Source organism: Neovison vison, chromosome 3 (assembly GCF_020171115.1).
Source record: "Neovison vison isolate M4711 chromosome 3, ASM_NN_V1, whole genome shotgun sequence".
In the NCBI taxonomy this organism is placed as follows: Eukaryota; Metazoa; Chordata; class Mammalia; order Carnivora; family Mustelidae; genus Neogale; species Neogale vison.
The window spans coordinates 164,415,359-164,487,447 of NC_058093.1; the positions used below are offsets into that span (position 1 = coordinate 164,415,359).

A 72,089-nucleotide genomic window follows, 5' to 3' on the forward strand; every position below is an offset into this window, starting at 1 on the left:
AAACTGAAAAATGGCACCTTAGTACAATTGCCATGTCATTACTAGATCAACAATTCACATATAAGAAGAAATTCTGAGAAGGTTCATATAAGGTCACCAAATTGACAGAAAAGAAAGCTCTAAATGTAATCATTCATATTTTAGGTACTTAAAATGGCCAGATATCAGAATTTCTTCCACTTGGTTTTAATTTCTGGTATACCAAATACCAGCTTATTCATGCTACTAGGGATAATTCTCCCTCCGTCCTTTATCTTACCACGTTAGTCAAATTTGGAAAGAATATATACATGTTGTATTAACCAAGAGACTCAGCCCAGCATTTGATCAGAAGCTAGAGGGAGGCTCCCCTGATCCAATCACAAAGGTGTTCCTGAAGGTGTTCCTGGCACCCCAGAGCGCCCTTGTTGGGACAGGGATACCTGCCGGCGGACTTGGTTCCTGCCGCGGGAATGCGCAAGCAGAGCGGGATAGGGGTCCGCCCCGGGACAATCCGGGAGGCCTGAGCTGGGCGGACCTGGGCGGGGCGGGAGCGCCGCGGGGCAGACGAGGGGCGTGGGAAAGCGGGCCGAGGGTGGGGCCGGGACCGCTTTCTCGCCAGCCAGCACTCGGCGCTGGCCCCCGGGGAGCGGAGGGGCAGGCTAGGGCAGCTCCCCAGCTCCCCGCGTGATAAAACTTGAGAAATAACCAGGAGGGGCGGCCCGGCGTCTCCTGGGTCCAATCCCGTCTCTGGAGCGAACGCGCTCCCGGGCAGGCGAGCCTGACGGAGGCCTAGGAGACTTAAAGAGGAGTGGCAGCGAGGCACGCCCGCACCGCGCGCCGCCGGACCTCCGTGCGCTCTCACCTCCGGCCTCCTGCCCGGCGCCTGGGTTCCCCCTTCCCGCCCTGCGCCGCGATGGCCACCGCGCAGCCTCGGATCCCCCCGCGCGGAGCCCTCGGCAGGCTGCTGCTGAGCCTCGCGGTGAGTGGGAGCCTGGGCTGGAGCCGGGCCACGGCAGGGCTGGACCCGCTCTGGTCCCGCGGGGAAAGCGGAACTGGGGCGAAGCGGACAGAGAGCAGACGGCCGCGGCTCGGCTCAGTCCTGCCTGGCAGGACGAGCCAAATTTGGGCCCGGACGGGGGAGAGCAGAAAACGAGCCTTGGAGGGACGACTCGGGCTGAGTTTTGTGTTTGGGACTTCACGTCCGACGGTTTGAATTACGAGTGGCGCTCCGGCGTGGCTGCGCTTTCCTGGTCCTTCGCGGGCGCCTAGGGCTCGCCCTCTTCCCCTGGCTCCCCGGGCTAGGGATGACGATCGGGGAACGTCTGGGTGGAGAGGGACGAACCGTACTGGGTCAGGTATTTCAGGATCAATGAGTGAGTAAAAGACGTTGAGATGAGGTTCAAGAGGCTGCTCCACCCCAGGGTCGCCTGGGATGGGGACGTTAGTGAGCGGAGGGGCTGGAATGGTGCCCTCGGTCCCCGCGTGGAATTAACTCTGAACACCGGCTTCCAGATTGTTACAAGTCTACCTTTCTAACCTAACTCCCAGCTTCTGCTTAAGGCTATTCAGAGCTCACCCACGAGTCTCCCGGCCCTGGGCGAAGCGTGCCTGAGGCACGAGGGCGTGAGAAGGCTGGATCCGGACTAGGATTGGGCGAGGGAGAGGGGCTGTTGGGGTGCAGCAGAGAGGCTAGAGTCGGGGTGGGTGGAGGGGTGGGCTAGGCGTGGGTTTCAGTGGTACTTTGTCTATCCGGGAAGGACTGCGCAAGCCCGGAGCCCAGCCTCGGGTTTTCTGTGTCCTGGAAACCCGCAACTCAGAACGAGATTCACCTGGAGAGGAAATTAGGGATAATTCTCCGAGAATATGAGAGACATACAACGAAAAATCCGGAACTCCGAAGGCGCGATTACGCTTCAGACTGGACCAGGGTTGCGCTCGGGAAGGGCGGTGGAGAGGAGCCGCAGACCCACTTCCCAGCATTCAGGGATGGTCGTGGGGTCCCGCACAGGGAGGACCTGCCTAATTCGGGAGTAGGTCAGCTCTGGCTACCAGAATTCCTCTGCCCCCAAGCAGGGCGAGTGGATGGATCAAAAAGCCTTGTCTTCTCTTTGAATCAGCGAGTTATAAATTTGGGTTGGTACTTATGATCTAAGAAATGTTTATGGACAATGACTTGTACAAATGAGGGCGTTGATTTGCAAGGCAGCTGTTCCAACAAAAGGAGCTGATGAAATGACTCTTTACAAATGGGAACTGGCCTTAAAGTGTGCTCTTTTGTGATGAATTTGGAAGAATTTCCAATTTTTATGTTTAAAAGCATGAATTGAGTGTTTTGTGTTTTCTCTGGGAAAGGGATTGGAGAACGAGGAGAAGAAACTGCAGAGGTACTGTGCTAGAAAGATCTCTCCTGAATTCCCTGGAGGGGAGGGTGTGGAATTCAAGCAACTGTCACCGTGACAGGAATGGCGGTGCAGGTGTTGGGGCGTGGCAAGGCAAGAAAGCGCGTGTCTGTCTGTCCAAATGGAGATAGCGTCAGCTCTAGTATTAGACATACTCGTTTAGGATTATTTTTAAAAACAATTTCCTTAAGTTTAGACTGAATGGGATTATCTGGAGACTCGAATACTGGAGAGTGTACATAATATAATCTCTTTAATCCAAACCCCCCAGTGCACAAGTACCTTCCGTTTCTGCCCTAATGGGTAAAGGAAGACCTCTGTTGACCATCCACTGTATTTACCTTTGACTCCCAGGACTCAGTATAGTGTTAATGGTGTAACACTTTAGAGACAGTTTTCATTTTATAGATACTTGAATGGATCTCTCAAAAACAATTCCTTGTTTGACGTGAGAGCTCTTCAAAGCAAGTCTTTAACACAAAACTGGTAGTTGTAACAGGTTAGCCTTCCCACTCAGCTGTCCCATAAGCAAAAGCATCTTCCATTTACACCCTTCTCCTGCATCTGCTTCCCTTTCAGAGCTCTCTATTCTTAGTACATTCTAAACTACTGTCACAAAATTAATTCCCAATAGCCCCCCACCCCCCAAGAAAACAGCAGAGAAGCCAGGCGGGAACTAGAAAGTAAACACATCAGACCATCCCACTGTTGTTGAAAGTACTGAATATCTCTTAAAACACTTCTCTGAATGCAACTAAAATTGAGAACGAATTTGCATTAGGTCATTGGCTCAGCTGTCCTACCACATTGCAAAGAATAGTACCTTTCAAAGATACCCAATCCACTTTGGGAATTGTCATCCAGTATATTTTAAAGAGTATGTTCTTGAGCACAGTGAATCTTCAATTTTGCTAAAAGGACTCTTCAGAAGGAATTTAGATAGTGTTTTCCTTTCTAGCTTAACATACTGTTTTCCTTTGGAGTATCAGAATCCTGTCTGCCCCTGTGCTGACAAATGGGCATTCTATCTTTCCAGATTTTATTGCATTAATTAACAAGAATAATGTGACTCCTTTAGCAGACTTTTTGTTATTGTTGTTCTTGATGACATTTGACATATGAATCTTTTAAAAATAAGAGTACAATGATTTCTATTAATTTTTGCATTAGTGACAAAAAGGCTAAGGCAAACAAAAGAAGTAACTATTTTATTTATTTATTTGTTTGACAGACAGATCACAAGTAGGCAGAGACGCAGGCAGGGATGGTGGGTGGGGAGGTGGGGGGGTGGGGAAGAGAATCAGGCTCCCTGCTGAGCAGAAGCTCGATGTGGGGCTAAGATCCCAGGACCCTGGGATCATGTCCTGAGCAGAAGGCAGAGGCTTTAACCCACTGAGCCACACAGGCGCCCCAACTAGTTTATTTTAAAACCACATCCTGAGAAAGTCAAAATTTTGATATCTATTTGATGGGTGCATTATCAGCTAGCTTTTTAAAAGGAGATTGTTGATGTTCATTTTGAGATACAGCTAGATCCTGAAACACCTTCTGAATCACTAAATATATGTGAGCCTATGCACATTTTTGTGTCCTGTTGTAATCCTCTTGGTAGTTAGCATTCCATACATGGAATCTGTGGTCACCTGCGGTTAATCATGCTTTCCATTTAACTAGAATTCCCATCTTACAAAGAGTTTGGTTAGAAAGAAATTTATTTGCATGATCCAAGGAGTGAGAGTACAGAGAGCTCAATATTTTGATTTACCTATGAGCTGGTAAGAGTCTGAAAGGTAATATTTCCATTTTGCGGGAGGCAAGTGTCTATAGGAAAAATGACAGTTTTAAAATTTCAAAACTATTATGCTCAGCGAAGTTGGTCCTGTTTATTTTTCAGACTTCGCATGAATTTCCATTGTTTAGCTTCTTTTCCCTCTTGTTGAGAAAGGGTGTCATTTTAGAAAGCTTACTGGTATATTCACAGTAAAACTGTACACAGGAGGAAAGTAAAACAATTTCAGATAACCCTTCTCATTTTCACTCTCCTTTTGGCATTGGATTTTCCTTAATAGGATTTAATTATTTGTATGATAAGCTTTCTATCACACAATAAAATTTGAATAATACTTAAAATGAAACAGGGTAATTAATTTTTCTCAGACCACATGGACAATACTTTATGTTATCATTTTTTAAAACTCAGTTTGTTACATGTTCATGGAAAGTTCTGTAGCTTCAGGCTTTATAAGTCAGATATTTAAAGCTGACCTGGAATATTTTCCATTAAAATACAGTCTTTAAAAAAAAAAAAAAAAGACCGTCTTTTATACTTCAATATTTTCCGTAATATAGCCAATCTCCACAAATAGTTATAGTGTCAAGAAGCATGACATAACTGAAAATCTATATGTGACTATGATCCTTTTCAAAAATTATATTAATGAATTAATTGTACATTCTTTCTAATGTACTATATAGCACAGAATATGAATGAGCTACTACTATAAGCTCAGCATGGATAAATTTCACAAACATCATTTCAGTGAAGAAATCAAGTAGCAGACAATTAGCATATGACTGTATATATGTAAAAGCCAAAAATTGGCAAAATAAACCTGTATCTTCTTTAAGGACCCATATACATGAGATAAAATTAAGCAGAGATGGGAAAATAAATGGTTAACACAAAAGTTATCCATTATTTTTAGGGGTTGTGGGAACAAAGAAAATACACCTGAGAAGCGGTATATAGAAACTTTGAAAATAGTAACATTCTATTTCTTAACTTTGAAGGTTAGCACCCTACTGTTCATTTTACTATTTTTTAAAACATATGTACCATATATATATATATATATATATATATATAGTGTGTGTGTGTATATATATATAGTATGTATGTTTTAAAACGTGTGTGTTTATGTATGACCTTTTGTATTTATGTCTTACAAAGGATGTTAAAAGAAAAAAGCAATAGAGATGATCAACAAAACCAAAGCTATTCTTTGAAAGTATACATAAACCCTGCTATGGCTGAGCAAGGAAGAAATAGAGAAGCCACAGATAAAGCAATATTAGGACTAAAAGGAGACATAGTCATAGAGAAGACAGATCTTTTAGATAAATAAATAATAATATTAATGTATTACTTCAATTAATTTGAAAACAGAATGAGCAATTTCCTACAAAATACAAATTACCAACTGGCTTAAGGAGGTATACAAAACCTAAATAAACTTAAAACCATTAAAATATGGAGTTAAAAGTTAAGTGTCTTGACCCACAGACGCCTTCATATCCATCAAGCCCAGGACTGTGATAGGTAAATTCTTTCATGATTATATGGAACATATAATCTCTCCTGTATGTAAATTGTTTCAAAGAACCAAAAAAGTGGAATAGTCTTTAACTCATTTTATAAGGACTGTATGATACTCAAGAGTTGTAACCTGATTTCACTTATGGACATATATTTGAAGTACCAAAATAAATAGCAGCAAACCAAACCAATAATATATTTAGAAGTTATCATGTCCATGTAATATTTATCTCAGGAATGGAAAGATGGTTTTCTATTATCAAATCTATTATTGTTTTGTTTGTTGGTTTGTTTTTAGAGAGAGAGAGCACGTGTGCGAGCGTGGGTACGTGTGCATGCATGAGCCGGGGTTGTGGGAGAGAAGGCAAAGGGGGGCAGAGAGAATCCTAAGCAGTCTTCACACCCAGCACAGAGCCCAATGCAGCTTGATGGCACGACCCGAGATCATGACATGAGCAGAAATGAAGAGTTGGTCACTTAACTGACTGGGCTACCAGGTGCCCTAGAAAACCAGTATTGTATTTTAACGTAGTAATGTATTTAGAGAGAAAAGCTATATGTTTCAAAATAAGTGGGAAATTACATTTATTGTTATAAAATATTCTTAGTTGATTAGGAATGTAAGGGAATGAATTTTTTTTTTAACTGAACCATACCAAAAAATCAACAAATGAAGAAAGACAGGAAGAAAGAATGGAAAAGAAGAGAAGACAAGGAAGGAAGGGAGAGAGGGACAGAAAGAAGGAGGGAGGAAAAAACTAACTCTTAATGAATGGTGAAGTGGTAAAAGCATTATCTTTAAAGTTAGAAACAAATCCATAGTGGTCACTATGACTACTTTGTCCTATTTAGCATTCTACTGGAGGTCTTAACAAGCACGTATCAGATAAAATATGTAATAGCAATAATGAAAGAGGTTAAGGATTTGAAGAAAGAAATCTGACTGCCATGTTGCTAGCTATAGGATTAGCTACATGTGAGATCCTAAACTATCTTCACAAACTACTGGAACTAGTAAAAGTAAACAAGTTTCCCAGATAAAAAATGTAGAAAGATTTTTTATGGAATTGGTTAGCTGGTCATAAGAATTTTTTGAGGGTAGGAAACTTACAAAGCAAACCTAATTTAAAGGAAGATAATAGGGATTGGGGTCACCATAACAAATACTTCAATCTGTAATAAAGCTATAGTAATTAAAACTATATAGTTTTGATGCAGAGATAACACATATGCTGATGAAATAATGCAGAGGACCCAGAAATAATACATTCTGTAACTGGGGTCCATGTAGAGGTTGTATGCAGCTTTATCATCTTTAGTTAAGGGAAGAGTTGCTCAGTGATGGTTCCCTACAGTTGTCTAGCCATATAGGAAAGGGTAAGATTAGATATCTACAGTGACTCACACACAAAATACATTCCTGATGAGTAAAAGGTTAAAGCGTTGAAAGTAACTTTAAAATTTTTATAAGAAAATACGGGATAATATGTTTATGACAGGGCAGAGGGGGAGATATTAATAAACAAAAGTGTAAGCTAGAAGAAATGTTTAATGAAATTGACTACTTAAAAAAACTAAAGGAGGGGCGCCTGGGTGGCTCAGTTGGTTGAGTGTCCAACTCTTGGTTTTGGCTCAGATCATGATCTCGTGGGCTGTGAGATGAAGCCCTGAATTGGGCTCCACACTCAGTGGGGGTGGTTCAAGATTCTCTCCTTCTGCCTCCTTTGTGCTCTCTCAAATAAATAAATACATAAAATACATGGGGGGTTAAGGGGGTAGGAGAAGAATAAATGAAACAAGATGGGACTGGGAGGAAGACAAACCATAAGTGACTTAATCTCACAAAACAAACTGAGGGTTGCTGGGGGGAGGGGGCTTGGGAGAGGGGAGTGGGGTTATGGACATTGGGGAGGGGATGTGCTATGGTGAATGCTGTGAAGTGTGTAAACCTGGCGATTCACAGACCTGTACCCCTGGGGATAAAAATATATTAGATGTTTATAAAAAATTTTTAAAAAAAGGAAACTAAAGGAGATGCTTAATACATTTGACTACTTTAAAACCGAAGCACTGTTTATTAGAAGGATACTACTAAAAGAGTAAAAAAACAACCTACATAAGCTTACAAGCAAAATATATTTTAAAAAAAGACAATACATGAAATGATTAAATGAAATGAATGGATGATTTACGGAAGGTAAATGGAAAATTAACACAAGAAACGGTACTCAGTCTTGCTAGAAATTAAGGAAATGCACATTAAAGTGACAGTTATAGAATTGGCAAAAATTAGAAAAGCCAAATATAATTAATCGTAGTAGAGGATTTGAGAAACAGAGGGATCTAATATTCTGGGGACATTAATATAAATTGATGTTAGTACTTTGGACAGCAACTTGGGAATTGAAGTAATATATTTCTGTCCTAATACTCTGCAACTGAAAAGCTGTTTATCACAGTGTCATTTGTAATAGAGAAAATGGAAAACAAGAATAAGTTCTGGGGGCGCCTGGGTGGCTCAGTGGGTTAAGCCGCTGCCTTCGGCTCAGGTCATGATCTCAGGATCCTGGGATCGAGTCCCGCATCGGGCTCTCTGCTCAGCAGGGGGCCTGCTTCCTCCTCTCTCTCTCTGCCTGCCTCTCTGCCTACTTGTGATCTCTCTCTGTCAAATAAATAAATAAATAAAAATCTTAAAAAAAAAAAAAAGAATAAGTTCTGTCTATCATAGGGGAAATGAGCAAAAATAAACTGTGGCGAAGTTATAGAAAAATCTTAAATATATTCTTGAGTGAAAAATGCAAGTTGCAAAAGGATACATAAAGACACTTAATTGCACACAGTATCAGCTCCTATTTTATAGGTGCATACATATATAATAAGAGCACAAAAACCTACAGAGGAATTTTGAATGCCAACAGAGAGAAAACTCTTCCTTTAAGAAGAGAAATGGAAATGGAGTAGAACATAGCCGTATGTGAAATTTTAATTTAAAAAAATGAAGCAATGGGGCAACTGGCTGGCTCAGTTGGACGAACATGAAACTTTTGATCTTGGGGTCATGAGTTTGAAACAGCCCCATGTTGGAGGTATTGTTAACTATAAGCACTATTCAGTAGATCTCTAGGATTTATTTTTATCTGAAACTTTTTCTTTATACTGTATTAATGTGACTTTTTTTACTTCTAGGTCTTCAGTTTTGCTTGTGAAGGCTGCGAAAAGGTGACACTTAATATACCTTCCAAACTAGAGGCAGACAAAATAGTGGGCAGAGGTGAGAAATTTCAAAACAAGTGTTTTTAAAACAGAAATTCAGTTTATTTATGCTGAAAAGAGCATATTATCCAAACATTGCCTTTTAGAATTAGCCTTAATCTACTTGTACATAGATATAATTCAAGATAGTTTTAAATATATATTCTATTCTTTATAACTCCATTGAATTCTGTGGTTAATTCCCATGCAGATGTTCCAACCCCCCATTTTTGTAGTCATTCATGCTTTAACAGTTTAAAGATTACATAAAGGGTTACACGTAGGGGGCACTTGGGTGGCTCAGTCAGCTCAGTGTCTGACTCTTGATATCTGCTCAGGTCATGATCTGAGTCCTGAGATCCAGCCCCACATTGGTCTCTGGGCTGGGCATGCAGTTGGCTTGGGATTCCCTCTTTCCCTCTCCTTCTACCCCTCCCTCCACTCTCCAGTGCATGCTTTCTCTCTCTCACTAAATAAAATATTAAAAAAAAAAAAAAGTTACAAGTGGAATGTAACACTTTCATTACCCTAGTATTCTAAGCATTAGAGAAGTATAGATAAGTGCTGAGAAAATCAGAACAGGTTTTTTTTGTTTGTTTGTTTGTTTTATCAGTGCTAGAGCTGGATTGAGGAACATCACAAGGTGAGCCATTCCATCCAAACTGAAATTAATGAGCCATTTTTACATGGAGAAACTGGGGAACTTTATAAATTTTCCCAGCAGCTGGGAAGTTCTGCCCAGGCGGTCTTTTCATGTGGTCTAGGGAGTATAAGAGGAAAGCATCATGTTTTGTTTTGTTTAAAGAGATATAACTTGTCCCAGACATGCCAAATTTACTTTTTCAGTGAAGTGTCTCATATCTGGTTAAGTGCCTCATTTAATTTGTATTAAACAAACGTCACTTTAATTCCTACGGAAAGGAAGAAAGAAGAGGATGTAAAAGAGAGGGAATGTTCCTTTGAGAATAGACGAGAAGTTATCTTTATGCTAAAAATGTCAAGATGAGAGAAATATGTTCATTAAAGATGTTCATTTCTTTTTAAATCAGTGTTTCCATCTGTGACGGATGGGATTAAAGTGACAAGACTTTACATGGGTAGCAGTAATCCTTTGAGAGGTTATTCCTTAAGGGCACATTCATATATCAGTTTAGTTGTTAAAACTGACAGTTGAAGAATGAGATGAATTGGATACTTTTGATATAAGTTTCAAAACAGTATCGTTGATATTTATATCTCATTACTTCTTACTCCCAGGAGGAAAACTCCCAGGGAGAGAAGACCCACATGCAGAGTTTCAGTGAGGAACCCTGGAAAGCTGAGACTAGGAACACAGAGAGAACCATGGGCATAGGGGGAGCTGGTGGTAGGTGGGAGGCGGGTAACGGGAGTACCAGTGGGAAGATTTCAAAGAGAGACATTCCTTACTTGACTATTTGCCAAATTCATACCCCCTGTTGCTCTTTGGGCTCAGGTGTGTAACTTCTGGCTGAATCTTAAAAGACTCACACTATAGTGTTCAGGGGAAAACCTTCCTGTTTGTTTATTCAGCTGTGTGTGGGGGCGTGGATATTGGCTTTGTCATGATTGCAGCACACACGCCTCATTAATAGGAAGATCATTTGCATAACCCTCTAGAAATATATAAAGGTCTAAAAACACCTTACTTGATACATGTATACAATCAAGAATTATTTTTTTAACTGAAAGACAGTTATCATTTTTTAATACATGTAAAGAATCTAAAATATTTGGTAAATGCAAAATGATTGGTTTATTTGATTCTACTTCTTGATTTTGAAGAAGGTGTATACATTGTTTTAACACTTCTCTTTTCTTTTTGCATGTGTTTCTACTCTGCAACTTGGAAACTTTTGCTTGCAGTTAATCTGAAAGAGTGCCTCAGGTCTGCGGACCTTATCCAGTCCAGTGACCCTGATTTCAGAGTTCTAGATGACGGGTCAGTATACACAGCCAGCACTGTGGTGATGTCTGATGAGAAAAGATCATTCACCATATGGCTTTCTGACACCAAGACACAGACACAGAAAGAGATTAAGGTGCTCCTGGAACATCAAAAGAAGGTATTCAAAATACATAGATATGTTCAGGCATGCTTTTCTTTTCACTTAAATATTTCATTAAAAATTGCAAAGAGTGGGGCGCCTACGTGGCTCAGTCAGTCAAGTGTCTGACTTTGGCGGCTCAGATCATGATCCCAGGGTCCTGGGATCAAGCCCCTCATAAGGCTCTCTGCTCAGCGGGGAGCCTGCTTCTTCTTCTTCTTCCTCTTCCCCAGCTTGTGTTCTCTCTCTGTCAAATAAATACATAAAATCTTAAAAAAAAAATTTAAAAATTGCAAAGACGACAAAAGATAAATTAGTTTTTTATCTTTTCCTTTTCCTTCCCCTTCAGTTTGCTCCCCCTCCCTCCCTCCCTCTATCTCTTACGCTTCTCCCCCACCAGCAGTGGCTAACCATTGGCTTTGGATTTTGCTTTGTTAAACCTAAGTGATACCTCCTCCAGGGAGGCTTCTTCCACCTCTAAAGTCCAGCTAACTGCTTTTGTGTGTCTGTGTCAGTTTGGCTATCCCTCTTTTATAAACACTTGGAATTTCTTTTATTTGTGCAAACAACTTATCTGTAGTTGCTTGAGAGCACGAATTGATCCCTTTTGTGCTTATAGCCTTGATAATAACCTAACCCAGAGTTGATAGGTGTATGTTAAATTAATGTTAAAACAGGATTTCCAGTGAATAAGAGGCTGATTCCAAGGGTCGCAGTGATTCCGATGTTAAAATAGGATGGGAATCCTGCAGTGTGTGTAAGTATGAATAAAAGGATACATGGCATTGTACTGGCTGTCATTCGCTGCAGTTCTAGATTCTACATCGTGAGAAATGCCATTGTGAAGGTCGTCACAAAAATGATTAAAGGTTTAGCCTGGGTTACAATGAATCAGTGTTAAGTGAATTAATGAGAAAGTTAATTTAAATGACTATTTAGCACATTAATACATGCTCAGTAAAATTATTTCTTAATAGATTGTCAGGAAATAAAATAGCTTTTTTGCACCACTATGCAATGAGATGGAAATCACTCAAAAGTTCAGTGGAATTTTTGTGATGCTGGAAATGTTCTTAATCTGCACGGTCTGATATGGCAGCCAAATATTAATGGCTAATGAGCGCTTGGCATGTGGCTAGTGTGACTGAAGGATGGCATTTTTTATTTTATTTAATTACAATCAATTTAAATTTAAATAGTCACATATAGTTAGAGCTACCATATAGGAGAGGGCAGATGAGGGAGTTAAGGCAATGAAGAACGTACGTTTTCTTGCTCTGGTTCTTCTGAGCGAGTGAGGTTTTAGCAGAAAAGAACACTCTGTCTTCAGTATTATAAAGAGGACACATTGGCTTTCTCTGTGTGGGGGAAAAAAGAAGAAAAACTAAGAGTACAGTGATGATTTTCCTAACCTGAAAGTATGGTCAGTGTTAGAAGGGTATAGAAAATGAAATTCTTCAGCTTAGGAAAACTTTAAACTGTGGATGTGTTCTTTCTTCCCCATCTAATCCAAAATACCTTCTTATCTGGCATTTAGCTTCAGCTTGGAGAGTTGTGAACTGAGCCTCTTGGGCGAAGTGAGGCTGATGGACTGTCCACTCTTTTGCAACAAAGTCGGCTGTGATACTTTTATTTATTTAATTTTCTTTCTCTAAATTCAGGTACTGAGGAAAAGAGATGCTAAAGAAGCCATTCTCAGGCGTTCCAAGAGGAGATGGGCCCCTATTCCCTGCTCAATGCAAGAGAATTCACTGGGCCCGTTCCCTTTGTTTCTTCAACAAGTAGGTTTTACATTCTTTCTGATTGGGAGTGTTTTAATTCCCAGAGTCTGCTTTGTTCAGGTTTTGTAAACTCTTGAGAGATTTAAAAGGAAACATATTTGATTGAAGATATTCATGAAGTGTAATCAAAGTAAGTAAAATGAGAAAATCACTAAAAAACGAATAATATGAAAAAGACTACAGCCATTAAAGGATGCTTATGAGCTTATTCGTTCAAAAGCCACTGGCTGTTGAGCACCTGCTATATCCCATGAGGGCACTGCTCTAAGTACAACCCTAGAAATAAATTTAGCCAAACCCTGGCTCTTATGTAGGTTATGAGCCTAGTAAGAAAGGCAGAGAAAGAATAGGCACACAATTATGATACCGGGTGATGAGTGTTGTGGCAGAGATGGTTTGGGTGATCTGAGAATTCATGGGATCCATACCAAGTCCTGGTTTGAAATGTGAAAATCAAGAAGAAGCTTAGGGACTCGTCCTTTAGGACCTAGGACCTAAAGAATGGTAAAGCGTTGTACAGGTAAGTAGTTACGGAAGAAGAGGGAGGAACAGAGGGTGAAGGTGAGCTCCTTAGTGGCTCCCAGGTAGCTCAGTCCTCCTGGTTATGATGGGGCTGGAGCAGGGAGATAAGGTTGAGAAGAGGCAGGTAGAGGTCAAACCATGTGTGTACTATTAGGGAATTTAACTTTTTCATCAAAAGAAGAAGTTTTTAACCAGGTCAGGTTTACTTTTCATAAAGATCTAGATGGGACATATACAGTGAAAGCAGTTGCCGCAGTTGGGCTATGGCCCAGTGATTGCCTCTTCCAATTACTGTGCTTGATGTTTCGTTCTGTCTGACCTGTCTCCTCCCTTCTAGGGTCTTCCATGCTCCGGTGCTAGACCTTGTTTCTTATTCTCAAATTTTGTACTTGAAACATTCAGGAGGCATATTAAGAAATGGTTTCTGATTACCAGTTATACTGATCACAGCTAATACTAACCTCTGTATCGCTAAGCCAGTCGCTACCTCTTGGTCCTCTTTTCCTTGACCTGTGTCCCTTTGACATAGCTTACCCTTTCCTCCTCCTCCAAATACTCTCTTCACTGGGCTTCTAGGACACCACTCACCTAGTTTCCCACTTACCTCACTGGCCATTCTTTTCTTAGTGGGTTCTGCTGGTTTTTCCTCATTCCTATGCCCACCCTTTCAAAACTTTGGAGAGCTCTAGGCTCAGCCTGTGAACCTTGTCTCTTGTTTATTTGTATTCATTCTCTTGCTAATCTCATCCAGTCTTACAGCTTTAAGCGCTACTCTCTATTGGAGACTTAAGGCCTTCTATTTCTGGGACAGACTGCCTAATTGATATTTCCACTTGGAAGCTTAATGGACATTTCACACTTAACATAGGCAGGGAAAAAAAAATTAGGTGTTCTCCTAAAAACACCCCCCATCTCAGTTAATGGCACCTCCATTCTTTCAGTTGTTGGGGTATTAGATTCTTGGGTTTTAGTTGTAGAGAACATACTTCTCTCTCAGCAGTTAACAGATAGGGATTTATTACAGCATATAAGCAGTTGACAGAGTTGTTGGGGGTACTGAAGAAATGAAATTTAGATTGAACTTTCAGGAATGAATCCCCAAGCTACATTGCTGAATCCACAACCAGGGCACATGCTGTTTTCTCCAGGATGGGACAGTCACTAATTCAGGAACTTATGCCCCTAAGTGGCATAAGCATGACAGAGATTTATTTATTTTTTGTGAAAGTGTGATCTGGTAAAGAGATTCTAATCTGAAAAATCACCAACGATCTAGACTTCTTTCTTTTTTAGCTTGACCTTGAACTCTGCAGGTTCACGATGGCTGCTTATTGCTTCCAAATGGGGGAACACATCCCTTCACTTTCTAGAGTACAGTTTAGGGCTTGCATATGTTATTTCTGCTCATATCCCATTGACCTGATCTTTTCATGTGGCCATACCTAATAGTAAGTGAGCCTGAGAAATGGATCTCTTTTGGGGAGTCTTGCACTCAGCTATAAATTCCAACACAAAGGAACATGGGAAGAATAGATATTAGGGGTTATCCGCACCCTCTGACACAGTGTCATCTTCACACCACACATCCAACCCGTATGCAAATCCTACCAGCCATACCTGCAAATTAGACCCAGGATCTATGCATTTCTCACCAGCTCCACTGCTGTCATGAATTCTTGCAGTAACTAAATGGTCTTCCTGCTTTGTTGCTTACGCACCATGTTTAGTCTTAACAAAACACCAAGTGTTACCTTTTTAAAGTATAAATTACATATATTACCCTTGTCTTAATTTTCCAGTAGCTTCCCACCTGACTTCAAGGAAAAGTCAACACCGTTGGAATCACTTACGTGATGTGGTCTCATGTCCTACTTCTTGCCCACTACTTTTCTCTGCTCCAAGCACAGTGGCCTCTTTACTGCTCCTTGAACACTTTGGGCACAGCCCTATCCTGGTCCCTTTGTACTTTGTGTTTCCTCTGCCAGGAAGAGTTGTCCCTGTTTATTCTCCTATGCCATTCTTTTAATTTTTGCCAGTTCTCCTCCCTAAGAAACATTCAAATTAACGTTCCTTTCACCAGTATATGAGTCTCTGATGGTCTGGATCCTGCTAAAAATGGGCATGATTGTTCTTTTCCATTTGCCAAATCTCTCGATGGGAAATTATTCTTTATTGTTTTTAATTACATTTTCTTTGGTTACTTTTTATGTTGGACATGATTTTCATTAAATCTGAGGTTTAAAAAAGTCTTTTGCCAAATGCTCCTTAATGTTTTGTGTGCTGATGAAGTGATAAATGTGATTACTATTTTATTAAAGTCTCTTTAAAATAAAATTGATAGAAATGCATAAGCTACATTTAAAAAATAACATTTTAACAGATTTTTAATTTAAAATTTTTACAAATTTTTTTTTCCTCTTAGGTTCAATCCGACGCAGCACAGAACTATACCATCTTCTACTCAATAAGTGGGCGTGGAGTTGACCAGGAACCTTTAAATTTGTTTTTCATAGAAAAAGACACCGGAAATTTGTATTGTACCCGGCCTGTGGATCGTGAAGAATATGATATTTTTGATGTAGGAGTTTTGTTGATATATGTGGTTTTAAATGATTAAACTACGTTTCTTCTGATACTCCATGTACTCTTTCCTGTCTTCTTGCATTCTTTCCTTAGAGTCAAAGAAAATAGGTTGTGGAATATTTTGGAATATTTGCTCTGCTCTTTATTTTAACTCTGGTAGGTAAAAGTGAAGCAAAGAGGTTAGTTGTATTTGGATATAAATTCCAGTATATTTTCAAGAGTTGGTTTTGTTCATGAAATACTTTCTTTAGTCATACATTTTCCTCTCTCCAGGACATGGCCACCATTGATTGGAAGGGTCTTCATCCTTCTTCTGTTCTGTTTTATTTATTTATTTAAAACTTTTTTTTTTCCATTCTTCCTTCTACGTATGTGATTCTCTGATCATGTCTGAGAACTAGATAAGAAAGCAAAAGTGGGAGACCAAACCCAATCAAGGTCAATAAGCCAGGCTTCTGTTATGAGTGAGCTTACAGTCAATGGGGAATAACTCAGACGATTTTCAGTGTAATATGGTCAGTTCTGTGGGGTCATGTGATCCTTGCTGTGGTGAAGGAGGGGATGTTTCTCTATGAGAAAGAGGGATTCTTTTCCTAGAGAAGGAAGGGATGCTGGTAAGCAGACATAACTGATGTTTACCACATGGCATTGCTTTTGGTTAGAAAATTTTCGGCTTGGTGTTGTAATCACGCTCTGAGTAGCAATACTCTATGTTGGCTGATTGAATTTAAATTAAAAAAAAGAAATACATTCTATTTGACATTATATTGTCCTTTGATTAATTGGCAGTGCAGAAACTGGTAAATGTGTTCTGTTAAAAAAAATCTCTTACAAATATCTGATCTATTAGGCAAAACAATAAAAGGTCTTGTTAGTTGCAAGATTGGGAATCATGGCTTTCTTTAGGTAATATAATAGGGATCGTTCCCACTGCGTGAGTTTCATTGTTCTCCCCGATATAATGTTCTGATTATGGAGAGAATAAGAACTATACTCTGAGTCTAATGGACAGAGTTGTCTCTGACTTGACTGTACTTTGGAGTTTTATTTGAAGTGCATTTTTAACCAAATACTGAATTCCTCTTACAGCACTTAAAAGTGTTCTTCTATTTGATGTTTTGATGATTAAAAAAGAATTGAAAAGAATTTTTTAAGTCATTAATTACTGAAAAGATTTGCAGAGAAGGTAGCAGATAAAGCATAGTGTTCTCTCTTGCTAGAGTCAAGTATTAATGGACTATTGGCTTTGCTTTTTCCTGTTTTCCAGTTGATTGCCTATGCCTCGACTGCGGATGGGTATTCAGCAGACTTACCTCTTCCACTGCCCATCAGAGTGGAGGATGAAAATGACAACCACCCTATTTTCACAGAAGCTGTTTATAATTTTGAAGTTCCAGAAAGTAGCAGAGTTGGTAAGATAATTTTTTTTAATTGAACTTTTCTGTATGTGCTTTCTTTTACCATTTATATTTTTTCTCCTAGGAAATGTACGTTCATTTTCTTTGCTCTTACTTTCCCTGGTGTTTATCTTGCTCTTAACTGTTTTTTAAATCTAGTTAAAAATGCTTTTTACATAGTAAGGATACTAACCTATTGTCACCTTGCCAATATTTTCCCAGTGTATTGTTGCTTTTCAATTCTGTTAAAGCTGCTTTTTTGAGGTAAAGAAGTTCAGGATTTCCATTTAGTTAAATCTGTCCTTCCTTAGACCCATAAAGGCCTATTTCTTTCGTACTTTATGGTAAGGAAGTTTTATTTTTTTACTTACATTTTTTATTTAAATGCAATTAATTAACATACAATGTATTATTAGTTTCAGAGGTAGAGGTCAGTGATTCATCAGTCTTATGTAATACCTGGTGCTCATTATATCACGTGCCCTCCTGATTGTCCACCACCCAGTTTCCCCATTTCCTCAACTCCTCCCCTCCAGCAACCCTCAGTTTGTTTCCTAAGATTAAGAGTCTTATGGTTTCTCTCTCTCTCTCTGTCTCTGATTTCATCTTGTTTTATTCTTTCCTCTTTGCACTACGATCTTCTGTTTCATTTCTTAAGTTCCACATATGAGTGAGATAATGTGATAATTGTCCATCTCGGGTTGGCTTATTTTGCTTAGGAAAATATCCTCTATTCCCAGCTACGTCATTGCAAATGGCAAGATTTCATTTTTTTGGTGGCTGAGTGTTATATATATAATCACATTTTCTTTATCCATTCGTCTATTGATGGACATCTGGACTCTTTCCATAGTTTGGCAATTGTGGACATTGCTGCTATAAACATTGGGGTGCAGGTACCCCTTTGGATCGCTACATTTGTATCTTTGGGATAAATAACTAGTAGTGCCATTGCTGGATTATAGGGCAGCTCTATTTTCAACATTTTTTTAAAAAATTATTTATTTATTTGAGAGAGAGAGAGAGCATGAGCAGGGGAGAGGGGGCGACTCCCCAGTGAGCAGGGAGCCCAGTGTGGGACTTGATTCCAGGACCCTGGGATCATGACTTGAGAGCCGAGGACAGACATTTAACTGACTAAGCCGCTGAGGTGCCCCTATTTTCAACTTTTTGAGGGACCTCCATAATGTTCTCCAGAGTGGCTAACCAGCTTGCATTCTTACCAGTGGTGTGAGAGGGTTTCCCTTTCTCTGCATCCTTGCCAATATGTCATTTCTTGACTTGTAAATGTTAGCCGTTCTAACCAGTGTGAGGTGGTATCTCATTGTGGTTTTAATTTGTATTTCCCTGATGCTGAGTGATGTTGGACACTTTTTCATATGTCTGTTGGCCATTTGGATGTCTTCTTTGCAGAGGTGTCTGTTCATGTCTTCTACCCATTTCTTGATTGGATTATTTGGTCTTTGGGTGTTGAGTTTGATAAGTTCTTTATAGATTTTGGATACTAGCCTTTTATCTGATAAGACATTTGCAAATATCTTCTCCCATACTGTCTTTTATCTTTTGGTTTTATTGACTGTTACCTTTGTTGTACAAAAGCTTTTTATCTTGATGAAGTCCCAATAGTTCATTTTTGCCTTTGTTTCCCTTGCATAAGGGAACTTTTAAAAGTAAAATGTATTACATTAAATATTTTTGTCTACATTTTTTGAGACGTTGGGTTTTTTTTACCCAAGAACAGATTATCTTGGGATGATACGGAACTAGTATCTATTTCCCAGAAAATATGAATCCTATCATATCCAAACAGAGTATAACCCACAGGGTAGTACAGGAATCTCGTGTTGTCAATATGATACCAATTAATTATAAGAACAGATAACAGTTATTTAAGCTTTGAATTATATTTAGTTTATATACCTTATTTCACTTTGTCATTTTGTGGGCTCATCATTATTCTCACCTCCAAGAGAAGACATACAGAATAAAGTCACAATAAAATTAAAATTAGTATCAATATTTTTATTAGGTTTTATTTAGGAAGGTATTAAATAACACCTACTGAAAACACAATTTTTTAAAGCTCTTATTTATATTATCCCTTTTCTTAAAACTACTACTATACTACTTCCAATTTAGAATGAATACGGGATAACTTTAGAGACAGTTACATCACATGTTCTAAACACTTGTTCAGACACATGGAAAACCAAAGTATTCAGGCTAGTTGGCCCTTCAAATGTGGCATTATGATGTCTTCTGAGATTCACAATATGGAAAAGAACCATTCACAATAAAGTTGAAAGAATGTGGACTAATTCATAAAGGATGACTTTGCTAACTTGCCTATTAAGTTTCAAGTAGTTACTTAGATCTTCACTAGATTTTTATATCTGCTATTCCTCTTTATATTTTACTTTGGTAATTTGATGTCATAGATGTTAATCTCTTTATTACTCATATAGTACAATTAAAAAAATAAAAATTGTTGGTTTGGAGTTTAAAAAACCTAGTTTTCAATTTGGGGTCTGTTATTAACTCACTGTGGGAAATGGTGGAAGTCCCTTTGAGCTCTCTGAGCTGTAAAAGGAGTTAATTACATTAGATGACATATAATATTTTTAGCTTTACCGTGACAATGACTCTGGTACTATTTTCTTTTTTTTGTAAAGAGAGATTATTGGTTGCCAAGTCTTTCTCGAGGATTCTGTTCTCTATGATAGTGACAGATAAGAATCAAGGACAAATTCTTTGATGCCTTGATTCATCTAAGGCACTTGAAGCCTCTCACATGAGAAGGTTTGAGGCAGTTTGGGCTGTGATACTCTGAACTATTAGATGTTCCTTGACTTTGTCTTAACTCACACACAGAGGTTTGGACGAAGGGTGCTCAACTAATATTTAAGTATAGCACTCGTGAAGAGGACTTTTGAAGTCAATATTTTAGGAAGATTTTTCTGTGTAAGTAATGCAGTTCTTACCCAGAGAATTAAAACAGTGTTTGTGTCCTGTCAGTAAAATTGCAAGAAGAACGTATTCTGCCTTACAAAGATTAGAAACTTTTTCTATGCAAACATGGATAAACAGCATTTGTTTTCTTATCATAAGATGATTACTTCATGTCTTTGTATGGATCTGCTGCAAAAATCTTGTCATTATTTATAAATAGGTAATTGGATATTCTCTACTATTTTTATATGTATGTATATATATACATTTATTTATACATACACACACACATATACAAATTTTAAGGACATATAGTGAAAAATTATTTAAAACTAATATTTTCTTACATTAATTGGTTTTTATTTCAACAAATCCATATATGTGTGTGATATGTATATATGTGACTGTCTCTGTCTGTGTATTTTTCCCCAGGTCAGTCTTACATACAGGGCTATAGGCAAAGTGGATCTATGTATTATATTTTCATGGGCACTGGAACACTGTCCTTAGCACTATACCATACCACCTCTTTGTATGCTTTGATAGCTGTAATCCTTTACCAGAACAAGTTTCTTATGTTCCGTACAGATGACAAGTATTAATTCCAACTGAAGAAGCAGTTGACTTAAATTCCTCCTGAAGGGTGAATAGTATGAAATCCCTTCCCGAGGATTAAGTGGGGCTGAGGGCAATGAGGTGTTGATGCTTAGCAGGTGAGAGAGAACAAGACACGTCAGAGACCAGTAAAAAACATCAGAGAATAGAGATTAGACTGTGAAAGGTCAGCTTAGCCATTTATACAATTATATGCCAAGTCAGTCTTGATTTATCTATTAATCAGAAATTAAATTTAAAAATTTGATTTATGTAGGAAATCAAATGGTTTTTCTCTCCAGCTAGATTTGTTCTTGAAGTGTGTGGAAATATGTGTTGAAATTCTTCTTTTTAAAAAAGATTTTATTTGAGAGAGAGCGAGAGCAGGAGTGGGGTGGGGAGCAGTGGGAGCGGGAGAAGCAGGCTCCCCACTGAGCCAAAAACCTGATGCGGGGCTCGATCCCAAAACCCTGGGTTCATGACCTGAGCAGAATGCAGACGCCTAAAGACTGAACCACCCAGGTGTCCCATGTTGAAAATATTCTTGATTGCCATTTAAATAAGTTTTTAGTAATTTACTGTCAAACATTTTTAACAGTGAACAGAGTAAAAGTGCACTTTGATTCCCAGCATCATAGGATTTTACATTATAAACCTGAAGTCCTCTTCATTGGTGCTCTCTAAAGATGGAATAGCTCAGATAAGAAATGCACTTAAGGGGCGCCTGGGTGGCTCAGTGGGTTGTGCCGCTGCCTTCGGCTCAGGTCGTGATCTCGGGGTCCTGGGATCGAGTCCCGCATCGGGCTCTCTGCTCAGCAGGGAGCCTGCTTTCTCCTCTCTCTCTGCCTGCCTCTCTGCCTACTTGTGACCTCTCTCTGTCAAATAAATAAAAATCTAAAAAAAAAAAAAAAAGAAATGCACTTAAAATTAGATTGCCACTATCATTGTTAAAATTTGAAAAATATAAGTACTCCTAAATATGTTTTGTAGTTCTTGAAATTAAAAGCTCTTTTTTTCCCCTTTTTAACATGTAGGTACTACAGTGGGAGTGGTTTGTGCCACAGACAGAGATGAACCAGACACGATGCATACACGCCTGAAGTATAGCATTTTGGAACAGAGCCCGAGGTCCCCTGGGATCTTCGCTGTGCATCCCAGCACAGGTGTCATCACCATAACCTCTCATTATCTGGACAGAGAGGTAGCTTTCCGCTGGAACATCATTTTACTGGGGGTTGAGAGTCCTACCCCATTTACTGCAGTTTGCTCTCCCGTGGTCCTAGGTGTTTCTAGACATCAGAATTCCTGGTCTTGTTACCTGTTTTTTTGTTTTTGTTTTTTTAAAATATTACTTCTATTTTCTTAGGTAAGAGAAGCCATAGGATTATTGCAGATCAATTGGTGCTTAGTAGGAGTAGGAACAACATATATTTCTTATGAAAGTTGATATTGTTAACTACTACTCTATTCTTGTATGTGGCTAGTTGGTTCCAGCTCAGTAAAGGCTTCAGTGCTCATGTAGGACAATTAATTTTGCTTGTTGCATGAGTTTAGATCATAGACTGACCTCTGTCCAGTTATTGTTGATGGGTGCTTCTTAAGAGGAATGAATTAGTTGATATTAAGTTGATGGATTATTAGGAAACCTGTCACACTGGCTGGATAATAGTACTAGCATGTTGTCAGGTAGGGAGCACTTTAAGTTCAAATTCTTGATGCATAATTCTATGCGGTCTATAATTTCCCTCCTTGACTGGATAGGTGTTCCATCCAATCTATAGAGGACAAATGTGACAGTCATTGTGATTCTCCTGAATCAAATTACTGCTCTGAATCTTCTGATTTTTGTTATTGTTGCTCTGTCTATGTTGTCAGCCTCTGTTTAACTCAAAGCCCTGAATTATTGACTGAGGCAGGTAAATCGATTTCATGTGCACTAAAGAGCTTGGTTACCACACCTCCGTGGTTCCCATTATAACCAGATTAACACAAATAGAGAGATCAGTATGACATGGAGAGATAATGTACAGAAGAAATCAGTGGAATTTGATGCCAAAGAAAAAGGGAGGGGATGATGAGAACCCATGGAAAGAAATCAAAAGTAGTATAAAGGTTCTGTTGGTTATTATTTTTATTTTTGTTTGTGGTCCAGACATTATATGTGAGAAAGCACAGGATGGTAATAACAAATGGGCAAGTTTGAAGGGTCAATATGCATGTGTTTTTGTGTATGTGGGATAGGTAGTCTATGTAGTAATCGAGCAAATACAAGCATCTAAACTCATTTTTTGCAGGTGGAGAAATGAGGCTTAGAAAAATTAAATAATTTGAGGGTACACAGCTTGTGAAGTACAGATCTGTGGTCAAACCCAGGTCCGTTTTCCTGATCAAAAAAAGGCCAACTGGATTTTTCGGGGAGCAGCCTCAAAGTGTGTTGTGAGAACAACACAGAAAATGAAGAAATGAACAAGGGAGATAAAAACAAGCAAAAAAGCCAGGGCATTTAGAGGAAGAAAAAGCAGGGTATCAGACATTGGGGCCTAAAGGAGGAGCATTTCAGGGTGAGAATGTTGGTTTCCAGTGTGGAAGGGGGATAAGCAGAATGAACACTGGAGGAAGAGAGAGCAGGAAATTGAAAATGAGTCAAGTCAAAAAGTGAAAACAAAACAAAAAAAGGAGTGGCTACTGGATAGTAAGAGAGAAGGGAAAGGCAACAGAAGGAATTGTGTCGTCAAGTAGTGAGTTTGTTTCATCATCACCACACCAGCTGCAAAAACTCTCTTCACTGAAGTCCATGGTGACCTCCTCATGGCCATGTCCACCCATTGCCTGGAGCCCCTGTCTATTGTTGGCACCTAATAAAACTCTTCTCTTTCCTGGTTCTTTTTCTGGTTTCCCTGATCTTTCCATTTTAGTACGTATAGCTTAGTGTTCTTACTTACCCTATTCTTGAAATGCGGCTGCTGTTCCTACTATCCTCAGTTCTTCCCTTACCCTCTCCTAGATAATCTGATTTCTGCTATAATTTCAATGACCATCTACATATTATTGGCCCCCCGATTGGTATTTTGGCTGTGAGCTTTCCATATATGGCTGTGAGCTTTCCCGTACGTATGGGGCCATACATCCAAGTGCCTTCTGAACCTGTCTCCTTATATTTCCTGTAGGTGCCTAAAATCCAGTATGTGCCAAACACAGCTCATTCCTTTTGGCCCTCCTTGCTAACTTTGCTAGTGTTCACCTCAGTCGAGAACGGGCTCTCCAGCATTTGTTACGTGACAGTTGATGATACACGCCCTCTGCCTGTCTCAGTAGCATGGCTGAACATCATACTCAACTTTCTCTCTTCTCTTATGTTTTATATGGAACCTACCATTACATCCTACTGAATGCTAACTCCCAAGGAACTTGCCTGTCACTCTTTCTCTGTCTTCGAAACTACTGCCTCAGATTTGGATCAGCTGTCTTAGATAATTTCTTTGATTTTCAGCTCAGTTTACCACAAATGATACTAAATCTTGAAGAAACTTCTTTCTAAAACTCAGATGTTCTTATTTTGCGCTCCCCCTAGGATTTCCACAAAACTTTTCCTAATTATCTGCTACTTAAGTGTAAATCTAAATTCTTAGTATGACTTTTTGTAGCTTAACCCATATTTACCTTTTCAGCTTCTCCCTATCTTCTAATTTCTTAAAGTGTACACAAATACAGAATCCAATAAAAGCATGGATAGGCACAGATAGAAGAGTGTACATTTGAGGTTTCATTTGTAAGTCAAAGCATATGTTTTCAAAACTAATTAAATACTTGCTTTGTTTTCAGACTGTAGAAAAGTACTCACTGATAATGAAAGTACAAGACATGGATGGTCAGTTTTTTGGACTGATGAGTACATCAACTTGTATGATCACAGTAAAAGATTCAAATGATAATGCACCAACTTTCAAACAAAATACCGTAAGTATATAAATTCAGAATATGCCTCCACTTGTCAACTTGTCATTTGTTATTTAATATGAATTAACAAAATATATATCATACTTTGATGTATGTTTATTTTTTACAAATAAAATTAAAGTTTAAATAGCTGACATATAATTCTCTTTTATTTATTCGTAGCAGTATTTATATTACCTCTTTCTAATAAAAGCTGGTAACATTCATCTTCATTTATCATGTAGTTCCTTCATTTCAAGGATAATCCTTAATGAAACAACAGTCCTTGTAATTCATGGCTTTAAATAAACTAGATAAAAACTATAAGAACCAGTATTCTTAGAGTGGAAGAAATATTTTACTTCCTTTGTAGAGTTCTTTTTATAAAGTAAGTTTTTAACGAGTTTTCTTCTGTTTCAGTACGAAGCATCAGTAGAGGAAAATGCTTACAATGTGGAGATACTGCGAATACCAGTAGAAGATAAGGACTTAATTAACACTGCCAATTGGAGAGCCAATTTTACCATTTTGAAGGGCAATGAAAATGGACATTTCAAAATCAGCACAGACAAAGAAACTAATGAAGGCGTTTTGTATGTTGTAAAGGTACAGTAATAATGAATAATTGACAACTTCAATCTAATTCATTCAACTAATGGTTTAATCAACTAAAGAGTTTCAGATCAAAGACTCCAGAAGTTGGAATAGAGCTTAGTCTGTTTAGTCCAGCTGTTCCCATCTAATGCTGTCTTTCTTCTATAATTTTATTGCCAGTCATTAGTCACCAAGCTTACGCTTGGACATTCTCAATTCTAAGGATCTCCATATCTCCATTGGCAGCTGATTCCATATTTGGAAAGCTTTGATTCTCAGAAGTCCTTACTTCTACTGTGCCCAAATTATTCTCCTTATATCCCCTGGTTCTGTCTCTAATGGTCTAGGTTCCATCTCTCTTAGAAGAAATAGAATTCTTTTGAAAAGATTGCTTTGTTCTTTTGAAACTTACCTTCTCTATGGTAAACGTTCCCGATTCCTTTATTCCTTGCATGATACAATTTAGAAACCCATATTCTTTTTATTCTCTCTCTCTCTGGCATATGCCTTGTTGTATCTGATCCTTTATAGTGGTACTGAGGGTGAAATACAGTGTTGTGTCAGACAGCACTGAAGGAATTTACTCTTTATTTTATATACTGTATATTTGGTTGCATTGTTTTATTCTAGGCTCCAGGTTATGAGGGCAGAAAAGGCCCTATTTGGGAAGGACCCTTGGTTTTAAATTCGTAACCCAAAACAGAAAATAAAATTGCCATATAGACAAGTAAAGGAGTCATCCATTAATTATAGGATGCTTTGCTGCCAACAACAGTAATGGTGGAGACTTGGATACATAAATATCTATTTATAATTATTTCCTTTGTAAAAATTTCCAGAGATTATGGAATAAGCCTCAGCAAGTTCTACCCAGATGTGAATAATCAAATATATTTGTTCCAAATTACTCTCAACATCAAATCTCTATATTTCAGTTTTCTCTAATGTGATCTGCTCAAGTTGAGGATTGAAACCAACTACTTAAGAAAAACAAAACTTTACAGCTGATAGTAGTAGGAAAGAAAGTAAGGAGATGGTACTGATTGTTTTTCCTCCTTATTGGTCCACCTCCATCCAGTCTTCATTTGGACTCTCCAGAAGGCAGCACCCAAGATAAGGAACCCAGTGGAGGGAAATATTTAGAAAGTGGATCCCAGGAAGCCAGAGTAAAAATGGAAAAGAAAGACAGGAAAGAATGAAAAGTCAATCAAGTCTGCGTTATTGACGTAATCACCTTGGGTGTTTGGTCCTGCAATGAACCATGAAAATGTACTTCAGAATTATCTCCTGAAAATGTGGTACCTGGGGCATATCCATCAACTGCCTTTGTTGATATCCATGTCCCTCACCGGTTGAAGGTTGCCTCCAGGGAACCTCAGCTCTCCTGCACTTCTGAGCTTCCCTGGGCCTCGTACGGGGAGAGCACCCTGGCTTTGGAGCGAACTTTGAATCTGAAGAGCTGAATCTTTGTGTGCTTGAGATGTAAATCTATCAGCATACATGGGGGCATGTCCACCACAGCTGCAGCTGAAGTTGGGTGGGCTGAGGGTCTGTGGTGTATCATTGTAAAAAGAGCCGCCATGAGTCAATTTCCAAAGTTGTACACAACTACATAGTGCAGGCATTTGTCTCAAAATTGATGATTGGCAACAGATGTTCCATAAAAGATTTCTCCTGGACACCTCGTCTATGAACCGCCACTCCCACCTTGACTTCTTTCTAGAAATAAGTCAAAGAAATAGTTTGAGATCTGAGATGGATAGATTATGCAGTAGTTCATGTTAAAGACCCAAGCTCAGACCTTTTAGAGTTCTCCGAATCTGCTGCTTGATTAGAAGGCTGCTCCTCTGTTCTCTCTCATTTAAGTCCATTACCCATTTTTGCTATTTTTTGTTTTAAAGATTTTATTTATTTGACAGAGAGGGAGAGATCGCAAGTAGGCAGAGAAGCAGGCAGAGAAAGAGGAAGGGAAGCAGGCTCCCCACTGAGCAGAGAGCCCAATGTGGGGCTCGATCCCAGGATCCTGAGATCATGACCTGAGCCAAAGGCAAAGGCTTAATCCATTGAGCCACCCAGGTGCCCCATTTTTGTTACTTTTTAACTCTCAGGGATTTTATCATGTTTCAGAAGGCAAAATTTAAGTAACAGTAGAATTAAATTTTTATTGTGAGTTTTTTTGACCAATACAAAATGAATTTTCGTATACTTTCTCAAAAGATTGTATTCTTAAGAAAAAATTCATAATTATGTTAAAACATTCCATTTTGTTTTCCATATTCAGAGTGCATTTTTTCCCTCAAGGAGTGTTGATCATAGAGACATTAAGAAAAATGTTTCCAAATATTTTCAGAAATTATAGCCTGTATCCTAGAATATTTCTCACTCTGTGTGACTAATAAACATCTGTTCCATTTCTGGTGAACAGCTTTTGGGTACCATCTCAAGATTCCCCAGGAGGGAGAGCAATTAGACGGTCATACTTTATTTTTTTGTCTCTGGTTCCGTTTAAGTTAATTTCACATATGAAGAATAAAGAAAATCCCCCCAATAAAATTTTTATGCATTTATTCCCATTATCTTTAAATATAAGGTAGTCACATTTATATTCTATAATTACATCCTAGTTCTTATGTCTAGGAAATGCTTTTAGACATTTAAAAGCAGTTTTCAAGTACTGGTCACCTTTCATGTCTGTCACAGGGAATGAGGCTAAGTACCATAGGTAGATTATAGCTGGTTGTCATATCCCTTTTAAGACAAGATATTACTATTACCCTTTTTTTCACAATTAAAAAAAGATACTTACAGTTTTCTTTTGCACAATTTCTGTTAAGCTTTTTTTTTTTTTAAAGATTTTATTTATTTATTTAACAGACAGAGATCACAAGCGGTGGGGGGGTGGGGAGAGAGAAGCAGGCTCCCCGCTGAGCAGAGAGCCTGATATGGGGCTCCATCCCAGGAACCTGAGATCATGACCTGAGCTGAAGGCAGAGGCTTAACCCACTGAGACATCCAGGCCCCACCCTCCCCCACCCACCACTTCTGTTAAGTTTTTATGGCAGTATTAGGCTTGGCTTATAATAATAACTTATTTCGCTTCTTTTCCCAAATTCTGAAATTGTAAACAAAACAAAAATACTAGATTCAAAAGATTTATTTTTAACCTTTGAAATGATCCTGTGGTTGTTCCTGTCATTCTTGCCCATTTCTAGATGAGGAGGCTGAGTCACAAGAAGTGACTTGCCCCCTTTTCCTACAGATGGGAGGTGATGGAGCCAGGATGTAAATTCAGATGCTCTTGATGCAGAATCTTCCTCAGAACCACTGGGGACCCCTGGGTCTTGTTCCCCTTGTCTCTCTTCTTTTCCATACTCGGGTTACTTGGCTTGATAAAATAATGATTTTAGTCACACACAGGGTCGTTTTTTGGAACTTGAATTAATTTCTACTTCTGTGAGTTTACTTTTTTTAAATTATCTCCTTCCTCTGACATTATTAGATCCTTGATAATTTTACCTTCTCTCTTTCTTTGAGCCATTCATAATAATCTCTAACATTTTGGACAATAAAATTTGCATTTTCCGTGGTATATTTCCCTATCCATATTTTATGCAAACCCTTAGAAAACTTGAATTCCTCACACAGTTCCTTTGGTGGCCACAGTGGTCTTTAAACATGTTTTATTCTTTTCTGTGCTAAAGATTTGTGTTTGTGTACTCAAGTTGTATCTTTAAGTGCTTTCTAACTTTGATGAGGCATCTTTTATTTTAAAATCAAACCCTGGGAGCATCTGGGTGGCTCAATAGGTTAAGTATCTGCCTTCAGCTCAGGTCATGATTCCAGAGTCCCTGGAAGGGAATCAAGTTCCACAGAGTGGTGGAGAGTCTGCTTCTCCCTCTCCCTCTGTTCCTCCCTGCTTCTTGTGCTCACTCACATGTGTGCTCTCTCTCTCTCTCTCAAACAAATAAAGTTTTTTTTTTTTTTAAAGTTTAAAATCAAACATTGTATAATCAAGGCATTCTGAAATCTATCATTCTCTCATGTAGGCTACTTACACAATGATGGCGAGGAATGAACTTTATTCATCCCTTTAAACCAAAGAGAATTAAATAATCAGTAAGTTAAGTTAAACCAAAGATTGCTCAAATACGCTTCTTTTTTTTTTTTTCCCAATTTATTTATTTTCAGAAAAACAGTATTCATTATTTTTTCACCACACCCAGTGCTCCATGCAAGCTGTGCCCTCTATAATACCCACCACCTGGTACCCCAACCTCCCACCCCCCCGCCACTTCAAACCCCTCAGACTGTTTTTCAGAGTCCATAGTCTCTCATGGTTCACCTCCCCTTCCAATTTACCCAAATTCCCTACTACTCTCTAACGCCCCTTGTCCTCCATGCTATTGGTTATGCTCCACAAATGAGTGAAACCATATGATAATTGACTCTCTCTGCTTGACTGATTTCAAAATATGCTTCTTTTATCTGAACAAAGCTTCCAAAGATTGCCTTGTTAGTTGGTGTCTCCCATTATTGAATTATGTTAACTGTTAACAAAACATAACACCACTTTTTTCTTTCAGTTGCCTGTATGACAGCCTGAGAGTTTCTCATAACCTATAGTGGAAAGCACTCACTGTGGGCTTACAGTGTTAAATGTTATTCTTATCACAGTTGTGCAGGAGATAAAACTTAGTCTCAGAGAGATTAAGAAACTTAGCTGAAATGGCACAGCTAGAGTGTAATAGGACAGGATTTGAACCTGGGTCTCTTTATTGCAAGTACCTGCTCTTAAGCACTAGGTTAAATTGCTTTGTGTAGCTATGTGATTTTGGAAAGTTAGCCTTTGTATTATCTATAAAACATAAAAAAAACCTACTTCTCTCTTCCTCCCTAATAGCTATTCCATTATAACAATGAAAATGAAAACACTTGGTAAACTATATTATTACTCTGTTTTTAGAAGTCTTACATGTTCGTGGGGCTAGTGTTACAATTTTCCATATTGGATACCTTTTCTGAAACTGTAGAGCATGAACTGATGCAGTCTTGAGCTCAAGCCTGGGTAATCTTTCCATCCCAGCATTTCCTTTCTAACAGGTAGTGCACATGGGCTTGAGAGAAGAAGGTATTGTTCTCGGCCATTCTCAACGTGGAGGTTCCCCGACAGAGCAGTACTTCATATTCTAGGGAGCCATTAATATCTCAGTGCAGATATAGGATATTTTTGAGCTTTTTAAAAAAAATTGGTTAAAACATAAAGCTAACTTGTGGTGTTTTTTCATCAATCACTGGTTTCATCCCACCAGATTTCCAATCTTGCAGAGTTTTAAGCCTCGAAAGCAATATCCAGTGTAAGCCTCAAAAAATTACATAAAGCACTTCTAAGGCTTTAGCAAGGGGCCCCGGCTGGAATAACTAGACCTCCTCAGAGCAGCAGCTGTTTTGTGAATTTCCATCCAAGTCTCATTGCAAGCGGATGCTCTTATTCTCTGCATGATCATACCGACATATGTCATTTGTGAGATAGTATTCATTAGTAATAGATAAACAGATATTAATTATTTTTCCCCCTCTTGACTCTCCATTTTCTGGAATGTTCATAAAAAATAAAAAAGAGTTTCACATACATTTCATGGATTCTAAGATTTAGAAATTTCCTTCACTGCCTAGTGGACTTAGGATATCAGTATCTCAGCTTGATAATAGCTAGGTATGGGGAACAGTTTAAAATAAAAATTTGACTCTTCTGTTTTGATCTTTCAATGGTCAGCCAATGATGGTTTTAATAAGTAGAAAGAGAAAGAAAAAAAAATGCTTTTAAGTTTGCAAAACAGTGTGAAATAGTGTTTTTATGGGCTTTGCTTGATTTGCTGTCTAAAATTCAATTTTAATCAACAGATTCATTAAATATTTTTAGAGGCTGATAAACCAGTTAAGCAGTATCGTATAGCAGAGGGATTATAGTGCAGTGGTTAAGGAGAGGAACATAGGCAATAGGAAGCAGTAAGTCAAACAAAATTGCATTCTCCTGGAGTTAGATGCCCCTTACACTGGTCCTTCAGTGCTCTAAAGCAGGGCCGTAAAAACACTTTTTTGTTTTGTTTTGTTTTCCCATTATCTCCAGGTTCAGAATAATTTTCCTTTGTAAGAATAAACTATAAAAGTATTTCAGCAATTATTTTTCTGTAACTCCATACGATCATCTGCAGAAACTTCCAGACCACTCTTGCTAAAGGCTTTGTGAAGAATCACCTCTCTCTTTAGCAAAGGGTAAAAGTCAATATTGATTGAATGGGAACATAGAATTTATGCAGCACTGTTCATATTTACAGAAGGTCACTTGTTACTTGAAATAATGTATGTATTTTACACTGATGCTGATATCCATGTGCTTTTTTAAAAAGCCACTGAATTATGAAGAAAGCCACCAAGTGATCCTGGAAATTGGAGTAAACAATGAAGCTCCGTTTACTAGAGATGTTGCACTCAGAATGGCAACCATGAACCGAGCCTTGGTCACAGTTCACGTGAGGGATCAGGATGAGGGGCCTGAATGCAGCCCTGCAGCCCAATACGTACGGATTAAAGAGAACTCAGCAGTGGGGTCAAAGGTCAATGGCTATAAGGCATATGACCCTGAAACTAACAGTGGTAGCCGCTTAAGGTACAAAGAATTCTATAACCATGTAGGAATAATGTATTTGTAATAATTAAGATAGTAACTTACTTTAATATGTTTTATATTCCTGAAGACTTTTTATTTTATATTAATAGGTACAAAAAATTGCATGATCCTAAAGGATGGATCACCATTGATGAGATTTCAGGGTCAATCATGACCTCCAAAATCCTGGACCGGGAGGCCATGACTCCCGGAAATGACGTGTATAACATTACAGTTCTGGCAATAGACCAAGGTAAGAAAAGAAAAAAAAAAAAAAAAAGTTTTCTTTTTTTTTTTTAAAGTTTTAATATGATATTTTAGAAAGGAATTGGAGAATATATTGCAGTTCTTCTTTTGCAGACTTTTTTTGATAAATATTTGGAATTGTTAGAAATTACTTTGAAGGCTATTCTTATTTCTCTTAATTATCTAACAAGGGTGAACCTTGTAAGGTAAACCAGGTCTTACTTATCTTTGTATCCTCAGCATGGTGGGATCTCAATTGTTTATAGATCCATGTTGAAGCGCAAAGATGACACTCAAGTCTAGGCTTAGGTGAAATGGCCTCACTAGAGTCTTCTGTATCTCTTTAAATAGAATCTTTGAGAAACTCAACTGATTATTAGGTCAAAGTGATCCTTTCCTTGAATGCTGTTCCTTAAAACAACCCAGAGGTTCTTAACCCCAGCTTCATATTAGAATATTAAAATAACTCATAATTAGAATGATACTCTAATTCAGTTAGAATAATAATAATAATAATTAACTTTGGGTCCTTAAAAAAATCATTTTGTAGACATGACTTAGACAAACTGAATCAGATTCCTGAGTTAGGGAACCCAAACATCAGATATTTTAAAAAAAATCTCTCTAAGTGGCTTAAATATGTATCAGGATTAGAATAACTTTCTGTAACCTTTTAATGTTCATTCACATCCGTACCAGAAGGAACCCGCCCCAAAACACAGAGTTTGCAATTCACACACTGATTTTTAGTGTTTGGTAATAATCCTGGCATAAGGGTTATTGGCAGTTGTGGCTGATATTATCAATGGCGGTTCTCATTTTAGATGATCTGTAGGTTTCATTTATCCTTCTACATTCTTATTTCCCGTTTTCTGTAATCATCAGCTTATTTAAGAAAACATATATCATATATAGAGTGTCATTAATTCATTTTATTAGGAAACTGTAGAAGAAGGCAAAAGCGACACTGAACCTTTTCTCTTTCTTCCCAGATGGTAGATCGTGTACCGGAACGCTCGCGGTTAACATTGAAGATATGAATGATAACCCACCAGAAATACTTCAGAGTTACGTAACAGTTTGCAAACCAAAGATGAAGTACACCGACATTTCGGCTGTCGATCCCGATGAACCTATCCACGGTGCTCCATTTTATTTCAGCTTGGCGAACACTTCTCCAGAAACGAACAGAATGTGGACCCTCACCAGAGTTAATGGTATTTATTTACTTGTTTATCTTTAATTATTTATTTGAGAGAGAGGGGGAGGAGAGTGTGTGTGGGCATGTGAGCAAGTGGGTGGAGAGCAGAGGGACAGAATCTTCAAGCAGACCCCTGAGATCATGACCTGAGCAAAAACCAAGTGTCAGACACTTAACTGGCTGAGCCACTCAGGTGCCCCAAAAATATTTAATAAAAAATATTGATTTATATGCTCTAAAATAAGTGGATTTCCTTGTTTACTATAATATTCTCATTAATATATTTGAGGAGACTAAATCCTTTACAAATATTATAGGGGGTCTGTGTTATATATTGCGTATAAAGTGAAAGAAATAATAATTTTTATGAAGGCAAAATTTATGTTTACAACAGACAAAAAACTTTATTAAAATATTGCAGCTACCATTAAGAAAGTTTCTTTTCGTGTTTTTTTGTTTGTTTTTTGTTTTTTTGAGAGAGGGTGGGTGGGGGAAGGATAGAGGGAGATAGAGAATCAGGCAGACCTCAATCTCATGAACCTGAGATCACGACCCAAGCCAAAGTCAAGTGACATGCTTAGCCAACTGAGCCACCCAGATGCCCCTGGCATATTTTTAAAGTGACAGCAGTGAGGTGAGGTGGAACAGAGATGGGCAGTTTAAATTTTTGGGGGGCGCCTGGGTGGCTCAGTGGGTTAAAGCTTCTGCCTTCGGCTCAGGTCATGGTCTCAGGGTCCTGGGATTGAGCCCTGCATTGGACTCTCTGCTCAGCAGGGAGCCTGCTTCCTCCTCTCTCTCTCTACCTGCCTCTCTGCCCACTTGTGATCTCTCTGTCAAATAAATAAATAAAATCTTTAAAAAAAAATAAAGTTTAGTGTAAGTAAACTCTAGAAATGAGGATACTGGGTGTAGGAGGCAAGCACTCTATAGTATTCTGGAAGGAAACATGGTGGGATATGGACAGAGGCATGACGTTGGAGCCCCAGAACAGCCTCCTGTGATGGTGGTTTCTCGGGGGGGGGGGACAATATTCTATATTTCAGCCACCCTTCACTGCTGTTTTGTTACTGTGTCATGCTCTTTCATGCAGGTGGACTTTTGGTGTATGCTGTCCCTTCTGCCTAGATTACCCCTTCGCATGTCATAGTTCAGTAGTAACTCATGATACCTGGGGAGCACCTCCCATCCACCATGCCCTGTTCCGACCCTTCAGATATGTGCAGAGATTAACAAGACAGACATGACCCCGGCTCAGATGCTCAGAGCTACGAAGTCTTTCTTAGAAGCAGAAGTAGCATCATGACCTTTTCTACCTTTATGATGGCTCCTTTCATGCTGTATTATCATCCGTTTACCTTTCTCCTCCAATACACAAGTCTCTCAGGATGTTTATGATTCATCTGTGCATTTCCAGCATGTAACCCAGTGCTTAGTATATACCAACAGCTTAAGGACTGTTTGTCTAATCGATAACAGGTTAATACATATGCACAGAAGAAGGAAAATGCTGGGGGATTCAGTAAATCAGTGTTGTTAGTGTTTCGGTTTTAGCAAGAATGCCAAGAGACCGAGTGGGAGGATGGATGGAATCTGGTTGTGAGGGGCCTGAGTTTTGTACAGTCGGTGACAGCAGGTGTGCACTGGGAAGTTTGCCAGGAAGGAGTGCTGTGCCCAGATTTATGTCTTAACAAGTTGGCGTTGGTGCCACGATGATATGAAGAGGGCAGAGCGGAGTGGCAAGGACATCCCAGGCTGCTGCATTAGTACGAATAAATGAGACGTGACTCCAGCAGAGCTTGCGGTCTTGAGGGAGGAGAGGAATTTGAAGGATTTTACTCTAGCCGCACCAGGATCTGGGAGGGTTCCACCTAAACCTTAGTAGTAATTCACATGCCTTTGGGGAGCTTTACATCTGAGGTGCAGCCAGAAATTTTTGCAGTTTTTATCAGCTGGAGCAGTGCGTTTAAGAAAAGTTTAGAAGTTACAGGGCGCCTGGGTGGCTCAGTGGGTTAAGCCTCTGCCTTCGGCTCAGGTCATGATCCCAGGGTCCTGGGATCCAGCCCCGCATCGGGCTCTCTGCTCAGCAGGGAGCCTGCTTCCCTTCCTCTCTCTGCCTGCCTCTCTGCCTACTTGTGATCTCTGTCTGTCAAATAAATAAATAAAAATCTTTAAAAAAAATACAAATTAAAAAAAAAAAAGAAAGGTTTAGAAGTTACAGATGGCTTCCAGAATGTGCATTGTGCACCTGTGTGATTTCACTTACTGCAAAACTCGGAAGGTTGTAATTGGCAGTTGAAAGTGCACAGAGCTTTTGGTCAGTTGATAATGAAGTCATTAAAATAGGTATCAAGGCTATTGGGGATATAGCATAGTTGATAAAAATGTATTGTTATGAATCCGATACATCCGTTTTTATGTAAAGCTTATTTCTGGCCCGGGTGACATTAATTAGCTTTCTGGTATTGAGACCACTTCTAGAGGGAAGGCTGTTTTTTTTGTTTTTTTTTAAAGATTTTATTTATTTATTTGACAGAGAGAGAGAGACCACAAGTAGGCAGAGAGGTAGGCAGAGAAACAGGGGGAAGCAGACTCCCTGCTGAGCAGGGAGCCCAATGCAGGGCTTGATCCCAGGACCCTGAGATCATGATCTGAGCTGAAGGCAGAGACCCAACTCACTGAGCCACCCCTAGAGTGAAGGCATTTTAACAGTGTTTATTGTACTTTGAAAAGTTACCTTATGTGTAAAGATAATGAACAGTTACCAGAAAGTAAATGAATAAGAGAATGTCAACTTAAGACATACTTTGTGCATTAATTCTTTATGAGTACCATAAACTGGTACCATAGAAAAATGCTTGAGGTGTCTGTCAAGGGCCCATCTACCATCACTGGTTTGTAAATAAGAGAAAGACAAGGGAATATTAAATATTGCTGAAATGCTACTGGATCACTCCAAGGTCAAATTATATCTCTCAGCCTCTCTTGTAAAAAGTTACAGCGAGCATACATGGTAATATTAGTGCTGAGAAAGGTTGAAGGTAGTTCTCCATTTTAATTCATTTTCGTGTGGCAGGTGGTCCCTTAAGAATAATATGTGTAGAAACAAGTGTGGCAAAACAAATGCTAAGGGAGAAATAAATGTCCATTAAAGAACTAATTCTTTCATTTTCTTTCAGATACAGCTGCCCGTCTTTCGTATCAGAAAAATGCTGAATTTCAGGAATATAGTGTTCCTATTACTGTAAAAGACAGAGAAGGTCAATCTACAACAAAAACTGTGAGAGTTAATCTGTGTGATTGTACTCATCCAAGCCAATGCCTGGCCGCTCGCAGGAGTGCAGAAGTCATACTTGGAAAATGGGCGATCCTGGCAATCCTGCTGGGTATAGCATTATTATTTTGTAAGTCCTTTTACTGACTTAAAGTTAAAATGTATCATAAATACCTGAGTGCAAGAAAAGGCCTCTAAAAAGTAACCTTGTCCAACTATCCATCAGGGGTGGGCAATTTACCAATTGCTTTTGTGTTATTATCTGAGTTCTGATGGAATATTTCCAGGGAGAAGGAGCAAGATCCTTTTTGAGATACGATTTCATACTTGCACAGAGCTGTTTAAAATTCCTTAGACTGTACCAAATCTGTCAACACATAGTTTTTATTTTTGGTCCTGATACTACCCCTTTAGGGCTAAATAAAACAATCTAAAACTTCTCCCATGTGAAAGTCCATGACAAGCCACTAGGATCTCTTCTCATCCTTTAGCCACGGCCTTATGGGAATGACTTGGACCATGGCCTTATCTCTTTTTGGGGGTGTATCTTGCTAGTTTTGATTTTTTTTTTAACCTCCTCCTTGCTGGTTGTTTAGCTCCCAATGACATCGTATTTTCCCCTCCTTTCTTCCACCCACTCCTCCAGCCTGGGTTAGCGGTTGTTCCTTTGTTCTGTGATAGGACTAGAGGTTAAGAGCAAGACTCTGGAGCCAAACTATCTGGGTCTGTAACCCAGCTGTATCATTTGCAAGCCATGTGACCTGGGGCGAGTTACTTACTGTGCTTCAGTTTGCTCATCTGCAAAAGGGGGATATTTGGAGTAGCCTGCTTTATGGGGCATTACTGAGAAGTAATTGAGTTAATGCATGTGAAGAGCTTAGAATAGTATAGTGTTCAGTATTTTCAGCAGCTCCACAAAATACATATCTACCGAAGACCTACAATATGCCAGAAACTGTCTAGGTGCTTGGGGGTCATCAGTGAACAAAACAGACAAAACCAAACACAAACACTGTGCTTTGTGACAGCAAGCTAATAAAGAAACGAAATGCTGTAGAGGAAAAATTGAGCAAAATAATTAGGAACTGTAGTCCCGTGGAGTGTATGTGGGTGATTGTGGGAGATAATCGTGAGTGACGGCAGCTTTTGATGGGTGGTTTGGTTGAGGCTGACAAGGTTATCTTTTCCTCTTCTTTTTTTCTTTCTTTTTTTTAAAAATATTTTAAAAAAGATTTTATTTATTTATTTGACAGACAGTGATCACAAGTAGGCAGAGAGGCAGACAGAGAGAGAGAGAGGAGGAAGCAGGCTCCCCACTGAGCAGAGAGCCCGATGTGGGGCTCTATCCCAGGACCCTGAGATCATGACCTGAGCCGAAGGCAGAGGCTTTAACCTGCTGAGCCACCCAGGCGCTCTCCCCCCTTTTTTTTAATCTGAAAATGTTCCTTTTCTAGTTTTAAAAAAATTTATTTGTTTATTTATTTTTCATTATGCTCAGTTAGCCAACATACAAGGTTATCTTTGATGATTTTGGGAAATGTGAGAGTCAGCCAAGTACAGTACCTGGTGGAAAAGTTTTCAGTCAAGGGGAAAGTCAGCTTAAAGGCCCTTAGGTAAGAGAGTACCTGGAGAAGTCAAGGCATGGCAGGGACTCCCGTGTGGCTGGAGTGAAGTGGATTGAGAGAGCGGGATTGGACATGGAACCAGAAAGGTAACAAGGGGCCACATAGAGTGGGTGGGCTTTGGCACCCTTTTTCTGTAAAGGGCGAGATAGTATGTATTTTACATTTTTTAAATTTTTTTAATTAAAAAAAAATTTTTTTTGCTTAATTTATTTGACAGACAGATATCACAAGTAGGCAGAGAGGCAGACAGAGAGAGAGGAAGGAAAGCAGTCTCCCTGCTGAGCAGAGAGCCCGATGTGGGGCTCGATCCCAGGACCCTGGGACCATGACCCGAGCCGAAAGCACTGAGCCACCCAGGCGCCCTTGTATTTTACATTTTGCAGGCCATGTGGTTTCACTTGGAACCAATGAAATCTGCCCTTCTAGTAGGAAAGCCACCATAGAACATTTTTTAGTGATGGGCATGACTGGGTTCCAATAGAACTTTATTTATGGATGCTAACATTTGAATTTCATATAATTTTCACATGCAATAAACTTCTTTTAATTTTTAAAATTTATTTAGAAACCGTAGCTCATGGGCCATATAAAAACAACGCAGTAGACTGGATTTGGGGCTGCAGTTTGGTCACCCTTGATTAGAGGGGCTTGTAGAACATAGTAAGAATTGTCATTATTACAGCTAATTTTATTATCACATATTTCAACCTTCCGCAGGTATGATGTAGAATGAAAATTCTGAACAGACAAAATACACAATAGTTTTATTTAAGGTACTTGGAGATAAATCTGTTCTGTTGAGAAAAGTCTATAGGCAAACTATTCTTTTGGGAATCAGTAAATCTCTTTAAAGTCTCTGTCTTAAATAAACATCATTGAATTTTTTGAAAATTTATTAACTCAAAATTGTATATACTTTAACGTCATGGAGACAATTCAAACTTTTTTTTTTTTTTTTTTTAAAGATTTTTTATTTATTTGTCAGAGAGAGAGAGGGAGAGCGAGCGAGCACAGGCAGACAGAATGGCAGGCAGAGGCAGAAGCAGGCTCCCCGCCGAGCAAGGAGCCCGATGTGGGACTCGATCGCAGGACGCTGGGATCATGACCTGGGCCGAAGGCAGCTGCTTAACCAACTGAGCCACCCAGGCGTCCCATCTTTTTTTTTTTTTTTTTTTTAAAGATTTTACTTATTTATTTGAGAGACAGTGAGAGAGAGCATGAGCAAGGAGAAGGTCAGAGAGAGAAGCAGACTCCCTGTGGAGCTGGGAGCTCGATGCGGGACTCGATCCCGGGACTCCAGGAGCATGACCTGAGCCGAAGGCAGTTGTCCAACCAACTGAGCCACCCAGGCATCCCAACAATTCAGACTCTTAAAAGGAACTATAATCAAAATATACACATAATTAATTCTGATTTTAAAGTCCAAGCTAAATCATGGCCTATTAATTTAGGAAAGCCAAGGTAACTCAAGGTACCATGCTTAGTGGCCTTGTTTTCCTCCCATGTACTTGAGCTAGTAAAAAACAAAAGATGAGTATTTTATTCTATGTATGTTAATTTTTTTTTTTTTAAATGCAGCTGTATTGCTAACTTTGGTATGTGGAGTTGTTGGTGCAAAAAAAAAAAAAGGTTTTCCTGAAGATTTAGCACAGCAAAACTTGATTATATCAAACACAGAAGCACCTGGAGATGATAAGGTGGTAAGTAATTTTTTAAAATGACTGTTTATCTGAGTATCTCCCATGATTTCTTTTACTGATTCTCATGAAGTCATTTTGTAATTTAGGAGTTAATATTTGTATTTTTGGTTTGGTCAGCTTTCATAGGCAGAAGTATTTTATCTGTCAATATTCAAATATTTATGTAGCTGGCTTTATTGAACTTTTAAAATCAGATGTGTTGTTTTAATTATCATTCTTCCACTCTCTAGTGTTATGATATGAAACTTTCTCTTTGATGTTGTGAAATTATTATAATAACAGTGTTTCAGCTGCTCTCTTCAGTGTACATTTCCAGATACTACTTGTTTATCTGACTCTTTGACCACTTATCATGGGAAAAAAAAACCTTATTAAAAGTTTTCAAGATAAACTATGAACATATCAAAGAGATACATATATTTTTAGAAAGTGTGGGGGAGGACAGATTAGTCAGAAGAGTATTGCCACTCTCTTTCCTTACTTATGTGTTTCTTGAGACCGCTGAGGTGTGCTTAGTACTGGGCTTCTTGTTTTGGGGGATGTGTATTTAAAAAGTTCTTACAGGTCATGTTCTTCCCTCAAAATGATTTCAAAGTATTTATGAGAAATTGGATCTACTTTTATGGGAAAAATAAGTAGGAACATGCCAGTATACCATTAGCACCAATGTGATAGTCACTGTTGTTCAAAGATACTTACGGTACATAAGTGCGTTCCTGATGTCTGGATGAACCGGAAAGTCTTAGTGAAAGAGGTACACACTCCCCGCTAACTTAAAGAATAAGAAGGGTGAGAGAGTGGAGAGATGGTGCGAATAGCTAAGGAGGTGGAAAACAGCCTTCAGGACAAAAAAGGAGATGGCAAAATTTGGAGATTATCCCACAAATAGTAAAGAAATTGATTTGAAATGGAAGAAATGATGTTTCACAATAGAAGCTTGACATTAAGTCAGGCTTTTGTGGGGAGAGGGTGTAAGAGAGGAGTAGGACATGGGACTCTCATATGCCAGACTAAGGATTTGGGATTTATTCTCTTGGTCAGGAAGAGCCAATGAAGGCTTTTCTGCATAAAAGGGCATAAAGGGAGCAGCGTGATGCTGAGTGAGTAGGGTGATCTGTGAGAAGAGGAAGATGTAAGGGGCAGGGAAGATAAAGGATTAGAATCTCAGAGGTGGAAGCAGTGGGTGACTCTGATAATAGTCATTGGAAATAGGGATAATAAATATTTCAAATGCATAAATGATAAGCTTGTTAGCTTTTGAGTAACAAAATAAAAATGAAGTCAAAGTGACAGAGGCCATAACTAAGGACAATGACTTTATATCAAGCCTTTTCTGTATCTTGTGTGAAGGGATCTATAAAGAATTCTTTTTTTTTTTTTAATTTAATTTTATTTTTTCAGTGTTCCAAGATTCATTGTTTATGCACCACACGCAGTGCTCCATGCAAAACACGCCCTCCTTAATACCCACCACCAGGCTCACCTAGCCCCCCACCCCCCCTCCCCTCCAAAACCCTCAGTTTGTTTCTCAGAGTCCACAGTCTCTCAGTTTATCTCCCCCTCCGATTTAGCCCAATTCACTTTTCCTTTCCTTCTGCTAATGTCCTCCATGTTATTCCTTATGTTCCACAAGTAACTAAAACCATATGATAATTAACTTTCTCTGCTTGACTTATTTCACTCAGCATAATCTCCTCCAGTCCCGTTCATGTTGATACAAAAGTTGGGTATTCATCCTTTCTGGTGGCTGCGTAATATTCCACTGTATATATGTACCAAATCTTCTTTATCCGTTCATCTGTTGAAGGGCATCTTGGTTCTTTCCACAGTTTGGTGATTGAAGGCATCTTTTGTATTGACTTTATCTCTTTAACCACCTCCCACCATCAGGGAGAATCATTGCCCACCTCTGCCTCATAGGCCTACATATGGAACCCTGTAATTATTTCTCCATTCAGAAAATACATTTAGTCCCTTAAAAGTCCTTGACTCATAGTAAGTTCTTATTTTATATCCGAGAAGGAAATTATTGAGATGTTCATAATATTTGTTCTTGGCTATTTGATGCCAGAGCTGTAGCATTAATGGGCCTCTCCACCATAATGTACTCATCCATATTGTTACCTGTTCTCTGTTAGGAACACTTATCAAAAGGACTCAGAATTATCAGTTTAATTTTAGGTATATTTTTATAAAAGGTAACAACATTTCTTAGTGGATGTGTAAGCTCATTTTAGTACAATGAGTACAGGTGATGATGACTTTGCTTCCGGAGCTAAATTTAAGTCAGAGACATTCAGGTAGGGTTAGGAGCTGGTTGAAAAGTCAGGACCAGAGAAGTTAAATCTGCAAATCATTGACATGGAAAAGGAGTCGTTGATACCTTGTGAGAATAAGCTTTGGGCAACACACATTGAGATGGTCAGGAAGGAACAGAGAATAGAAGAATGTGAAACAATCCATGAAACAAGATGGGATAGGGAGGGAGACAAACCATAAGTGACTCTTAATCTCACGAAACAAACTGTGGGTTGCTGGGGGGAGGGGGGTTAGGAGAAGGGGGGTAGGGTTATGGACATTGGGGAGGGTATGTGCTTTTGGGTAAATTGGAAGGGGAGGTGAACCATGAGAGACTATGGACTCTGAAAAACAATCTGAGGGGTTTGAAGTGGTGGGGGGGTGGGAGGTTGGGGTACCAGGTGGTGGGTATTATAGAGAGTACAGCTTGCATGGAGCACTGGGTGTGGTGAAAAAATAATGAATACTGTTTTTCTGAAAATAAATAAATTGGAGAAAAAAAAAAGAAGAATGTGAAACAAAGCACTGTGGGCTGAGTCTTGGTTTTGGTTAAGCTTCAATTTTCTTGGTATTAGCTTGCATGACCTCTGAAAATGTGTTTATAATGATAAAAATTATACCATCAAGGATATTTGATAATGAGAGTTTTTTGTTTTGTTTTTTAATGAAATTTCACTGTAGCAGCAACCTAAGCAAAATATATAGGGTAGCAGTGCCACCAAATGGCTGCTTCTCAGTTCTCTTTCCTGGTATAATTTTCCCAGGCAGTGAGATACCATGTATGACATTTATAGATACGTTTCAGATTCTGAAATATCCCAAACTCCAAATCATCTGAACTTGAAAATCTTCCGGTTTAGTTAGAGACTCTGCATATTAAATAGAAGAAAAACAAGTTGGTAACAAGATGGCACAATGGAGCCTGATTCTAATGGAGGTCTTGCCTGACAGTCGCGTTTCATAATTAGAACTGTCACGCTTGAGTTTACTGCTCTAACTTAACATCTCACTGGCAGCCCAGGGTTCCATATGAGGTTCCCGCATGAAGTCGATGCTTAGTCAAGTCTTTTTTTATCTTCAAACACTCCCTCGACTGTCCTCCTCTAGTTCCCTGCTTATCTCTTTTTCTTTGAAACTGGGCTTGAGAGATTTATACTTGATTTCTCTATGATATTACTTTCTGTTTATTCAGCACTTCTTGGAAATTCTTTTGACAAAGATCACCAATGGCCACTTTTTTAGCATGAACCTCATAGGTGGATTATTGTATTCGAACTGGTTCTTAAACCACTTTGATGTTTTCTCCTTCCCATAATCCTCTCTGTGTGGCTTCAGAGTTGTGCCTCTTGGATTCCTCTATTCTCCAGAAGCTATTTCATATCATTTCTGTCCTCTGATTCCCTTAACCACCCTGTAAATCGTGTTTGGGTTTTTTTTTTTCCCTTGTGGTTCTATTCTTAGCCTTCTTTTTGTTTAGTCTACCATTTTCTCTGGGTGTTAGAGTTGATTCCCGTGGCTTCAATCTCCTGTGTGGTGGTGACGTCTGAAATTATGGCTCCAGCTCGGCTCCCCCACCTGAACTCCAGCCCCACTTATGCATATACTCATTTTGGGCATCCATGGGTTTCTCAAATATACCATGTCCAAAATGGAACTGTTCACCCTCCTGTCATCCACGAGTGTGTCCTTCATCCCTGCTTAAGTGAATTATACCATTTATCTACTTGCACAAGCAGAGCACGTAGGAATAATTCCTGACTCTTCCCTTTGCTGTTTCATCCATCTGACCATCAGTAAACTTTGTATGGAGTCCAAACACTTTGAATCATCATTGCTTCTCCTATGGCCAACGTTTTTATCATGTTTCACCTAGAACGATTCAGTGACTTCTCTGATATCCATGACACTCAACTTGTCTTCTCATTTGTCTTTTACATTTTTGCCTAGAATGGTTTTTAAAAAATACATCTCTTTCCTGTTATTAAAACCCTTCTTGGAGTCCCCATCATCTTCTTGATTGTTCAAATTTTTTAGCATGGCATATGGATCTTCACGTTCTCTGGCCTTTTGTACCCCCCCCCCCTTTACTTCCTCTCTCACTTTGAACTCTTTGTGGTAGCCATTCTCAGCAGGTTGAAATTTGAGGACCCTTTGTGTGTAAACCTTCCTGCAGATAGTGCTTTCTTCTTCACATTTTTCAAGTAGGAGTCCCTCAGTACAGTGTTTTCTAGTCTGTTCCACTTACTCTTTCTGTGCTTGGATTTTAATGCTTTTCCCTATAGCATTCTATATTCACCTATGTATACATTCTTAGAGTAATTACCTATTTTTCTGCCTCATTGGAATAAGAGCTTCTTGGAGCCACTGAGGGATAATGTCCCTTTTTGCATCCCTACACTGGGCAGAGAATTTGAAAATATAAGTGTCTGTGAATGAATGGATGAATCAATGAAAGGTTAAATAAACGTTCTCTCTCCCTTGTCTTCTTATGACTTTACTTGGAATCTGTTTCCTTTCAATACAAATGGTCTTTTTAAAATTGTATTTCAGTGTTCTGGCAATGGCTTTATGACCCAGACAGTCAACAGCTCCGGCCAAGGCTTTTGCGGTACCATGGGATCAGGAGTGAAAAACGGAGGCCAGGAGACCATTGAAATGGTGAAAGGTGGACACCAGACCCTGGATTCGTGCCGGGGAACTGGGCACCATCACACCCTGGATTCCTGCCGGGGAGGACCTCTGGAGGTGGACAACTGCCGATATACCTACTCCGAGTGGCATAATTTCACTCAGCCCCGTCTTGGTGAAGTGAGTTTCCCTGAGTGTTTTGCCTCTGCATTTAAATGCCCAAGTGTAGAACAATAGGAAGTTGCAGTTAACATGGACTTTCAGAAGCTGCTTTTCCATATTTTTCAATGTATCCTTTCTTTTTCATTCTCTGTTCATTCCCTGCACTCCCCCCAACCCCCACTCCATGCCCTTCGATTTTGTTACATTCTTTAACATAAAAGATTTTATTCCATCTGTCCTATTTCTTTTAGTTTCTAAAATCTTGTGAGAACTGGAAGTTTTTAAAAACATAACCCTATTAAAGTTACACACCATTTTTAGATGTCGTTTACTTCATCAACTAGTTTAATGTAGAAGAATGTGAAAATACATCTCATTCCCTACAGTCACAAAACTCCCCAATCCTATCCGCATGTCTCTCTGAAAACAAAACATCTGTACACAATTCTAGAGTGAACATTCCCTAATATGAGCTACAGGAACTCTGCATAATGTAAGAAGTACCATTCAAATCCAAAGTGTTTTTATTCAGGGAAAAGCAAGGATAACCAAAGAAAAGAGGGATTAAATCATGGATTTTCAGTCCGGGCAGCATGTCAGAAGCCCCTGGGGAGCTTTGAAATGATGCTAATACCTGTGCTCTACCTGGAAGGATTTGGATATAACTGGTTTGGCTTATTATTCTTATTATTACTTTTAAATCCCCTCAGGTGATTCACATGTGCCACCTGGGTAGAGAAGCACTGGATTCAATATTCTATCTGGGACTAAGTTGTCTGTTTATCAGAGTGTACGGGTACTGTTGTAACCTCCCTACAGTGGACCAGAAGCCCTAATCCTTTAATGGGACTGCAGATAGACACCAGTCCGTGACACGGCTGCAGCCGATCACATGTCCAGAGCGTATTTTGTTTCCCCATCAAATTAAAGTATTCATCTTTGTTCTGTTTCTAGACAGTCAGCATGCATGTAAGATCAGGTTGGAAAGGAGTGGAGCTTAAGAGGCATTCTTAGGGGTGTGCACTAATGTGTGCCTCGGGTAATGGAGTCTGAGGCTGAAATGATCCCGAAGAAAGACACCTGGTAACATAAGTCAAAGAAGGACGCCATGGGTCGGAGAGGGAATGGGACCCCAGGGGAGGAGGGAGGAGGTACAGGAGTTCCGACCGGCTGGCAGCCAGGCCGGTAACAGACGGTGAGGCTGGATGCTCAGATGTGGCTGAATGCTTGGGCGTTCCATTCCAAAGGCCTGGTTTCTGCAATGAGGCTGATGGTGATTATTTTTAATTTCGCTAAAACGCTGGGTGCATCTCTCTGTTTTGTCACGTTTTGGCTCTCTTGGAAACTTGATTCTGAAGCCAATGTGGTAATTCTTGCTTACTTTATAACTGTATGTTATCATGGTTTTAGTTCATGTTTATTGGATATTTACTACTTGCTGGGAAAAAATAAGAGCATATTTGGTGCATTATTTTTTCATCATTATCGTGAGATAGTCACTGTGTATATTCCCATTTTAGACATAAGAAGAGTTAGAAGTGAGACTTGAAGACGCTTAGTAACCTGCCCAAAGTCATAGACATTGTTGGTAAAGCCAGAGCTTTGACTCAAAATCAGGACTATTTGAATATCCAGTATCAAATTCTTAACCTCCATACATACTGTCACCATTTTGTGGACTAGCCTGACCTCTAGATATAAACTTTAGGGTTAAGCATTTAACGATAATTTAAATGTGCTTAAATATGACATTGGTATATATATATATAATTTTTTATTTTGTATGGATTACTAGAAATGTAAGATATACTGACTTTGTGGTACGGTTATGCTATCGACCAATCATGTGCATTTTTTGTATGTAGGACTCCATTAGAGGACACACTGGTTAAAAATTAAACCTAAAAGGTAAATAAAAAATAAATTTTATGTTTGTATGTATAAGAGTGTTTAAAACAATAATAGAATCCTTTTTTTTTATTTTACAGAAATTGCATCTGTGTAACCAGAATGAAGATCACGTGCCATCTCAAGATTATGTCCTTACATACAACTACGAAGGAAGAGGATCTCCAGCTGGTTCTGTAGGTTGCTGCAGTGAAAAACAGGAAGAAGATGGCCTTGACTTTTTAAATAATTTGGGAGCCAAATTTACTACATTAGCAGAGACGTGCACAAAGAGATAATGTTAAAGTGTTACAATTAGACATGTATTTGCCAGACATCCTGGAGGTTTCCAAAAGGAAAGAGATATTGTAATGTTCAATTTCAATTTCTAATACATATATGGATATATATTAGACTTTTAATTTCTAATATATATAAAGCTAGAAATATATCGATATTTTTAATATATCTATACATTAGAAAAACTATATAATTTTTCTAAATTTTGAATTGTACTATTTACCAATTTGTATTTTTATAGCAATTTGTTGCTTCTGTTTTCCAAGGAGTTTGAAATGTTAAAGTGCATTTTGTCTTCTTTACTGCCAGGTAAAGAGACAGCTAGAAAATCTTATATGGTATCATTGGAATTAAGGTCTATAAAGGACCTGCAGTGAATGTGTTGAGTTAGTATTAGTCCAATGATAGCTAAGCTGTACTTGATTGGATATAGAATAGCTATTTGGACTAGAAATTCTGTTCTTGTTCCGGATTTAAATTTAAGTGGAATAGGATTATATCAAACATTGTGTTAAATTATATTGCATTTTTTAGTTCGTCAAAAAATCAGTACCACTGAGCTGGTAGCTCCAAAGACTACTAGAATTTCATTTTCCTTCTAGTTAGCATTTAGATCACGAAGAGCAGTTCTATCCACTTGATTGCCCTAATAAGCTCTTAAAAAATACATAGCTATGGTGTTAAACTACACCAGGGAAGTGTAGACCAAAAAATTGTGTTGTTTTTATGCTTTTGAATGTGTGCTTTATGGTTTGCAAAAGGATTATTATGAGGACTATATCTGAGTTTCCTTATTTTCAAGAAATAACTATATTCACTATACAGAGAATTATTGTCGGCATTTTAATGAAAAATGCCAGAGATCTATTGAGATTGTAATCACAGGTCTTGACATCGTTTTCCCTGAGATTCAGGACTACTATTGATAACTTGCTGAAAGAGTAATGAAAATTATGCTGAGGAAAGAGTTACTTTTCTTTTTTTAATATTGTACTTGCATATTTTTATTTGCAGGTTTAGCACATATGGCATTTTATTTTCTCTCAATAGCAGTTATTTGCAATTACAATATGTTATCCTTAGGTGGATTGTGTCATGCCCCATATTCTGAAGAAGCAGACCCCATCAGAGTTAGGAGATGAGTATGCATTTCTATTCACTACCATTTTCACACAAATTCATCCTTATTAAGGTAGATAAATATTTTAAAATACTGTAAAGAATCAAAAGAACCCCTTGGTGCAATTTAATATCTTCCATAATGTTGCTTAAAGTATAATGGGTCTCAAATTTGTTCAGTGATACGGTCCTTGGAAGAACTTGCAAAATATCCCAAAGCAATGGTGTTTAAACTTAAAATAATTAATACCTAATTTTATAATGAATCTAATATCACATTATTATATACTCACTTCAAGTGTTAGCTTAAAAATAGACAAGAAATATGAAGTATCACCAATTGAAGAAAATTTTGGAAGATAAGACAAAATTAACTTAAAAATTTTGCAGCTTTTTGGGACCTACCCCTCCACCAAGCCCCTGAAACGCTTTATTTGACTTTGAGGCAGAATTTGTGACCTAGCCCATGTAGTGGCAAAGTTCAGTATGAATATAGGTTTAACTGACTTTCTCTTTCTCTATACAGAGACAGAGAGGGAGAAGAGACAGACAGTGGTATCTCCCACTTTTCAAAATTTTGTGTTTCACGAAAGACCTGCATTAATACCTGGTTTTGGTAACTTAAAGATGTCTGAAGAAAGTTTTTGCTTATGTGAAAAAAGACAAAAAGCGAAAATAGCATTTACCAGTTGTCCTGCAGTGAGCCCTTACAGAGGCAACACTTCCCCCGCACCCAGGGCATCTGGACCCCACCAACCCCCACCCCCCCAACTGTCCTCTGCTTCTCCACATCCAGCTGACAGAGCTCTGGATTGTTGCCTGTGAGCATCTATGTTTTATTTCCATTTATTTTGTGTATCCCTCAGTAAGATATGTCTTAAGGTACCAGAAAAGCCAAAGAGAAGTTAATTTTGGGGTCTGGAAACACACAAAAATTTTCCATGTAAATGAATGGTAATTGCTTCTTTGCTTCATGCCATTTCAGCTTCCAGAAATTTTTATAGGAATGCTATAAGGGTAAACACACACACACACACACACACACAATGTAAATATATACTTATATAAAACTATTACTCAATGCCATGTATAAAATAAAATGAAAACCAAAGGGGAAGATGATAATATAAGGCTGGGTATGTCCAAAATGGGAGTCCAGGGTTTTAGAAAGAGAGAGCCTTTCATACTTAGGTCTTCTGTGCTGCAGAGCTGAGCACATCAGGAAATAGTTCATGTACATTCGTGTAATTTCTTTAAAACTGTAGACAGCTAATTAAACATCTCTGGTTTCAGTGGAAAGGAGAGAGGAAACTAGGTGGAACAGTAGCTTTGCTTCGCAGATTGACTCTGCAAGCACAAATTAGAAGCAAACTGGGAAGGCTGTTACAGCTAGGGCTGCCTGACTCCCGGTGGCAGGGTTCCAGAGATGAAATGCTTTTCTTGGAGCTAATACTGAAATCTTCTTAAAACCCAATTCTGGTAAAAGGATTCTATCACCATTTTCTTTTTTTCTCCTATCTACTGACATTTAAAAAATTTAGAGCTGGATAACCATATTCCGTTGGACAGATTTGAGGGGATAAAGGAAGCTGGGATGGGAGCACAAATCTTACTGAAGGGACTGAGTGGGGGCATGACCATCCCAAAGCCCCTCGTCATGTGCTGTGTTCTAATTTGAGCCTGGAAATGATAAAATGCCACTTCCCTATTCATGCCTGGTTTCCACTGGCATTGGTGTGATTTAAAGAAATCCAGCTCTCTTATCAGTCCCCTTTAATCTCTCTCCCAATATTGTCGATAACACTTAGGTGGCCAAATGCTCCAGGCTGTCAATCACCTTTTAGTATGAACTAGTTTTTATGTGATTGCCTTCTTACAGGGATTTTTCATGTAACAGAAGAAATAGAAATTTTGAATACACTAAAGAAAAAGACCGAGAAGTCATTTGGAAACACGGGGGACTTAGGGAGAATGCAGGCCCAAGTAGGGTATTTGGACAGTTAGCAACATGAAAATCCAGGCCTTCAAGGGCAAGGAGAGAAGCCAACAAAGGGACAGGAGTGGTAGTAAACACAATATTATTTGCTACTTAAATTTTCCTAGGCCAGGCCCTCCCTTTTTCTTCTTTTCTCAGGCCAGTGGAGGCTCCCATTTGATTTGGGTGAACTATACCTCCCCTTTCTTCATGCCTCACCTTATTTGGAGTGTGGAATCAAGGGAAGAGTTGACTGCGTGGTGTGTCCGCAGGCATTTACAGGATGGGCCTGAACTGGCTGTGTGGAACAAACAAGGCATTCATGGGGAATGCTTGCTCCCTTACGGAGCCCTCTGGGCACTGAGATAGAAGGTTCAGTTAGGTGTGTGTCTGATTATTTACTTGGTGCCACATTTCCCATTTTCTAATTTTTCTCTGAAATGTAGATTTTGAGACTTAGGCCTTGCAAAGGGTTCTTTTCCTTTTAAAGTCTTCTTATGTTTAATGTAAACATTTGTAACGTGGTATTCATCTTTCCTTATATGTGTGAGGGGGAAATTATGCTATTTCAATGTGAAAATTGCTCTCATTTTTCTCCAGTAAATATTCTTGAATTTTTAATGTAAATGTACAGATTGTTTTTTCATATTTTTATAAGGAAGCAGTGAACTGTCTAAAATGCAGTGAGGTTGGGGTTGCAGCATTTTTAACAAAACTTTAAGTCTGCTATTAAAAGAAGTTACTTCGCTTTTAAAGAAACAAGGCAGGTTAAAATAAGCAACAATTGGATGTGTAAATTAATAGTTGCAGATACAGGTTGTAATAAAACTGTTAACTTGTTATCGTGTCTTTACTATATTTAGAGATTAAATGGTTCCAAGATGATGATGTTATAAAATTGTGCTTAAGGCTGGCATGAAAATAGATCCTTGATAATGTCTTCATTGTATTCCTGGAGAATTTTTTATTTTATTTTAATTTATCTTTAAAATATTTTATTTATTTATTTGACAGAGACACAGCAAGAGAGGGAACACAAGCAGGGGGGAAGGGAGAGGGAGAAGCGGTCTTTCTGCTGAGCAGGGAGACTGATGCGGGCTTGGTCCCAGGATCCTGAGATCATGGCTTGAGCTGAAGGCAGACACTTAACCAACTGAGCCATCCAGGCACCCCTCCTGGGGAATATTTTAGAGAATGGGTCATTACCAGGCTGTCAAGATCATTTACATATTAAACTATTTGGGGGGAAATCAATGTTTGGGGGCACATCTTTACAAATGATATCCAGATAGATATCATTAGTATCTAATGGATATTAATATTAATATTAATATTAATGGATATCTAATGGATAGATATCATAGTATCTCTCCATCTATCAGATTCTCATTGGGTAAGAAGTATCGGAAGGTAGTTGTAACTGTAGAGTGTTCCAGAAATAAAATGCTATTATAGCATTCTCACCTAGAGCAGTGTAGTCAAGTGGAAACATTATGAGTTCAAGAAAAAAAAAAAAAAAGCAAGAGATATTCCAATCTTTGTTCTGTCACTTACAGAATGTGTGACCTTCAAGCTTTGTTCACAACTAAATTATGGTGCTGTTTATTTCATGGTGAATTTTTTCCCCTAGTGTGTGTGTGTGTGTGTGTGTGTGTGTGTGTGTGCTTTCCCACAAAGGTAAAGCTGACCATTTCAAAAATGTGCAAGTTGTATCAAAAGTTTAAATTATAGTGTAACTTGGACAATACTTTCAATTTCAGGAAATTTTATTGTGATTATTATTTTTATTTCTAAATATTTGTCTTTAAAAATGTTCATTGAATTTTTGTTTCTGATATCAAAACATTCGGTGAATTCCAAGCATACAGCAGAATTGACTCAGTGAAATATTGGCTCACAGAGGTTGAGAAGGGACATGTCTGGTCTAGAGTTAGACCGTTCACGTGTGAATCCTTGCTCTGCCACTCACTATCTCTGTGGCTTTAAAGATGCTACTTATTCCCTTTCTTAGTCTGAGTTTTCTCATCTTTAAAATGCAAAATGACAATACCAAGCTCAAGGGGTTGCTGACATGACTATATGAGTTACTATGTTTATAGCATGTAGAACACTGCCTGTGATAGGGAAAGATATATAAAGGTCAGGTATATAGGCAATAAAATTATGTAGTTGCATATACTATAATATTTAATATATTTTTAGGGAAGAATATATATATATAGTCTGAACAGATTCTTTCCTGACAGTGGAATTATGGTGGATTTGTATTTTGTGTTTGTTTTCTACAATGAACATATTTAATTCTTTTTAAAACATATAAGATATTTAATTCTTTTTAAAGGGTTAATCCTAGCTCTACAGTTTCTTTAAGGCTTTTGTATTGGGATTAGAATTGACTATATGGACAGAAAATAAAATGGCAGTGACTTAAACAGGATCCAGATTAAGTTAGCAGGTCTCACTATTCTGATAGCTTATTTTTATTCCATCCATTTGAGCCTTAGAACTTTTGTTTTCCCTTTACTATTTTTCCCTTTAATTATGGTAAAATTCACATAACATGAAGTTCACCTATTTAAACAATTTTAACGATTTGATTTTTAAGTGCTCTGCACACCCAACGTGGGGATGGAGTATACAACCCTGAGATTGAGTCAGGTACTGCACCCACCCAGTCAGCCAGGTGCTTCACCTGGAGCCATTTCATTTTATTTTATTTTATTTTAAAAGATTTTATTTATTTATTTGACATACAGAGATCACAAGTAGGCAGAGAGGCAGGCAGAGAGAGAGAGGAGGAAGCAGTCTCCCTGCTGTGCAGAGAGCCTGATGCGGGGCTCCATTTCAGGACCCTGGGATCGTGACCTGAGCTGAAGGCAGAGGCTTTAACCCACTGAGCCACCCAGGCGCCCCACTCCTGGAGCCATTTTAAAGTGCACAATTCAGTGGCATTCATTCAGAACATTGTACAACCAGAACATTTCCATCCTTCAGTTTCCAAAAAGAAAACCCTTGAAACTGCTTACTCCCATTTTCCCATTCCCTCAGCTCCTGGCAACCGCGGATCAGCAAGCAGAATGGTGGTTGCCTGGGGTCGAGTGGGGGTGGGGAGGAACCAGAGGGTTGCTGTTCAATGTGGATAGTTTGTCATGCAAGATGAAAACATAACAATGTGCTTATAGTTAACAGTACTATACTGTGCACTTAAACCTTTGTTGAGGGTAGGTCTCAGGTTTCCTGCGATTCACCACATGGCAAAACAACAATGATAAAAGAAATACTTCCCTTCAAGATAAACTGGTTTTGCAGTGTTCTGTGGGCGAGGTAAGTTCCATGAGTCCTCGAGGTAGAAGAGACTTGGTGTTCTGCCGGTGCCTCCCAGCTCCCAGGGTCCATGGTGCATTTTCAGCCATCTGTACGAGAGTGGAGGACACACTGTTCAGTCACACCTGCCTCCCCCGTGCTTGAGCACAAACAGGAAAAGACACTTGGGCAACACAAACACGTGGGCTGTGCCCCAGAAGCCTGATGTTCCATTTGACTTCAAGAGCAGAAGGATCTTTGGAAGCCAACTTGGAAAAAACCAAAACGTTGGCAGAAATACCTGCGACCTTTCTCTTCTATAATTGTTCTCTGTCTCCTGTGTACGATGCAACCACAGTGGGAGGTAGATCTGCACTGTGGATATGAGCCCGTAGTTTACAGTTGGGGAAGCTAATAGATGTAATATGATTCCAGAAGAAACCTGAATATTTGTTACTAAGTTCCCACAAAATTTGCAGATTTCATTTTTTTCTTTTCAAAGTACATGAAGGGAATTATATGCTGTGTGACATTACTGTATTGACATTTCACTTATTAAAAGATTTACATTCAAACTTTAGTAGGTTTACTTCCTGATAGAAGTAAATCGGAGTCTGTGGAGTTAAGTTCTGCTGAGACTGGCATTCTGGCTCACAGACTGTGCAAGTTACCCTGATGTGATGTGACAGGTTCCAAGCTAAAGGGCAATTTCACATAAATTCCTAGTTTCAATTTCTAATTGAAATTTGTTTTCTTTTCTTAATATGGATCATCACAGACAGGTTAAAGCAAATACATAATTATATAAGATTACTTGGGGAGAGGCAAGAAAATGTCTCAAGTATATGAGGCATGGGAAGAGGAAAAAAAGAAAAAAGTGATGTAATTTTATTGGACTCAAACCAGGTTAGTCACATTTCTGTTCTGTGATTCTGACTTGGTGAAGCTGGACGCATCTGACCCACAAGGGCAATGTGTCTCTGAGTGAAACAGCAATACCCTTTCCAGTCCAATGCTCAAACTGTATTCTTTACAGGGGGTGCTCACTCCCCCATACCCTCTTATTCAGAAAGATCATGTATCATTTCAAAGGAATTCTGTTATATATGTGTTTACTTAGGCTACAAATAATATCCATGATTACAAATTCAGATGTAGAAAATGTCAGTATTTTTTCATGATTTGTCTTTTGTCTTGACACCCTCCTCTACATCCCATTCAGAGGAATGGGGCAGAAATGAAATAAAGTGTAAATTTTATCAGTCAGATTAAAATTAGGGTTCTCCCTCACTCTTCTATTATGTCTGAGCTTCAAGGAGTTTATGCTACTTCCAGCAACTGGGGATCAAAGTGCCAGGTCTCTGTTCCTGAGATCTTGAGAACCAAGGTGTCTCCCATTTGTTTTCACTGTATTTGCCAACTCTTGAAAAACTTGTGTGCTCCTCTAGCCCATCTTTCTGAACAGATTTGCTAAGTAATCTAAGAAGTTGAATCAATTCAAATTATTGAAATAAATGATCTCAGACAGCCAATTAGTCTAATTTCCTATCTCCAATCTACACACCAACACACATACCAAATATATAACAATAGAGTAAGACTATTATCTTGATAGATGAGACTAAGACAACATAAGAACAATGCTCTAAAGAGAACAACAACTACAAACCCCCCCCCCCAAAAAAAACCCATGGGTATACACAAACGAAACAGAACTTCCAAATTTGAATGGAGTTTCTGTTGTTCTAAATAGGTACAAAAACTGTTGGGCCTGGCATGCGAAAAATATTTAATTTGCCAAGTAACCTGGAGAAGCTTTTTAATCTCTCTGTGCTTAAGTTTATTGTCTGAAGCTAGGTTCTTCAGTAAGTGAGTCAGTCAGTCATTGACAATTACTTCTTGGTCATCTACCACATGCTAAGTGTAATTCTAGGTGCTAAAGATATAGCAGTGGGGGCTCCTGGGTGGCTCAGTCAGTTAAGCACCCAACTCAATTTCAGTTCAGGTCATGATCTCAGGGTTTTAAGATCAAGACCGGTGTTGGGCTCTTCGCTGTGTGTGGAGCCTGCTGCGAAGATTTTGCCTCCTTCTGCCCCTCCCATCTCTCTCTCTTAAAAATAAATAGATATAAAAAATCAGGATACAGCAGTGAATAAAATAGCCAAAGTCTGATTCTCACAACAATTGCATTCCAAGAAGGGAGGGAAGACAGAAAATGAACAAATGCACAAATATGTGTAAAATGTCATACTGTAATAAACGATAGAGAAATAAAACAGAATAAGAGAATTATGGGAGATTTTATTTTATTAAGAGTGGCTGCAGAAAGTCCTTATGGGAGGGTGGAATTTGAGCAAAAAACCTGTAGGAAGAGAGTAAGCACGTCATGCTGCTACGAGGGCAGGGGAAGGGAGAGAACATTTTGGGGAAAAGAAACAGCTAACACAAAAGCCCTGAAGTAGGACTTTGCTTGCTATATTCCATAGAGCTAGTGCAGCTGAACTGGAGAGGAAGAGAAGAAGTGTGAGAGGAGGTGGGATGGGGAGGCCGGTGGGGAGCCCCGTCCTTCAGGGTTCTGTGGCTTTGAGAGTGGTTTCGGATCTTCATTGAATAAGGTTAGCTTATTGGAGGGAATGAGTTCTAACGATGACTATGCCATAACGAGAAACGAGTTAGCATGTATAAAAAGTTTTCTTCTTCCTCTTCTTTCTCTTCTTCTTCACTACAGTATCCTCTTTTATAAGTTTTGTTTTCCACCTCAGTTTCTTTTTCTTCATTTCTTCTCCTCTTCCTGCTCCATCTCCTCCTTGTTGCCCCCGCCCCCCGACTTGGTGTCTTCTATTTACTGCCTCCCAGAATCAGAACTGAGTTCATCCCAGCTTTGCTACTTGGCAGATCCCTTCATTTGCACATCTCAGGGGAGGCATCTGTGTGAGTGACTTTGGACTATCATAGAGAAGATATAAATACTCATGAACTAGCAAGTCTTTTTGAGAACCTAAACTGCTAACATCAGCATTTGGCCTCTTGTTCTTCTAACAATGGGAATCTGACTTTTCTGACATGTCTTTACAGTGTGAGCCTGGTCTGTTCAGATCCTGTGTTTGCCTTCTGGCCGATTTACATTACCTTTGAGGTTTTGTCTCCACCCCAAGTCAATCTGTTCTGGTTATAGTGCTTGAAAGTAAATCCCTTTTAAACAGAGCCTGCTTGTCCTTCCTAATCTTACGTCATGGCTTGGCCTTCTATATTCTACTGTCTAGATTTCTATTCATCTATATGCCAGCAGCTCTGTAATTTTATGAGCTGGTAAGAAAGGTAAAAGATGTAAATAGTCCTGCTCCAAGGAGCCTACTAAATAAATACCCAGAATGATCTTGATGATTAAGCAGATTTTAATCTGTAAAGATCTCAAGGAAATAAAATGGCAATATATCTAAATTTATTATTAATTAAAATTCATCTCCATTCTGTGTACTGATGTTTAGTTTATATAAAAAGAGATGACATTTGTCAAACTGTTTTACTAGAGAGCTTTTCCCTTTCGGATTATTTATGTGTCTAAATAATATGTTTCTGATATTTTAGGAAGGCAACAATGTGACTAGTGTATGATACAATGATTATTAATGCATTTTATCTATTATTAATTACATCACCTGTACCCAAACTCATAGTTAATATGGTTTTCTTTTTTTTTTCCTTCTCCTTTCTCTCTTTAAAACCAAATGCTTTATTTCATATGCCATAAAAGCTCAGTGCAATTCATGTGTGGTGCATAGATATTTATAAGTGCTTTCTTCCTCCTGCTGCTGCTTATTCCAAACATGAATCAAATAAATGTACTTGAGATGGTTTCTGTGAGAAAATTAATTTATTTTTCTTACCTTGACAACATTAGGTGAAAATCCCAGTTTTGGCTTATGGGCTATTTTCTAAAATTATATTTTAAAATTAATGAAGTTAAGAATTCAGGGTAGAGACCAAAATAAGTGGCTTTTTCCCCTGCTCTTTTACTTTTCCCCTAAAATAATACTAAACATGCAGATATTGCCCACACTCATGCCTCTGTTGGTGAGAAGACTTCTCCCCCTCTAAAATCAAGGCATGTTCAGAATTCCCGTATTTTGAGGAGTCAATAGGAATTCCACCCTCCCCCAAGGAGAGTTATGTATTTTACTAATTTCACTACAAAACTTGATACTGAGATAATGGGCAATGGTACCAAATACAGTACTTTATTCTTTATTCAAGGAAGTTTTAACTGGCAGGTTTCTTTCTATTCCTTTATAACAATACTACACAGCAAGTTGGCATATTTTCTGGACTTTGAAATTTCTCAGAAGAATTTTGTAAAATAGTTTTTTGGAAGAGACATACAATTCATACATTTATTGTCAGAGATTTCACTCTGAATAAAGCTGAGAGTCCACCAGTGGGATTCAATCAGAGAAGAGAAGAGAGTTCCCATACCAGTACCCACCTTCCTGGACTGCTCTGAAGATTAACCTGCCGGTACACGCACTATGCTTAGCCCGGTGCCTGGCCTTGAGTGAGCATTCAGGAGAAGTGAGCATTTGTTTGGTTATTCGGTATTAGCAGACCTAAAGTCAGAATTGGGTTTAAATTCCCAGCTTCATCACTTACTAGAAGCTCTCATCTGTGGTACTGTGGAGGCCCTCACAGTGAGCTGAGTGTCCTTAATGCCTGGACTCTACAAAAAAATACATTGAGGGTCATAAACTAGCAGGTTCCACTTAGAAGCTTGACCTTCATTGCTATTTGGCATCTTATCCTTAAAGGTCCAAGCTAAACAAACAAAAAAAATCTATTTGAATGATTCATCACCTGAATGGCTTGGCACAAGGATTAAGATATACTAAGTGTCAAATAATAATATTATGCTCTACATCATACCCTATGGTGATCCTTGATCAAATTCCTTCTATTAACCTAAGATATCCCTGCCCCTCTCAATGCATTTCGTGATGCTTTTCCTTTCTGGGAAGAGTAAATTACATTAGCGTTAAATAAAACATAACTTATTAAATCAGCTAGTTGAGGAGGCTCCTGGGAAGGAGAGGGCACAATTGTACCCTCAGTGAAGATCCTCTCCCTCTTTTCATCTTCTTGCAATTACAGCTCATCTGTGCCATGCCTTCTATAATCGTGCATTCTTTGATTCTATCTGTAAACCAGCCTAGGTCCTCAATGGTAACTACTTTTCCCAGATTCCATACAATATTTGAGAACAAATTCTGAAGCTTTTGTAGTTTAGCATGAGCTCTCACTTTTTTTCTTTTCCTTTTTTTTCTTCCTTCTTCCCTTCCCCCCTTCCTCTTCCTTCCTTCCTTCCTTTCTTTCTTTCTAGGTCTCACTTCCAAAGAATGTGTTTTTATGGGTACTTTCTGAAGTTTCCCCCCACTCACTTTTCAACTCCCTGCTTCTTTATTCCTCAGAAGGTTTCTATTTGATTGCACTGGTCCCAATTCACCAATTCACTGATTTTACTAGTCCTTGTATTATTTTGTTGTCTGAGAATTATTTTTGTACGATCATTTTCTACTGTTATGTAGAAATTACCACAAATTTAGTGGCTTACAACCACACATTTGTTATCATGATTCCTTGGGGCAGGAGCTGAACCCAACCTAGCTAGGTCCTGTGCTCAGGTCTCATGAGGTTGTAATCAAGATGTTAGCTGGCCTGTGGGCTCATCTGGAGGTTTGCTATGGAAGAACCGCTTCCAAGCTCTTTCAGATTGTTGGCAGAATTCACTTCCTTATAGCTATAGAATTGAGGCCTCCACTTCTGACTGACTATTGTCTTTATAGGTTGTCCTCAGAACCTTCAGGCCATGCAAGTGCTCAAAGCCACTCCATGTCCTTGCCTGGTGGGCTTCCTCAACACAGGTGCTTGCTTGTCTCCCTCCAGTCCCAGCCAGAGACTTACATAGAGCAACCCAGTCATGGCAGAGATGTCCCATGGTCTTTGCCATATTCCATTGGCTATATGCAAATCACAAGTCTAATCTGCATGCAGAGATGGAGGAGTGACACAAAGCCATGGGCACCAGCAAATCATAGGGGATCACTTACGTCTGTCACCGCATCTTGTCACACACACATGTGTCTCCTGGTCTCACTGAAAATGAAGCTTCAAGATTTTATATCTATGTTTTGTTTTTAATATTTTTTACTGCTGTCTTATGAATTCCGAGAGGAAAGGTAGAAAAACACTGACAGATCTCTCTGTTTAGGGAGGTGGGTGGGGAATGGCTAGATGGGTGATGGGCACTAGGGAGGGCCCATGTTATGAGAGCTCTGGGTGTTATAGGTAAGTGATGAATCACTAAATTCTACTCCTGAAACCAATATTACATAGATGTTAACCACCTGGAATCTAAATAAAAATGGGAAAAAATAAAAATAAAGTCAAAATAAAGATGTATTGACACTATTAAAGAAAAAGATCTGTATGTTTATACTGAATGACCATTGATAGAAATTTTAATGATTTATTAAGGGATACAGAGTTTTGGATATATAACATCTTATATCTCTGTCATAAACATGTGACATTTTCTGTTGTAGCTGTTCTGTCTAGATGCAACTGATTATAATTTGCATCTGTAATGTTTAGGATGATTGGGAAGAGGAAAGGAAGGAAGAAAACTAACATTATTGAGTACATGTTGGATAGTTAGAATTTAATTCTGACATGTTGCTATATTTATTTTATAGATCAGGAAACCAAGGTCTGAGATTAAAGAACTGGCCCCGAGCCATAGAAATTGTTGTGGGAGAGCATGGGGCTGAAGTAGCTCAAGTTCATACCTCAATTTGTCTCCCTAGGATGCTCCTTAGTTTCTATGTTTTTTGTTTCTAAGTGGTTACGGTGCTGAGAGTTCTATAGAAAACTTCTCAGATCGGTGCAGTCAACATTTCATTATTTGAAATTGTTAAAAAATGAGATATTCTAGTGCTTCTCAGAATTGAAAAGGAAGTACATTCTGAGATTGCCACAGTAGCTAGTGTTTTTGTGTGTGTCATTTAGGTCCATATGGATAATTTAGTTGTTCAAATATTGTATTTCCTTTCTTTGTCCACCCATTCTATCACACTTCTGTACTGAGGGAGGTTAAAACCTCCTACTATTAATACATATTTGTCTTTTTCATGTCTCTGACAATTTCATACAAATTTGGAATTTTTACATCTTCCTCTTGAATTGGTCATTTGGCCATTATAAAGTTTTTCTTTTTATCTCTTGTAATATTTTTTGCCTTCAATTCTAATTTGTGTAGCTACACCAGCTTTCTTTTGCTAAGTGTATGGCATTTCTCTTTCTCTTTCCTTTATTTTCATCACATCTGTGCCTTTACTTATTTATTGTATATTTTTAAAAGATTTTATTTATTTATTTGTCGAAAACAGAGAAAGAGAGAGAGAGAGAGGGAGTATCAAAGGGGAAGTGGCAGGCAGAGGGAGAAGGAGGCTCCCTGCCCAGCAAGGAGCCCCATGCAGAACTTGATTCCAGATCTCTGGGACCATGACCTGAGCAGAAGGCAAAAGGTTAACCAACTGAGCCACACAGGTGTCCCTATTTATTTATTTATTTATTTTTAAATTTATTCATTTGAGAGAAAAAGAGTGAACAAGGGAGAGCATGAGAATAGGGAGGGTCAGAGGGAGAGGCAGAAGCAGACTCCCCGCTGAGCAGGGAGACCAACAAAGGGCTTGATTCCAGCACCCTGAGGTCAGGACTTGAAGCAAAGGCAGATGCTTAACCGACTGAGTCATCCAAATGCCCTAAGATTTGATTTGATTTGATTTGATTTTGAGAGAGAGAGAGTGGGAGGGGCAGAAGGAGAGGGAGAGACACAGAATTCCAAGCAGGCTTCATGTTGAGAATTCAACACAGGCTGGATCTCACAACCCTGAGATCATGAGCTCAACCTAAATCAAGAGTCGCTTAATGGACTGAGCCAATCAGGCAAACCTAATTCAATTTTTAAAAAAATATTTTATTATATCGCTACTAAAGTTCTCTCTCTCTCTGTATATATATATATATATATATATATATATATATTTATTTATTTATTTAGATAGCTTTTTGATATGAAATTCACTATCATACAGTTCACGCATTTGTAATGTGCAATTAATTGAATGGTTTTTACTATAGCCAAAGTTGTATAACCACCATCACAATCAATTTAAATACATTTTTGTCAACCTTCAAAGAAATCCCATACCCATTAGTTATAATTCTCCAGTGTCTCCAGCCTAATGCACTAACCAACCAGCCCACAGATTTGCCTGTTCTGCACATTTTATTTCAATGGAACCATACAATATGTGATCCTTTGTGACTGTCTTCTTCAACTTAGTGTAATATTTTTAAGGTTTATCAAAATGGTGGCAAGTTACTTTAGTCTTTTTATGGTTGAAAACAATCCACTGTCTGTATATACACATTTTGTTCTTTTATTCATCAGTTGATGGACATTATGATTATTTCCATTTTTTTTCTTTTTTTTTTTAGTTTTTGTGGATAATGCTTTCATGAATATGCATGTACAAATTTCTGTGTGGATATGTTTTCATTTCTCTTGGGTATATAGCTAGGAGAGAAATTACTGAATCACATGGTAATTCAATGTTTAAATTTCCAAGAAACAGTTAAAATGTTTTCCAAAGCAGCTGTACCATTTTACATTCCCACAAACGGTGGGCGAGTGTTGTGATTTCTCCACATCCTTAGCAATGTTTATTATCTGTTCTATTGTAGCCATTTTAGAGGATGTGAAGTCATATCTCATTGTGGTTTTTATTTCTTTACAAATTTTAGGCTTCTATTAATAAGTATATTGGCCATTTGTGTATCTTCTTTGGACACTTAACCTATTCACAGCCTTTGTCTGTTTTTAAAGTAGGTTATTTTCCTTTTTATTATTGAGTTCTAAGTGTTCTTTATATATTCTGCAGTCAAATGCTCTACCACTGAACTATACCCCTCTAAGTGTTCTTTACATATTCTGGATATACATCTGTTACCAGAAATATAGGGCTCCTGAGTGGCTCAGTTGGTTAAGTGTCTGCCTTTGGCTTAGGTCATGATCCCAGGGTCCTGGGATCCATTTCCGCATCAGGCAAGGGAGCCTGCTTCCCCCTCTTCCTGCACTCCCCTGCCTGTGTTCTCCTTTTCTCTCTGTCAAGTAAATAAATAAAATCTTTAAAAAAAGAAATGTAATTTGAAAGTATTTTGTTTCGTTTTTTTTCAGATACCCTTTTTACTTTCTTGATACAGTTCTTTGTGGGTTTTTTTGTTTGTTTGTTTGTTTTATTTTTACAGATTTTTAAAATGTAATCTCCGCATGGAAGGTGGGGCTCGAATTCACAAGCCCAAGATCAAGGCTCAGATTCTCTACTCACTGAGCCAGCCAGGAGCTCCTGATGGTGTTTTTTAAAGTACAAATATTTTTCGTTTTAAGAAGTCCAGTTTATCAGGGTGCATTGGTGGCTCGGTTGATTGGGCGACTGCCTTCTGCTCAGGTCATGATTCTGGAGTCTTGGGATCAAATCCCACATCAGGCTCCCAGCTTCTCCCTCTGACCCTCCCTCCTCTCATGCTCTCTCTCACATTCTCTGTCTTTCAAATAAATACATAAAATCTTGGGGGAAAAAAGTCCAATTTATCTGTTTTTTTTTTTTTTCTGTTGTAGCTTATAGTTTTGGTGTTATATTCAAGCAATTGTTGCCACATCTGAAGTCACAAAGATTTTTTTTCTATATTTTTTCCAAGCATTTTACAGTTTTATCTCTATATTTAGGTTTTTGATCCCTGAGGGCTGATTTTTATATCTAGTATAAGGTACAGATCCTGCTTCTTTCTTTTAGATGTGACAATCCAATTGTCTCATCACCATTTGCTGGAAAGACCATTCTTGCCCTTATTGAATGGTTTTGGAGCCTTATCTTAAATTTAGGTGGACTCTAGAAAAATATATGGGTTTATATCTGGGCTCTTCATCTTATTTCATTGATTTCTATATTCTGACACCACTAGCACACTTCTTGATTACTGTTGCTTTGTAGTAAGTTTTGAAATCAGAAAGTGTGATCCTTCCACTTTGTTCTTCTTTTTAAGATTGGTTTGGTTAGGGGTGCCTGGGTGGCTCAGTAGGTTAAAGCCTCTGCCTTTGGCTCCGGTCATGATCCCAGGGTCCTGGGATGGAGCCCCGCATCAGGCTTCCTTCTCAGTGGGGAGCCTGCTTCCTCCTCTCTCTCTCTGCCTACCTCTCTACCTATTTGTGATCTCTCTCTGTCAAATAAATAAATAAAATCTTAAAAAAAAAAAAAAAAGATTGGCACGGTTAATCTGGGGCTCTTCAGTTTCCGTATAAATTTTAGTGTCATCTTATGAAGTTCCACCAAAAAAACCCAGCTGGGATTCTGATGAGAATTGTATTGAATCTGCAGATCTAGGATTTATTACCATTTTAACAGTATTGTGTCTTCTGATCCACAAAGGTGAATTTTTATTTATGATGATCTTTAATTGCTTTCAGCAATAATTTTTCAGTTTTTAGACAAGTTCTACAATTTTGTTATATTTATTCCTGTATTTATTCCTAGTAGACTTTTTTTTTTAAATGTTATTGTGAATGGAGTTGTCTCCTTTTTTTTTTTTTTAAGGTTTTATTTTGACACAGAGAGATCAGAAGTAGGCAGAGAGGCAGGCAGAGAAAGAGGAGAAAGCAGGCTCCCCGCTGAGCAGAGAGCCCGATGCAGGGCTCGATCCCAAGACCCTGAGATCATGACCTGAGCTGAAGGCAGAGGCTTTAACCCACTGAGCCACCCAGGCGCCCCAATGGAATTGTCTTCTTAAAGTAATTTTGGAATGAAGATATCATTACAATTTTTTCAGATCTTTTATTTGATGGGCATCAAGTCAGAGAATATTTGAGGGCTCATTGAGAAGGTAAGTGGAAGGTGGTAATCCCAACATTTTGGCATCACTTTTTCCCATGAGAAGCTTATCAACTTGAAAATAATGTATACTTAAGACTGTCTTAAATTCTTTGTTTGTGCTAAATCTGATGTCTGGGTTTCCCCAGAGGCAGTTTCTCTTGATTTATTTTGTTTCTTTGAATGAACATTTTCCTGTTTCTTTGTCTGCCTCATGATTTTTTGTTGAAAATTGAGCATTTGATTTTTATACTGTGACAACTTTGGAAATCAGATATTTCCCTTCTCCAGGGTTTGCTGGATTTTAAAAAAGCTGTAATAGTATTTGCTCTGAGACTTTCCCAAACTTTGCAACAAGTATTCCTTGTCATGTATGCTCATGGAAACCTCTGTTCCTTTAGCTCTTATTCAGAATATGTTTTGATAGAGGTTTCCTTGAATGTTAGGAGCTGAAATTGATACACAAAAACACATGATCAAAGGAAGGAAAAGGAAGGAAAGAAGGACGGAAGGAGAGGAAGAAGGAAGGAAGGAAGAGAGAGAGAAAGAGTTATCTTTCTCAGTCTTTACAGAGTAGTCTGTGTGGGTTGGGGTGGGGGTCGGAGGATGTCTTTCCTGGATTAGATAGGTCTGCTCCAAGTCTAAGAATCACCCACAGTGAAGGTTTAAGGTTTTCTCAGGACTTTTTGAGTATGCATCTTGCCTAGGCATGCATGTGACTTCCTAAAATACTCTGTATAAGCAGTCTTTTTTTTTTTTTTTTAAAGATTTTATTTATTTATTTGAGAGAAAGAGAGCACAGCAGAGGAAGAGGGAGAAGCAGTTTCCCCACTGAGGAAGGTCTCCCCACTCAGGGAGTCTCAGGAAGCTCAACGTGGGGCTCCATCCCAAGACACTGGGATCATGACTTGAGCCAAAGGTGGCACTTAACTGGCTGAGCCACCCAGGCACCACTAAGCAGTTGGTTTGGGATGTCCAGATTTCCCAGTCTCACCGCTAGATTTTCCTCCAAGCCTTAGATGGTCTGTTATAGGTCTCTGTCCATAATCTTTTATTCCAAGTGCCGTAGGTTAGTAGTCACTTTGTAGCTTTGATGAAGAATATTTGCTACATTTTCATGCTTACATTCCAACTTATGGAAGACGGAGACTAACAAGTCAGTTGTACAGATGTCCTTTAGCCTTATTAGACAGACATACAGAATTACGTCCAAGGATTAGGGCAACTGGGAACTGGGTTGTTGCTGCTGCCCAAGATCAGGGAAGAAGTGGGATGAGGGCAAATAAAAATACAAAACTTTCCTGCCATTTTGGAGTTGGTTTTCTCTTGACTGGGCCTTTGCTATGTAGCAATGTTTTGTTTCCAAAGCTCTTAAAGTTGGTTTAGATAGCTTCTGGTTGTTTTGTCAAAATTTTATGGGGGAAGGAGTGTTAGGACCATCCTAATCTACCATTTTGCTGATGTTGGGTTCTGTAAGGGTTTTCAGCCACCCAAATAATTCCAATTTTTTTCCATGTTTCTCTCTACTTTCTGGCATTTCATATGTGAAAGATGAGCTAGGGGATAAAAACAAAATCAAAGGATGCATTGTTTACTGTGCAAAAGAATAGCTTTATTCCCCATTATGCCACAAGTAAGATACTAACTAAGTCCTAATAATTCAGGTTCAGTGATAACATTTGCCCATAGAAGTTATTTATTAAATGTTTTCTGATTTGGATAACATTTATGTAAAACATCTTATGACACTGTATTTGATTTTCCTGTATAGTTGGTAAATATCTTTATATTTCAAATGCTTTAATACAAACTTCAAATATTGCTTATATTTTATTTCAAGTCATAAAATTATTTGCTTTCAATTAAAAGCAGGGATAACTATTTCTCTCTCTTATTCTTTTTTCTTTTTTAAAGATTTTATTTATTTATTTGAGAGAGAGAGAGAGTATACAAGCAGGCGGAGTGGCAGGCAGAGGGAAAGGGAGAAGCATGTTCCTGACTGAGCAGAGAGCCTGATGGGGGGTTCTACATAGGGATCTACGTGGGGTTGGATCCTAGACCCTGGGATCATGACATGAACTGAAGGCACATGCTTAACCGACTGAGCCACCCAGGCTCACATAGAGACCATATTTTAAGCTATCCTATGTAATGTGGGAGTTTCCTTTTCCACGAAGGTATGGATTTTTAATCTCTGTAAGAGAGTAGTGAAGAGGGTAAGAATGTTCAGACTAAGAGGAATAGCCATCCTACAAGGGCACAGATATTTTTCTGATGCCTAGAAGTAAGTGGGATATGAAATGTGGCACAGTTGAAGGGTGTTTGATGAAGAAAATAAATATATACAAGGCGATAAAGATGGCATTTGAGTATGTGCCTAAGAGCTTCAGAAGAAACTAATAGGCCGTTACCAAGAGAAATAGTAGACAAACATCCTAAACTTTTACTCTGAAAACCAAAAGCAGTGTGAGAAATTTATTAAACATGCTAGTATAGACAGAAGTAAAAACAAAATAGCTAAGATCTTTATCTAAAAGAATAGACTCAATGCCAGAGTTTAGAGAAAGTAAGGGAAAACTAGAACTCTGGAAATGAAAGCATTCAAAGAGACAGCATTCACGCTGAGGGCTTAGGTTATTTTATACCACAGTAGAATCTAGTAGAATTAAGGAGGGTTTTACTGAGGCCCAATGGAAAAGAAATTTTCATTAAGAGGGGCAAAGAGAAAAAATAGGGGAGGGAGTTGGAAATTCCCAGCTATAATTAAAAAAATGAAATCAGGCGGGCCAACCAGATAACTTAAAACCATGAGTTTGGATTCATGTGTTGATGTGGTTATGTACTCAAAATAGCAATGCATGCAAAACCACAGTTAAAAAAAAAAGTGGGAAGAAGATGCAGCTGTCATAAAATCAAAGTACAGAAAAAAATCTAGAATCCACTGGCAAGGTAAAAGGTAATGCTGGTTAACACAAAGAAATGGAAATTAATCTAGTCAACAAATCAGGTCAGAGTATGTAAACAAATCAGGTCAGAGTATGTACTCTGGACTCTTACCATGTAATACTGATTGCCTGTGAATGCTTCTTCATAAGGATACGATCTGTATCTTTCTATGAGACCAGTGAACTCTTCTCCAGATCATAGGGGTTTTCTTTTGCTTCTTGTAAGTTTGCTAAAAGCAAATGTAACAATTGCAACCACCTTTAACTTAAGCAAAATGTGATGGTTTAAAAACTCTCAACCTAAAGCACTTTGGTTATAGACAAAACACTGTGTACAGTAAGGGGACATGGACCTCAGTTCATTGCATTTTATACTCCTCTTTCTAACCATTTACTATGTAGACACTGATGATCTAGCATCTGCTCCTAGACAACAAGCAAGAAAGGGAGGCCAGAAGCTGATACAATGATAGCAAAGAGACCTGTGGCTATCGCCTTTCACCTGATGGTGCCAAGAATTCCTTTGAGTCAGATTCAAAGGCCTGACAAGCTGTCAGATTGACCCAGAACCGCTCAAAGCCGCTTTTCCCTCTGCCTTCTGGTATACCGTCCTGTAGTGTACAAGCTAAAAAAATAAAAGTTACATTTCTCAGACTGAGTTGCGTTTCGGGCTTTGGTGCAGTTTAGGTTCTCATCCATCGGATGCTTTTGCACAGGAACTGGAAGGTAGAAGGCAGGCAGAGGCCTGGTTTCTGTTTCTTCCATGAAAATAAGTCTTTTAGAGGCAACTTTTCCCCCTCTGACAACTTCCTGATGATTGATGTTTCTTGACTGTGGATTTGTCCTGATTGTGGTAATTTCATGACTGTGGCAGTGGACCAGTGCCAGACACTGTAGGAGCAGCTCCCCCCCGCCCGCCCCGGTGCCTTTGTTCTTCAGGGTGGCTCTGTGTTATTTCCTACATGTTCAACCTGTTTGGTTCCGTTCAATTCAGTTCAGTCTGTTTTCTCAGGCTTCACCAATCCATAAGCACTTTCTTCCCTTCTATCTTTGGCTAAACCTAGCTTTACTGTATTGTTTTCTCTAAATCCTGACCCATACAGCACCCTCTTCAACGATGAGTCCAAAAATCTACTATGATCACTGACTAAATCATGTGTGATTAGATACAAACCGGGACCTTAATTAGATAAGACTAAAGTTAGATACTGGCTGGGACCTTAGGTGGCTCTGGAAATTCTGAAGCTGGCTGCTGACTTGGATACATTGGCAGATATCACTAAGGTGCCTGGATTTCATGTTATCCATTGTATTTTCCAATCACTGAGACACTTCCTTACTCTTCCTTTGGAATGAGACTAAAGACATTTTATCAGGCCTCAAAGACATGGTGGATGTGTCATTCCAGTTAGAAGGGCACACTCCAGTCTCTTGCGTGTATGTATGTGTGTAGTAAGAAGTTAGAGGAGGTCTTCAGGATGACCACAAACTTCATCAAGAAGCTTCCTCCCATCTGTGGTAGAAGGAGTTCTAGAATGGTTCCCAATAGCATCCATATTCCAGTCTTTACACCCTTAGATATGATGCTAGCTTAGCTATAGTCATCATAAGGCTGAGGTGGGCATGAGCTGGACATAGTGACTTGGTTTGAACCAATAGAGCACAACAAAGTTGGTGAGATGTTAATTCTGTAATTTGGTTACAAAATACTCTAGCTTCTATCTTGCTTGAAGATGCTATTGCCTTCTTGTGCTTTTTGTACTTTTTGATGAGGCAAACCTCCATGTTGAGGATGCCCTACCCAGAAAGGCACCAAATCCTTATAGCCCCAAACCTACATCCTGCCTACAACCCTGTGAATTTGGGGGGCATATCTCTGCCCACATGAGCCCTGTGATGATTATAACCAACCTGGCACCATGACTGCAACATGTGAGAAACTTGAAAGCATACGGATGTATCCTTTTAAGCCACTGAGTTTTGGGATAATTTGTTATTCACCAAAAGATTTTTTTTTACTTATTTTTATTTAGTTGTACTGAGTTTTTAGTTTGCACATTGAAAAAGCACCTAACTTCTTGGTTGGCACACGGGGATTCTGAGAGCTTCTGAAAATCTTAGTTTAGAATTCCAGAGATCCACAGCAGAGGGGGGAAAAAATCAATGAAATGAAAAGATAACCTACAGAAGGGGAAAAATATTTACAAACTGTATATCTGGTGAGCGGTTAATCCCCTAAATACAAGAGAACTCGTGCAACTCAATAACAAGAACAACAACATTCCTCCCCCTCCCCCCACCAACAACCTGATAGAAAAATGGGCAAAGGACTTGAAGAGCTACTTCTCTAAAGAAGTCATACAAATAGCTAATAGGTGTATGGAAAAAGATGCTCAATGTCATTAATCATCAGGGAAATGCAAACCAAAATCACAGTGAATATTACTTCATATTTCCCAGGATGACTATTATCACAAAAGCAAGTAACAATAAGGTGGGATGTGGAGAAATTAGACTCCCTCTGCACTGTTAGTAAGAATGCAAAATGGTGCAGCCACTATGGAAAACAGTGTGGAGGTTCCTCAGTCAACTAAAAATAGAGCCATTCTATGGTCTAGCAGTTCCACTTTCGGGTATTTATTAAAAAGTGAAATCAGGATCCCTAAGAGATATTAACAGACCCATGTTTATTGCAACACTATTCACAATAGCCAAGTCATGGAAACAAACCAAGATTCCATTAACAGATGGATAAAGACAATATACTATATACATTCACTGAAATATTTATTACGTGGCCTTAAAAAAGAGGAAATTCTACAACATGCAATAACAATGAATGAACAATGAGGACACTATATTAAGTGAAATAAGCCAGTCTTAGAAAGACAAATATTGTGTAATTCTTATATGAGATGCCTAAAATAGTCAAATTTAGAGAAACAAAGAGTATAATGATGGTTGCCAGGGGTTGGGGAAGGGAGAAATGAGGGGTTGCTGTTTAGGGGGTGTAGTGTTTCAGGCATATGAAAATGTTCTAGAGATCTCCTCTACAACTCTGACCCTATAATCAACAATACTTTACTGTACACTTAAAGTTTTAAGCGGGTAGATCTTGTGTAGAGGGTTCTTACTGCAATAAAAATTTTAAAAATTCCAAAGATTAAAGTTTTTGAAACAAATGGGGCACTTTTATCATTTTAGCCAAGTTTTTTAAATTCGTAACTCTGTTGAGTAAGGGTGGATTAAAAATAATCACTTCAAAAACAACCGTCTCTGTCTTTCATTCTCTTTCTCACTGCTTCATAGGCCAATCGTCTTAAACTTCAGTCAGTGGTCATAGTACCATTGTTTCCTATCATAATTTTATTACATATCTAACTTTTTTCCTTTCTTACTTGTTAATTGATACTTATCTTTCCCCAGGGACTTCTGAACTTCTTTCCAGGTGAACAAGCTATGACCCCTCCACTTCCCGCCCCAACTTCTTCCTTCACTCTGGATGTAGTGAGGAAGACATTTAATGTATCCTCGAAGGGAGGTGACTCTCTAGGGCAGGATGAACCCATCCAGAGTGTGTCAGCATCATTTTTAGTGACCCCACTGTCAGCCTTAGAAGCTGACCTCAACCCTTTGTGGTGTATGGACTGAGACTCCCAGGGGCTGGCTTTTGAACAGTGTGAGTGGAGAGGTCACGCAGTTATATCCAGAGCCCTCAGTAGTCAGCTGTCCTGTTGCCATGTAAATGCAAGGGTCACATTGCTTGTCCCAAGAAAACTTGCACTTCACGTCCAACAGCTGAGTGGGATGAACAGCCTGCCAGTGTCTTAAGGCTACACCACAATTTTATCTCAAGGTGATTTCTGCTCCGTGATGTTCTCAGCACCTAAATCTCCAAACAGATTTCTGGACACCCGGTGTGGTGGGTATGTGGTTGCAAATGAATTCTCATTTCTGTACTTTTGGGGTTGGGCTGGGTAGTTTAGTTTACTTAGTCTGGGGAAAATGGCAAATAGATGCCATTGAAGTATAACCAAGCCCCAATTTTAGTAACACAAAGAGACATAACAAAGTTAACACAATTCACTGGAAGAAATACATATACTGAAAGCGTTGACTGCTCAGGAATGGTGATGTCATAATTGCTGAGGAATGGTGATGTCCGTATATTACTAACTGATGCTCCTCTTTACACTGAGCCCTTTGAATATGTGTTTTGGTCTACTTAGAATTCTCATTCCATTATCGGTCGGATCCCCTCTAGTCAAGCTAAATTCTATTGATTATTCAAGAGATCGTTGTAAATTTTAGAGTCTTCCAAACCTTTCATATGGGATTAGATATCCCTGTGTTTGCTTATGCCAGCTGTGTACCTGGAGGATATTTACCCACTATTCCCTTCCCTATCACCATCA

The 72,089-nt window shown here is 38.8% G+C and overlaps 1 protein-coding gene across 2 annotated transcripts; it reads left to right on the forward strand.

The window, feature by feature from the left end:
- Positions 1 to 641: 641 nt before the first annotated feature.
- Positions 642 to 47,476, forward strand: DSC3 (desmocollin 3). Of its 2 annotated transcripts, XM_044243232.1 has the most exons (17): positions 642 to 961; positions 8,884 to 8,968; positions 10,834 to 11,033; positions 12,677 to 12,796; positions 15,741 to 15,896; positions 17,169 to 17,313; positions 21,876 to 22,042; positions 24,664 to 24,798; positions 25,198 to 25,383; positions 31,779 to 32,038; positions 32,149 to 32,291; positions 33,277 to 33,501; positions 36,662 to 36,886; positions 39,960 to 40,081; positions 44,930 to 45,187; positions 47,035 to 47,077; positions 47,158 to 47,244. In XM_044243232.1, exons 1-16 carry the CDS (start codon positions 896 to 898, stop codon positions 47,059 to 47,061), a joined length of 2,520 nt encoding a protein of 839 aa, XP_044099167.1. In that variant the 5' UTR covers positions 642 to 895; the 3' UTR covers positions 47,062 to 47,077; positions 47,158 to 47,244. The 2 variants fall into 2 exon arrangements, with proteins under 2 accessions (XP_044099167.1, XP_044099166.1); XM_044243231.1 differs by lacking the exon at positions 47,035 to 47,077 and having other exon boundaries at positions 47,158 to 47,476.
- Positions 47,477 to 72,089: the final 24,613 nt, after the last annotated feature.

Bases quoted from the DNA above. Each gene is read 5' to 3' on its own strand.
- DSC3 (XM_044243231.1), top strand. From the start codon at position 896: ATGGCCACCGCGCAGCCTCGGATCCCCCCGCGCGGAGCCCTCGGCAGG. The intron at 15,897-17,168 runs GTAGGAGTTTTG...CCTGTTTTCCAG, and splicing joins AAGAATATGATATTTTTGAT to TTGATTGCCTATGCCTCGAC. The intron at 22,043-24,663 runs GTAGCTTTCCGC...CTTTGTTTTCAG, and splicing joins CTCATTATCTGGACAGAGAG to ACTGTAGAAAAGTACTCACT.